This window comes from Lygodium microphyllum, chromosome 2, assembly GCF_053477565.2.
Source record: "Lygodium microphyllum isolate KBCC chromosome 2, Lygodium_microphyllum_v1.1.10, whole genome shotgun sequence".
Classification (NCBI taxonomy): domain Eukaryota; kingdom Viridiplantae; phylum Streptophyta; class Polypodiopsida; order Schizaeales; family Lygodiaceae; genus Lygodium; species Lygodium microphyllum.
In genome coordinates, this window is record NC_141136.1 from 143,596,008 (window position 1) to 143,668,096 (window position 72,089).

Consider the following 72,089-nt stretch of genomic DNA (forward strand, 5'->3'; position numbering starts at 1 on the left):
CATCGTGGAATGTCTAGTGGACTTTGGGGAGCCGAAAGAATTTGTGGCTGAAGGTAGTGACATGGAGATGATATTTAAAATAGATACGGCATCTATTCCCTCCTGGTATGCTGCAATAACACATTATTTATCAACAGGAGAGGCGGGATCCGAATTATCTAAGGCTGAGAAAAGGAAAATTAAGCAGCAAGCGTTAAAGTTTGCTTTGATCGCAGGTACATTATATCGGCAAGGGGTTGATGATATCTATCGCCGATGTGTGATGCCTGACGAGGTGCCATTCATTTTGGAGGAGTGCCATGATTCTGCTTGCGGTGGCCATTTTGCTGGACGGCTTACAGCACAAAAGGCTTTAAGAGCAGGTTATTGGTGGCCTGCCATCTTCCAGGATTCGTTTGCGTATGTTAAGCGATGCGATATTTGCCAACGACATGATAATCGAGAGAATAGGAAACGACCACTCACCCCTATTATGGCGATACTTCCATTTGAGAAGTGGGGAATAGACTTTGTGGGTCCTATTACTCCGTCATCGACTACGCAAAAACGGTACATCATTGTAGCAACTGACTACTTCACAAAGTGGTCAGAAGCACGTGCAACAAGGAAAGATGATGCTAAAGAAACTGCTAGTTTCCTTTTAGAGCAGATAATATGCCGGTTTGGTCCACCGAAAGAATTAGTGTCGGACCGCGGAACTCATTTCCTGAATAAGGTGATCAAAGGTTTGACAGAGTTGTGGAACATCAAGCATAACAAGACAACCCCATATAATCCGCAAGCCAATGGTCAGGTTGAAAGCACCAACAAGCAGCTTGTGGGCATCCTGTCCAAAATTGTTTCAGAAAAGAAACGGGATTGGGATAAAAAGTTATACGTGGCAGTGTGGGCCTATAATACGACTTTCAAACGAGCCACTGGCCATACCCCGTTCAAGTTAGTATATGGGGAGGAGTGTGTCTTGCCTTTAGAAATTGAGCTGCCGACTATTCGGTTTGCCATCAATCATTCTTTGAGCGATGAAGACGCTCTTTTTGAGCGCTTGACGACACTGGCACATTTAGATGAGCTTAAGCTGCAGAGCTTATTGCACCAAGAAGTGGCGAAGCGCCGAATGAAGCAGCTACACGACCTCAAAGCCAAGAAATACACCTTCAAGAAAGGACAGCTTGTTCTGTATTATGACGCACGACGTGAATTATTCCCAGGCAAGCTAGAACCCAAATGGGATGGGCCTTATAAGATCGTTAGGATAGGAAAGAATAAATCTACAGTGTTGTTAGTTGACCTTGAGGGGATAGAATTTAAAAATAAGGTTAATCTTAACAAGATTAAACCTTATTATTTCTGATTGCACTAATGCTATGACTGCCTTGCAGGTCTAGGCAAGATCGATCAAACATCTGCAAGGAAATCGTGATAGAGGTTGATGGGTCGTCTGATCCCTTATTTAGAACACCCATATTTGGAACAAAGATATCATCAGGGAAAGCTCATTTGGTGGAGCAAAGGATACAAGGTGATTGAGCAAGAAGGCGGGACATTCATTTGGGAAATCAAGGTCTTCTGCCATCACTGCCTACAACTTTTGACGAGCATCCCTGTTGAATTCAATGATGATGGAGGGATGGAGCCTACAGTCCACCCGTTGAAAATGCTGAATTTCGATTACCATAATTACGAGTAGAGTTCTGGATGGCGGGATATGTAAACCCTTTATGGACGTACACCTTGTACTTTGATGGGGCGTCCAGGGGTGCATGCAAAAAAGGAAGTGTAGGAGTTGTCATCCGAGACCCCCGACGACGCATTGTCATGAAGTTAGCTGCTTATCTCGGGGCGAATTTTACCAATAATATGGCAGAATACAAAGCCCTGATTATGGGTTTGAATATTGCAAAGAAGGGTGGTATCCGCCAGTTGTTGGTGAAAGGGGACTCTCAGTTGGTTTTAAATCAACTCAATGGGACGTACATGGTACGGAACCCCATCCTTTGTATGTACCATCATACTGCCATAGCCCTGCTAGACGAATTCGATAGAGTGTCTTTTCAGCTGATTCCACGGAATTGGAATCAGTTTGCCGATTCATTGGCTAATCTTGCGTATGAAGAGGACCTCTTCTTTAATTGTGGCCCTTGTCCCGATATATCTATTGATGGTGAGACAGGACCTGGTCGTTTGTGGGGTATGCTTTCTGAACATGCCCTCTTTGGCAGACGATGGTTGATTTGGGTGATGCAGAGGGTAAGCGAGACTCATCTACCTTTATTATCGGGGACCCATAGACTGATTCGACGCCATGTGATGCGAACACCTCTTGCGATATACGCAGGAGGGATAGGTCATAATTTAATGCACCTAGTTTAGGGCTACGAGCCTTTGTTTCCCTGGGAATGGTATGCTTTGATGTCTATCATGGTTGTTTCCAGGTGGATGTTCTGCATAATATTGGTTTATTTCATTAGGCCAAGAGGGCCGATTCAGTTTTGTAGCAAAGTCATGTCTGATTTCATTAGGCCAAGAGGGCCATTTTCCTGTCTAGTGCGGGTGCGTTTAATTGGGTTTTTGTTGAGTGTTGTGCTGGACAGGTTTCGTGGTTCGTGGAATTTGGTGGAGCCTGGAGGAGCCTTTGCTGCGATGGAAGCTTCTTGTGGCCACTCCAGGTGATATTTCTCCTTTACAAGTACCTTTCTTTCCTGTTATATGTGTATTTGTACTTGTTGAGGGGATACTTTTTGTTGGGGACCGGCGACCAAGGCATAAAGTCCCAAGTTTAGGCTAAGTATGTTTGAGGGAGGTTGGAGTAGTCATTACCTCCTGTAAAGACATTGTTAGACATTGAAAGACCTGTTTTAGAAGGAAGTCCTAGTGGCCCTGTCCTGCTAACCTGCTAGGCAGCCGTTCTAGGAGTTCTTGTTAGTAGTGAGGCAGTTAGAGAAGCCTGCTAGAAGATAATAATAATGATGGGCCTGTTAATCATCGTGCCCAAGGAAATGATTCCCAGCCAGAAAATGGGCCTAAACAAATACTTCAACGACCAAAGACGACGGTGGAAGAACTACCAAGTGGTAGTGGGGTTAGTTTGATTGAGGCTGTACGCGTTAATGATGCTGAAACCTCTAATCTACGAGCTGTCCTTACAAGAGGTAAAAAGGGTAGAGAAGCCGACATGGATAAGCCTGTCGACGGAAACCCTAAACAAGGCGACAAAGGAACGCAAGTTTTGGATCCTGCCCTAGAAGGGGGACCTTTGAAGCCCGTAGAGAGTAAAGCCGATAAGGAAGCACCAAAGAAGAAGGTGAAAGTTAGGAAAGAGGCAATGAAGCCAGTTCAGCGACCTAAAGAGCGGATGGTTTGGCGTGAAAAGCGAGCCCTATCGAACTATCATGAATTCGATTTGGCGGGCTCTCTTTGCGAAGTCAAGCCGGATGTGAACCTTTTGCAGCTTATTAAGCTTTCCCCAGGAGTACGTAAGGAATTTAGAAAGGTCCTACGTACCGGGTATATTGTAGAACCTTTGGGTATTGCGCGAGTTGGTGATGACTGGTTCGAGCATGCTGAGAAGCATTGCCCAAGGGTTGCAGCCTATGTCGATGGGATATTAGTAGATTATGCCATTGTCGACACGGGATCATCTGTTAACATTATGAGTTCTGAACTGATGGAAAGGTTGGGTCTTGCGATTCAGAAAGATACTTCCACAATTCTCAGAATGGCAGATGACAGTTTGAGACAGCCGGAAGGCTGCATTACTAAGGTCCATGTCACTGTTGCAAATGTAGAATGCCTGTTGGACTTTAGGGTGATTCGTTTTGCAGGGCGGCCAAGTTACCAAGTATTACTTGGACGACCTTGGATCTTGCAAGCGGATTGCCAAGTGGATATACCCGCCGGTCGATTGTTATTCGGCAGAGGTGCCCAGCGTGTGGTGGTTGATGCTTATCCTGAGTCCCCGCAGAGTGAGAGGGCTCCTCTATCTTCTACAGAATTGGAGACATTAGAAGATTCATCTGTTAGTGAGGCATCATCGAGTGATGAGTCCAAAGAGGGATCCACCACGGAGGACATCTATCAGATCACTTTGAACGAGCCGATAGAGGCCCAAGATCGTATAAGAGATGCAGATGTTATCGAGCTAGACCTTGGTACGCTTGATGATTCGCGGCCAATCAAATTAGGCTCTATGCTCAGCTCAGCAGAAAGGGAGGACTATGTGGCCTTGATCCAGGAATTCCGTGATATCTTTGCCTGGAGTTATGATGAGTTGAGAGGCATCCCTCCCAGTCTTGCTGTTCATACAATTCCGTTGAAAGAGGGTAGTCGTCCTGTACGGCAGAAAGTCAGGCGTATGCCTTTCGAATTAAGGGACGGGTTGTTTGAAGAGTTACAGAAGCTTCGAAAAGCGGGTTTGATTTTCCCTGTACAACACACGGAATGGTGTTCGCCAGTTGTGATTAGAAAGAAGAAGAATAATCAGATCCGTTTATGTGTAGACTTTAGGGAGCTGAATAAGCAGACAGTTAAGGACTACTACCCATTACCATTTATTGACCAGATTTTGGATCAATTAGCGGGTAGGGAGATATATTCGTTTATGGATTGCTTTGCAGGATACAACCAAATGGCAATTGCAGAAGAGGACAAGTTGAAAACAACTTTTATCACTGTATTTGGCACTTTTGCTTACCACGTGATGGCTTTTGGTTTATGCAATGCGCCTGGTTCGTGGCAACGAACAGCCGATAAGACATTCGGTGACATATCCCCTGAAGAGTTGAGGGTGTTTATTGATGACTTAGGGGCCGCCACCGTGAGAGAAAGGCAGTTGATCATTTTGAGAAAATGCTTTGAGCGCTGTAGACAATTTTGCATCGCCCTAAACCCACGGAAGTGTGCTTTTGGAGTACCTTATGGGCTATTGCTGGGCCATGTGGTCAGTTCGGTAGGAATTGCGACAGACCCCGAGAAGGTGAAAGTCATAGTTGCCATGGGTCCACCACGCACTCCGAAAGAAGTTCATAGCTTTCTGTCTTCGGTTGGTTACTACCGTAGATTCATTAACGCCTTAGCAGAAAGAACGTTGCCACTTACAAATTTATTGTCCTTTAGCTGTTCGTTTGTATGGGGTGACCCTTGTAAGGTAGCATTCGAGGATGTGAAACAAGAGCTAGCAAGAGCGCCCGTTTTAAAAGCACCTAAAAGAGGTGAGGCGTTTTATATATTCTCAGCAGCCACCATGTATAGTATCAGCTGCTGTTTAGCCCAAATTTGGGAAGAGAAGTGGTACCACCCGATTGCTTTTGCTAGTCGGAAGCTGGGGGTATCCGAAATCAATTACACCTACATGGAGAAGCTGTGTCTAGCGATGGTCTTTGGGACCAAGAAATTCAGGCATTACATTCTCTATGAGAAAGTCGTGCTTTATACGAAGGCGGAGGGACTTCGACTATTGATGAATAAGTTACAGCCGCCTGATCGTTTAGCGAAGTGGTTAATCACTTTGCAGGAATTTGATTATGAAATCAAGAGTAAGCCACCAAGGTTGCAAGGCATCGTGGAATGTCTAGTGGACTTTGGGGAGCCGAAAGAATTTGTGGCTGAAGGTAGTGACATGGAGATGATATTTAAAATAGATACGGCATCTATTCCCTCCTGGTATGCTGCAATAACACATTATTTATCAACAGGAGAGGCGGGATCCGAATTATCTAAGGCTGAGAAAAGGAAAATTAAGCAGCAAGCGTTAAAGTTTGCTTTGATCGCAGGTACATTATATCGGCAAGGGGTTGATGATATCTATCGCCGATGTGTGATGCCTGACGAGGTGCCATTCATTTTGGAGGAGTGCCATGATTCTGCTTGCGGTGGCCATTTTGCTGGACGGCTTACAGCACAAAAGGCTTTAAGAGCAGGTTATTGGTGGCCTGCCATCTTCCAGGATTCGTTTGCGTATGTTAAGCGATGCGATATTTGCCAACGACATGATAATCGAGAGAATAGGAAACGACCACTCACCCCTATTATGGCGATACTTCCATTTGAGAAGTGGGGAATAGACTTTGTGGGTCCTATTACTCCGTCATCGACTACGCAAAAACGGTACATCATTGTAGCAACTGACTACTTCACAAAGTGGTCAGAAGCACGTGCAACAAGGAAAGATGATGCTAAAGAAACTGCTAGTTTCCTTTTAGAGCAGATAATATGCCGGTTTGGTCCACCGAAAGAATTAGTGTCGGACCGCGGAACTCATTTCCTGAATAAGGTGATCAAAGGTTTGACAGAGTTGTGGAACATCAAGCATAACAAGACAACCCCATATAATCCGCAAGCCAATGGTCAGGTTGAAAGCACCAACAAGCAGCTTGTGGGCATCCTGTCCAAAATTGTTTCAGAAAAGAAACGGGATTGGGATAAAAAGTTATACGTGGCAGTGTGGGCCTATAATACGACTTTCAAACGAGCCACTGGCCATACCCCGTTCAAGTTAGTATATGGGGAGGAGTGTGTCTTGCCTTTAGAAATTGAGCTGCCGACTATTCGGTTTGCCATCAATCATTCTTTGAGCGATGAAGACGCTCTTTTTGAGCGCTTGACGACACTGGCACATTTAGATGAGCTTAAGCTGCAGAGCTTATTGCACCAAGAAGTGGCGAAGCGCCGAATGAAGCAGCTACACGACCTCAAAGCCAAGAAATACACCTTCAAGAAAGGACAGCTTGTTCTGTATTATGATGCACGACGTGAATTATTCCCAGGCAAGCTAGAACCCAAATGGGATGGGCCTTATAAGATCGTTAGGATAGGAAAGAATAAATCTACAGTGTTGTTAGTTGACCTTGAGGGGATAGAATTTAAAAATAAGGTTAATCTTAACAAGATTAAACCTTATTATTTCTGATTGCACTAATGCTATGACTGCCTTGCAGGTCTAGGCAAGATCGATCAAACATCTGCAAGGAAATCGTGATAGAGGTTGATGGGTCGTCTGATCCCTTATTTAGAACACCCATATTTGGAACAAAGATATCATCAGGGAAAGCTCATTTGGTGGAGCAAAGGATACAAGGTGATTGAGCAAGAAGGCGGGACATTCATTTGGGAAATCAAGGTCTTCTGCCATCACTGCCTACAACTTTTGACGAGCATCCCTGTTGAATTCAATGATGATGGAGGGATGGAGCCTACAGTCCACCCGTTGAAAATGCTGAATTTCGATTACCATAATTACGAGTAGAGTTCTGGATGGCGGGATATGTAAACCCTTTATGGACGTACACCTTGTACTTTGATGGGGCGTCCAGGGGTGCATGCAAAAAAGGAAGTGTAGGAGTTGTCATCCGAGACCCCCGACGACGCATTGTCATGAAGTTAGCTGCTTATCTCGGGGCGAATTTTACCAATAATATGGCAGAATACAAAGCCCTGATTATGGGTTTGAATATTGCAAAGAAGGGTGGTATCCGCCAGTTGTTGGTGAAAGGGGACTCTCAGTTGGTTTTAAATCAACTCAATGGGACGTACATGGTACGGAACCCCATCCTTTGTATGTACCATCATACTGCCATAGCCCTGCTAGACGAATTCGATAGAGTGTCTTTTCAGCTGATTCCACGGAATTGGAATCAGTTTGCCGATTCATTGGCTAATCTTGCGTATGAAGAGGACCTCTTCTTTAATTGTGGCCCTTGTCCCGATATATCTATTGATGGTGAGACAGGACCTGGTCGTTTGTGGGGTATGCTTTCTGAACATGCCCTCTTTGGCAGACGATGGTTGATTTGGGTGATGCAGAGGGTAAGCGAGACTCATCTACCTTTATTATCGGGGACCCATAGACTGATTCGACGCCATGTGATGCGAACACCTCTTGCGATATACGCAGGAGGGATAGGTCATAATTTAATGCACCTAGTTTAGGGCTACGAGCCTTTGTTTCCCTGGGAATGGTATGCTTTGATGTCTATCATGGTTGTTTCCAGGTGGATGTTCTGCATAATATTGGTTTATTTCATTAGGCCAAGAGGGCCGATTCAGTTTTGTAGCAAAGTCATGTCTGATTTCATTAGGCCAAGAGGGCCATTTTCCTGTCTAGTGCGGGTGCGTTTAATTGGGTTTTTGTTGAGTGTTGTGCTGGACAGGTTTCGTGGTTCGTGGAATTTGGTGGAGCCTGGAGGAGCCTTTGCTGCGATGGAAGCTTCTTGTGGCCACTCCAGGTGATATTTCTCCTTTACAAGTACCTTTCTTTCCTGTTATATGTGTATTTGTACTTGTTGAGGGGATACTTTTTGTTGGGGACCGGCGACCAAGGCATAAAGTCCCAAGTTTAGGCTAAGTATGTTTGAGGGAGGTTGGAGTAGTCATTACCTCCTGTAAAGACATTGTTAGACATTGAAAGACCTGTTTTAGAAGGAAGTCCTAGTGGCCCTGTCCTGCTAACCTGCTAGGCAGCCGTTCTAGGAGTTCTTGTTAGTAGTGAGGCAGTTAGAGAAGCCTGCTAGAAGATAATAATAATGATGCCAAGAAATCCTGAACATCCCAAAAGATGAATATCAATACGAAGGTGTGTAAAAAGGGGTTCTAACCCCTATCACAGAAAAGCAAAGAAATAAAAATATATAAGCAGTTGATCATCGCCTTGCGAAGGCCTGGTAGGTTCCTGGGGACGAGTCAGACCCGGGGCCGATACCTTGTCTTCCTAGGGGTGGCTTCTTGCTGGAAAAATAATATCAAAACAAGGAAGGTTGGAGCGAAAATAAAAGTGAGCGTTAGAAAAGGATTAAGTGTCGCCTTGCGAGGGCTTGGTAGGTTCTTGGGTGCCGAGACAGGTCCTGAGACCGATGCCCTGTTCTCCTTGGGTCACTACGCTCAGCTCCCTCCTTTTTACATGCCAAGTATGTTCATCCAATCAAAACCCTCAAAGAAGAGATATACTGAAAGAAAATATCCTTTGCTCAGGCTATAGGAGTCCTCGCCTTGTAGGAGCTCCTAGTTGCGTTGTCTTTAGTTGGTAAGTAGTTCAGACTACCATTTAGGGCAACCTCTTTGACAGTTCTTTTTAGTTTGGCTGTGTTGGAGCAGCTGGTTCGTGACTCACTTCGGATCTTCTATTAGATGATGCTAGGCCTACTCCTTGTGGATGTTATGCCTTGGTTCTGTCAGGGGTAGGGGGAGCATTGTGCTGAGTTTTATGGTGATAATTGTTTTGTATCAGTTTGATGCTTCTTTGGTTGTTTATGTGCAGATATGTTCGTGGGTTCGACGGACTGAGTCGTCCTATCCCGTGGTCGCCAATGAAGGATGGATTTTAGGCCCCGGAACATGCCTAAAAATAGGGGAAAAATATGGAAATGCGGGGGAAAATGCTCAACCACGAAGGCGGCAGCTCGACCTAGGACGATTTTAAGCATTAAGTGCTTGACGGGCGCCCGTGCGACACTCCGTGAATTTTCATAATTTTTCCGTGCGCCTGTGCCAGTCAGTGAAGCTGCAGGCCTGTCCGGGATGTTGAGACGAGCTCATAGGAATTTTCAGATCGAAGTTCCGAGTCCGGGTGCGGAAGATGGCCCGAAACCGGCCGGGGTGCCCAAGAGGGGGTCCAAAATGGAAATTTGAAAAGGTGTGAAGGAGGGGGGGTGACCTTTGGCACCCCCCCCTCAAAAAATCGTGGATATGGAGGGGGGGCGGCGGCTGAAAACAGCCGCCGAAAAAAACGCGACCCCCCCCCCCCACAATCGATTGCTGGCTCACAAAGAAGCCATGGTTATGGACCTCCAGGCCTGATGAAGATGATGTGCCGATCAATTCGCCGGTCTCCGCTCCCGCAATGGTGGACTGGTTGAAGAGAGAGAAAACCAGTCTTTCTCTCTCCTCTCTCTCTCTCCTCTTAGCCCCCGTTCGTGCTTGAAGGAATAGGATGAAGATGGACGGCCGGATGGATGCCGATTCTTGACGGGATGAAAGAGCAATGCAAAACCATTGTAGATTGCTGATTCCAAGCAGAATTCATGGCTGGAAATCAATCGTGGGACGTGCCAAATTTAATGAAAAAACCCGCAAGACACGGTAATAATTGTTTTTTCAAGGAAAATGGTCTTTTGATGCAAATTTGGTTGATAAAAATGTGTTCATATGGATTGAGTTTTGAGTATGTCGTGCTTTGAGTTGGTTTCTAGCTGTTCATCATTTAAAAATCAGGAAAACATGTGTGGGATAGCAGAAAATAGGGAACCGAGACACGAAAAACCATAAAAATGGGGAAAAACAAGGGTTTTGGGCATATAAATGGGGAAAACCGTCGATACACATCAACTAATCTTTCAATTTTGTTGCAAATGAACTAAGGGCCACAGCCCACAAACTGGTTTTCATTTTCAGCAATTTAAAAAATACAAGAAAATGAAGAAAATGGGGAAAAATGATAAAAACACCATGAAAAATAGGGGAAAAATACATTTGGGGCTACGAAAAATACAGAAAAATAGGATTTATGTTTGTTGATGTATAGCAAGGTTGGGGCATGAAGTTATGCTTCAGTTCAGCCTTGTTTATATGTTTTGGTGCGTGTTTCATTCCTTTCTCCACATAAAATGACAAGGAAACCCTAAAAAGAAATGAATATAATGATGCACTATCAGCGGGGGAGGGTAGAGTTGTGGAAAAAATGGTTAAATGCCGCTGAGCATGAGGAATAATTTGCTGATTTTATATGCATTGCATCTAGGACGGAATAATAATGATAAAAATTAAAACCTAGTAGCACGAAGATCACTTTGGTGCTAGGTGTTGCAGCGAAGCACAAAGCGGTTAGAAAGAAAAGCATGAAAGAGATGTTTTGCACTTGCACGCTGGTGGTTTTTAAAATGTTTGAGCACTAGGCATCCACCTCTTTGCATGATCATTTAGAGGAAATTAAAAGTATCAGAGTTAGCTCCTGGATATGCATAGCAATTGTTTTCAGTAGGCCTGTGACCCACCGTTGAGAGCGTGAGGTTCCTATGCTGTAGGATAGACGAGGGTTAAAGGGGAAGTCAAGTAAGGACAATGGTACATTCCTGGATACGTTTATTTGGTACCTTGAGTGACGGTTGTGCGAAATGTCTAAATGTTGAGCGGCGCATCGAGGGGCCAATCCCCAAGGTGTAGGAGAGTCGCAGAGGGTTGTCGGCATTCAGCCGTAGGAGGAACCCCATGTGTATGTGATTCGAGCCTTTTGGCTATGTGAAAGGGACTCCCTCTGAGGAGTAATATTGGGTTAGGATTAGTTGGACTACAACGTATTACAAACGCAATGTTTAGGAAGGCAGAGATTTTGATAGACGCTCCTGGCCGCGAGGCCGAGGGGTTGTCTTGCGCATAGTGACGAGGTCCGGCTAGTGCATGAGCCAGTGCCGGCCCGTTTTTAGGTCCATCAACTTATCAACAATAAGAAATGTTTTTAAGAATGAGATAGGACAATTATACAATAGATCACCAAAGAAACAATCAGATGTAGGGCTTGATAACCATTCTATTTCATGTACTTCATCTCTATTAGAGTGAAAAAGGTACCATAATCTTTGGTCTAATTAAATCAAACACAAAATCAATCATAATAAAGCACCCTTTTCAATGTTAACAATTTAAAGAAACAAAAGAAATAGGCCAAGCTAAAAATAGCTAGAGGAAAAAAATGAAAATATACATATAAAGTCCACCAACTCAACCAACCAACTACAACCAGGGATACTTTGGAATTGAAGAAACATAAAAACGAGACTTAATGGAGTAAAAAATTCATCCTCAAAAATAGTGGTGGAAAAAGAAAAGGTCAAAACATGATGTGCAAGCATTCAAAAGATAGCAATCAAATTCTAATGATGAACATAGAAGACAAAATGAACATAAAAAAGCAAAACATATATAAAAATTTTAAAAATTAAATTTCATACGATAAAAAATCACCCCTAAAAATTTATTAATTAAAATTCAAGCATTGGTAAAAAGGGCCAAGCATGAGTAAGTCCTGTTTAGACTTGTAGAATGGGTTTAGTGTTGAGATGTGAAGCTCAACATGAGTTAACACGTACCTAGATGATTGTTTTCGCATTCATATCGCTAATATGGTTGGAAACCATATTGTGGAGGTCTCTCTTATATGATCTCAAACTGACGACCCCTCTTCGCAAGCTTGAAGTGCTTGAGGGAGTGTTACAAGCATTTAATCTAGTTTTGTGTGGTTGGATTTGAAATTTGGCCTTCGTTTGGGAATTTGAGCTTGTTCGTATGCGAGTCTAGTAAGATTCATGCACTATGGAAGCCTTGTCATTTTGCAAATAGGTTGTAAGTAATGGGTGTGGCAGACAATCTTTGGATATTATTAGGCATTACAAGTGTCAATATGGGTGACAATTTACCTGAAGTAAGAAGTTATTGATAAGGGCAAATTTACGGGTTCTACTACACAATGTCTAAGGGATTGAATCAAATTGTCAGTGACAAACTTGACAAGTACAACATCCATCCTTGGAGGTTTAGATCGGAAAATTTCATTATCAATAAAGATTACTACAACTATATTGAAGGAGATAATGTTCAAGCTCCAAAATGATGAGAGGAAAATGCAACACTTGAGTAGGCCACAACATTTATGGAATGGAAGTAAGGTTCTCATAAAGTTATGTACTAACTTTCCATCAATTTTTTAGATAATATGGTTAGGCATATACATGATACAAATAGTCCTACAAAAGCATGGAATAACCTGATCAAACTCTTTGGTGCAGATACCAAAGCTAGAAAGTAAGAGCTGAAGTCTAGACACTATATGAGGGAATTCGGGAATTCTCATATAGTTTGGGAATTCCCAATATAGTTGATATTTGACCACATTATCCAATCATGTCTCCTTGATTGAAAGTGAAATCTACCCTAATTACTATATAGGTTGTCTTTCCAAGTCCCACTTTGAAGCATGGTTTAGGATTCAGCCACATGGCCAAATCTTTACCCCTTATTTGAAAGTGGGACTTGGGAGATTCCCAAATTATTCTCTAATATGGTGTATGATAGTTAATGTACAAAAAAAATATGTAAATTATAAAAGCATAATGTGAATATATCAAATCCTTGTGATTGTGACGTAAAATTAGGTACAAAATCCTTGTATATAATATGGAAAAATATATGAGGCCATCTCTCATGAGAGCTACTACCCTTGTAGCTCACAATCCCTTCCTTGCATTGGCCTCGATCAATTCCTTGACCACCACCCTATTTGTCTTTGCCCTTGAAGTAGTTAATCTCTTGCCCTGCTACTTCTCTTAAGCCACTTTCTACACATCACATGTGTAATTTTTCTCCTATATCTATAATTTTATTATACAACATGAAATTTAAAAACAATATAAACTTATCAACAATAAGAAATGTTTTTAAGAATGAGATAGGACAATTATACAATAGATCACCAAAGAAACAATCAGATGTAGGGCTTGATAACCATTCTATTTCATGTACTTCATCTCTATTAGAGTGAAAAAGGTACCATAATCTTTGGTCTAATTAAATCAAACACAAAATCAATCATAATAAAGCACCCTTTTCAATGTTAACAATTTAAAGAAACAAAAGAAATAGGCCAAGCTAAAAATAGCTAGAGGAAAAAAATGAAAATATACATATAAAGTCCACCAACTCAACCAACCAACTACAACCAGGGATACTTTGGAATTGAAGAAACATAAAAACGAGACTTAATGGAGTAAAAAATTCATCCTCAAAAATAGTGGTGGAAAAAGAAAAGGTCAAAACATGATGTGCAAGCATTCAAAAGATAGCAATCAAATTCTAATGATGAACATAGAAGACAAAATGAACATAAAAAAGCAAAACATATATAAAAATTTTAAAAATTAAATTTCATACGATAAAAAATCACCCCTAAAAATTTATTAATTAAAATTCAAGCATTGGTAAAAAGGGCCAAGCATGAGTAAGTCCTGTTTAGACTTGTAGAATGGGTTTAGTGTTGAGATGTGAAGCTCAACATGAGTTAACACGTACCTAGATGATTGTTTTCGCATTCATATCGCTAATATGGTTGGAAACCATATTGTGGAGTATACTAGTGGAGGTCTCTCTTATATGATCTCAAACTGACGACCCCTCTTCGCAAGCTTGAAGTGCTTGAGGGAGTGTTACAAGCATTTAATCTAGTTTTGTGTGGTTGGATTTGAAATTTGGCCTTCGTTTGGGAATTTGAGCTTGTTCGTATGCGAGTCTAGTAAGATTCATGCACTATGGAAGCCTTGTCATTTTGCAAATAGGTTGTAAGTAATGGGTGTGGCAGACAATCTTTGGATATTATTAGGCATTACAAGTGTCAATATGGGTGACAATTTACCTGAAGTAAGAAGTTATTGATAAGGGCAAATTTACGGGTTCTACTACACAATGTCTAAGGGATTGAATCAAATTGTCAGTGACAAACTTGACAAGTACAACATCCATCCTTGGAGGTTTAGATCGGAAAATTTCATTATCAATAAAGATTACTACAACTATATTGAAGGAGATAATGTTCAAGCTCCAAAATGATGAGAGGAAAATGCAACACTTGAGTAGGCCACAACATTTATGGAATGGAAGTAAGGTTCTCATAAAGTTATGTACTAACTTTCCATCAATTTTTTAGATAATATGGTTAGGCATATACATGATACAAATAGTCCTACAAAAGCATGGAATAACCTGATCAAACTCTTTGGTGCAGATACCAAAGCTAGAAAGTAAGAGCTGAAGTCTAGACACTATATGAGGGAATTCGGGAATTCTCATATAGTTTGGGAATTCCCAATATAGTTGATATTTGACCACATTATCCAATCATGTCTCCTTGATTGAAAGTGAAATCTACCCTAATTACTATATAGGTTGTCTTTCCAAGTCCCACTTTGAAGCATGGTTTAGGATTCAGCCACATGGCCAAATCTTTACCCCTTATTAGAAAGTGGGACTTGGGAGATTCCCAAATTATTCTCTAATATGGTGTATGATAGTTAATGTACAAAAAAAATATGTAAATTATAAAAGCATAATGTGAATATATCAAATCCTTGTGATTGTGACGTAAAATTAGGTACAAAATCCTTGTATATAATATGGAAAAATATATGAGGCCATCTCTCATGAGAGCTACTACCCTTGTAGCTCACAATCCCTTCCTTGCATTGGCCTCGATCAATTCCTTGACCACCACCCTATTTGTCTTTGCCCTTGAAGTAGTTAATCTCTTGCCCTGCTACTTCTCTTAAGCCACTTTCTACACATCACATGTGTAATTTTTCTCCTATATCTATAATTTTATTATACAACATGAAATTTAAAAACAATATAAACTTATCAACAATAAGAAATGTTTTTAAGAATGAGATAGGACAATTATACAATAGATCACCAAAGAAACAATCAGATGTAGGGCTTGATAACCATTCTATTTCATGTACTTCATCTCTATTAGAGTGAAAAAGGTACCATAATCTTTGGTCTAATTAAATCAAACACAAAATCAATCATAATAAAGCACCCTTTTCAATGTTAACAATTTAAAGAAACAAAAGAAATAGGCCAAGCTAAAAATAGCTAGAGGAAAAAAATGAAAATATACATATAAAGTCCACCAACTCAACCAACCAACTACAACCAGGGATACTTTGGAATTGAAGAAACATAAAAACGAGACTTAATGGAGTAAAAAATTCATCCTCAAAAATAGTGGTGGAAAAAGAAAAGGTCAAAACATGATGTGCAAGCATTCAAAAGATAGCAATCAAATTCTAATGATGAACATAGAAGACAAAATGAACATAAAAAAGCAAAACATATATAAAAATTTTAAAAATTAAATTTCATACGATAAAAAATCACCCCTAAAAATTTATTAATTAAAATTCAAGCATTGGTAAAAAGGGCCAAGCATGAGTAAGTCCTGTTTAGACTTGTAGAATGGGTTTAGTGTTGAGATGTGAAGCTCAACATGAGTTAACACGTACCTAGATGATTGTTTTCGCATTCATATCGCTAATATGGTTGGAAACCATATTGTGGAGTATACTAGTGGAGGTCTCTCTTATATGATCTCAAACTGACGACCCCTCTTCGCAAGCTTGAAGTGCTTGAGGGAGTGTTACAAGCATTTAATCTAGTTTTGTGTGGTTGGATTTGAAATTTGGCCTTCGTTTGGGAATTTGAGCTTGTTCGTATGCGAGTCTAGTAAGATTCATGCACTATGGAAGCCTTGTCATTTTGCAAATAGGTTGTAAGTAATGGGTGTGGCAGACAATCTTTGGATATTATTAGGCATTACAAGTGTCAATATGGGTGACAATTTACATGAAGTAAGAAGTTATTGATAAGGGCAAATTTACGGGTTCTACTACACAATGTCTAAGGGATTGAATCAAATTGTCAGTGACAAACTTGACAAGTACAACATCCATCCTTGGAGGTTTAGATCGGAAAATTTCATTATCAATAAAGATTACTACAACTATATTGAAGGAGATAATGTTCAAGCTCCAAAATGATGAGAGGAAAATGCAACACTTGAGTAGGCCACAACATTTATGGAATGGAAGTAAGGTTCTCATAAAGTTATGTACTAACTTTCCATCAATTTTTTAGATAATATGGTTAGGCATATACATGATACAAATAGTCCTACAAAAGCATGGAATAACCTGATCAAACTCTTTGGTGCAGATACCAAAGCTAGAAAGTAAGAGCTGAAGTCTAGACACTATATGAGGGAATTCGGGAATTCTCATATAGTTTGGGAATTCCCAATATAGTTGATATTTGACCACATTATCCAATCATGTCTCCTTGATTGAAAGTGAAATCTACCCTAATTACTATATAGGTTGTCTTTCCAAGTCCCACTTTGAAGCATGGTTTAGGATTCAGCCACATGGCCAAATCTTTACCCCTTATTTGAAAGTGGGACTTGGGAGATTCCCAAATTATTCTCTAATATGGTGTATGATAGTTAATGTACAAAAAAAATATGTAAATTATAAAAGCATAATGTGAATATATCAAATCCTTGTGATTGTGACGTAAAATTAGGTACAAAATCCTTGTATATAATATGGAAAAATATATGAGGCCATCTCTCATGAGAGCTACTACCCTTGTAGCTCACAATCCCTTCCTTGCATTGGCCTCGATCAATTCCTTGACCACCACCCTATTTGTCTTTGCCCTTGAAGTAGTTAATCTCTTGCCCTGCTACTTCTCTTAAGCCACTTTCTACACATCACATGTGTAATTTTTCTCCTATATCTATAATTTTATTATACAACATGAAATTTAAAAACAATATAAACTTATCAACAATAAGAAATGTTTTTAAGAATGAGATAGGACAATTATACAATAGATCACCAAAGAAACAATCAGATGTAGGGCTTGATAACCATTCTATTTCATGTACTTCATCTCTATTAGAGTGAAAAAGGTACCATAATCTTTGGTCTAATTAAATCAAACACAAAATCAATCATAATAAAGCACCCTTTTCAATGTTAACAATTTAAAGAAACAAAAGAAATAGGCCAAGCTAAAAATAGCTAGAGGAAAAAAATGAAAATATACATATAAAGTCCACCAACTCAACCAACCAACTACAACCAGGGATACTTTGGAATTGAAGAAACATAAAAACGAGACTTAATGGAGTAAAAAATTCATCCTCAAAAATAGTGGTGGAAAAAGAAAAGGTCAAAACATGATGTGCAAGCATTCAAAAGATAGCAATCAAATTCTAATGATGAACATAGAAGACAAAATGAACATAAAAAAGCAAAACATATATAAAAATTTTAAAAATTAAATTTCATACGATAAAAAATCACCCCTAAAAATTTATTAATTAAAATTCAAGCATTGGTAAAAAGGGCCAAGCATGAGTAAGTCCTGTTTAGACTTGTAGAATGGGTTTAGTGTTGAGATGTGAAGCTCAACATGAGTTAACACGTACCTAGATGATTGTTTTCGCATTCATATCGCTAATATGGTTGGAAACCATATTGTGGAGTATACTAGTGGAGGTCTCTCTTATATGATCTCAAACTGACGACCCCTCTTCGCAAGCTTGAAGTGCTTGAGGGAGTGTTACAAGCATTTAATCTAGTTTTGTGTGGTTGGATTTGAAATTTGGCCTTCGTTTGGGAATTTGAGCTTGTTCGTATGCGAGTCTAGTAAGATTCATGCACTATGGAAGCCTTGTCATTTTGCAAATAGGTTGTAAGTAATGGGTGTGGCAGACAATCTTTGGATATTATTAGGCATTACAAGTGTTTCTCAAGGTATGTTTATGTATTGAGTTCAATATGGGTGACAATTTACCTGAAGTAAGAAGTTATTGATAAGGGCAAATTTATGGGTTCTACTACACAATGTCTAAGGGATTGAATCAAATTGTCAGTGACAAACTTGACAAGTACAACATCCATCCTTGGAGGTTTAGATCGGAAAATTTCATTATCAATAAAGATTACTACAACTATATTGAAGGAGATAATGTTCAAGCTCCAAAATGATGAGAGGAAAATGCAACACTTCAGTAGGCCACAACATTTATGGAATGGAAGTAAGGTTTTCATAAAGTTATGTACTAACTTTCCATCAATTTTTTAGATAATATGGTTAGGCATATACATGATACAAATAGTCCTACAAAAGCATGGAATAACCTGATCAAACTCTTTGGTGCAGATACCAAAGCTAGAAAGTAAGAGCTGAAGTCTAGACACTATATGAGGGAATTCGGGAATTCTCATATAGTTTGGGAATTCCCAATATAGTTGATATTTGACCACATTATCCAATCATGTCTCCTTGATTGAAAGTGAAATCTACCCTAATTACTATATAGGTTGTCTTTCCAAGTCCCACTTTGAAGCATGGTTTAGGATTCAGCCACATGGCCAAATCTTTACCCCTTATTTGAAAGTGGGACTTGGGAGATTCCCAAATTATTCTCTAATATGGTGTATGATAGTTAATGTACAAATAAAATATGTAAATTATAAAAGCATAATGTGAATATATCAAATCCTTTTGATTGTGACTTAAAATTAGCTACAAAATCCTTGTATATAATATGGAAAAATATATGAGGCCATCTCTCATGAAAGCTACTACCCTTGTATCTCCTTGCATTGGCCTCGATCAATTCCTTGACCACCACCCTATTTGTCTTTGCCCTTGAAGTAGTTAATCTCTTGCCCTGCTACTTCTCTTAAGCCACTTTCTACACATCACATGTGTAATTTTTCTCCTATATCTATAATTTTATTATACAACATGAAATTTAAAAACAATATAAACTTATCAACAATAAGAACTTTTTTTAAGAATGAGATAGGACAATTATAAAATAGATCACCAAAGAAACAATCAGATGTAGGACTTGATAACCATTGTATTTCACGTACTTCATCTCTATTAGAGTGAGAAAAGTACCATAATCTTTGGTCTAATTAAATCAAACACAAAATCAATCATAATAAATCACCCTTTTCAATGTTAACAATTTAAAGAAACAAAAGAAATAGGCCAAGCTAAAAATAGGTAGAGGAAAAAAATGAAAATATACATATAAAGTCCACCAACTCAACCAACCAACTACAACCAGGGATACTTTGGAATTGAAGAAACATAAAAAAACGAGACTCAATGGAGTAAGAAATTCATCCTCAAAAATAGTGGTGGAAAAAGAAAAGGTCAAAACATGATGTGCAAGCATTCAAAAGATAGCAATCAAATTCTAATGATGAACGTAGAAGATAAAATGAACATAAAAAAGAAAAACATATATAAAAATTTTAAAAATTAAATTTCATACGATTAAGAATCACGCCTGAAAATTTATTAATTAAAATTCAAGCATTGGTAGAAAGGGCCAAGCATGAGAAAGTCCTGTTTAGACTTGTAGAATGGGTTCAGTGTTGAGATGTGAAGCTCAACATGAGTTAACACGTACCTAGATGATTGTTTTCGCATTCATATCGCTAATATGGTTGGAAACCCTATTGTGGAGTATACTAGTGGAGGTCTCTCTTATATGATCTCAAACTAAAGACCCCTCTTCGCAAGCTTGAAGTGCTTGAGGGAGTGTTACAAGCATTTAATCTAGTTTTGTGTGGTTGGATTTGCAATTTGGCCTTCGTTTGGGAATTTGAGCTTGTTCATATGCGAGTCTAGTAAGATTCATGCACTATGGAAGCCTTGTCATTTTGCAAATAGGTTGTAAGTATTGGGTGTGGTAGACAATATTTGGATATTGTTAGGCATTAGAAGTGTTTCTCAAGGTATGCTTATGTATTGAGTTCAATATGGGTGACAATTTACCTGAAGTAGGAAGTTATTGATAAGGGAAAATTTATGGGTTCTACTACACAATGTCTAAGGGATTGAATCAAATTGTCAGTGACAAACTTGACCAGTACAACATCCATCCTTGGAGGTTTAGATCCGAAAATTTCATTATCGATAAAGATTACTACAACTATATTGAAGGAGATAATGTTCAAGCTCCAAAATGATGAGAGGAAAATGCCACACTTGAGTAGGCCAAAGCATTTAAGGAATGGAACTAAGGTTCTCATAAAGTTATGTACTAACTTTCCATCAAATTTTTAGATAATATGGTTAGGCATATACATGATACAAATAGTCCTACAAAAGCATGGAATAACCTAATCAAACTTTTTGGAGCAGATTGTAAAGATTGTGGGAGAGAAGGAAGGAGTCTCGCTTGAAGCTTTCTTGCTTGCACAATGGGGGAAGACACACAAGGGTGGAGGCTGAAAACAGTTTTCCTCTTCTTAGTTGTGTAAGCCAAAAGAACTCAAGTACAAAGAAATAGAAGAACCCTAGATTTGGGTCTCAAAACCAAACTAAGGTGGCATACTAACTGAGCCACGAACTAGAGTAGATAAGGATAGCTATCATGTAGCTATTATTCAGGGGCGGTGTACCAACCGCATCTGCAACTGACAAGTCGGTGACATAAATACACAACGGTCACCCTGGCGTATCACGAGTGGAGCTCGATATCTCAACACTCCCCCTCGAGCTCAATCCCAATTCCTGCACACCAAGCAGGTCTCTGAACTTGCGCAGCTTCTCTGCGCCCAATGCCTTCGTGAATATGTCAGCTACCTGATCCTCTGTGCTGACATAAACTAGATCAATAAGACCTAGTAAAACCCTCTCTCGCACATAGTGATAATGCACCTCAATGTGCTTTGTTCTAGCATGATAGACTGGGTTATTTGCCAAGTGTATACTACTCATGTTGTCACAATAAATGACAACTGGCCCATCTGTAGACTGATGCATATCATAAAGTAGCTTATGCAACCAAGCTACCTCACATGCAGCCATTGTTGCACCCCTGTACTCAGCCTCTGTGCTCGACAAGGCAACTGTAGGCTGTTTCTTGCTGCTCCAAGTGACTGCAGCACTCCCAAAAGAGAACACATATCCACTGGTAGATCGTCTATCAGAAATACTACCAGCCCAATCAGCATCAGTGTATCCATGCAACTATATCTGAACCCCAGTCTCATAAAATAGTCCATACTGCAATGTGGACTTCACATACCTGAGTATGCGTCTAGCCGCATCCAAATGTGGTTTCCTTGGAGCCTGCATAAACTGACTTACCAATCCAACAGCATAGCTAAAATCTGGCCTGGTAATAGTCATATAAATCAAACTTCCTACTATGCGTCTGTACATAGTAGGGTCTTCTAGAAGCTCACCTGCATCTGTGCTCAGCTTCACATTTTGCTCCAAAGGAACTGAAATAGGCTTACAGCCTGTCATCCCATATTTGGACAGCATGTCCAATCCATACTGCCTCTGCAAGAGCTGTATCCCACTTGGTGATCTAATCACCTCAATGCCCAAGAAATAACGTAGCTCTCCCAAATCCTTCATCTCAAACTTCTGCTTCAATAGCATTTTCACATGAAGGATATCTTCATCACTGTCACCTGTCATAATCAAATCATCAACATAAATGACAAGCAGCATAATACCTTTCTCTGTTTTTCTCACATAAAGTGAGAAATCTGCCTTGGAAATCTGAAAGCCAATAGTGACAAGATACTATCCTATCTTGTCAGACCATGCTCTAGGTGCTTGCTTCAAGCCATACAAAGCTTTCTTCAACCTACAAACAAACTCAAGATGAACAGCATGCACATAACCTGGTGGCTGCTCCATATAGACCTCTTCTTGCAAATCACCATGCAAGAAGGCATTCTTTACATCCATCTGATGTAAAGACCATCCCTTTGATGCATCCATAGCAATGACTGCTCTTACGGTTGCCATTCTTGCAACCGGACTGAATGTTTCTTCATAGTCAATGCCATATGTTTGTGCATACCCCTTGACTACTAATCTTGCCTTGTATCTGTTCACAGAACCATCTGCATTGTGCTTCACCTTATAAACCCACTTACAGCCAATTGCATTTTTACCTTTAGGCAAAGGTACCAATTCCCATGTAGTATTTGCTTCCAAGGCATCCATTTCTTCATCCATGGCTTTCTCCCATTTTTCTTTTCCCATGGCTTGCTCAAAAGAAGTGGGTTCTGGTTCCTGTACCACTTTGACCATATATGCATAGTGAATGGCTGTAAATCCATCATATTTTAGCCTATCCACAGGATACCTAACTCTGGTAGACCTGCGCAAAGTGGGTTCACTCCCAGGTGCTCTCAAAACATCCCTAGTCTTCCTTACTCCAGGTGTAACAATAGAAGGAATACCCAACTCATCATCAATGCTCTGTTCTGAGCCACTGGATTCACCATCCACATAAGAGTGACCTGCATTCACATCAAACATGGGCTGATCAACCTTCTCTTTTCCTTTTCGTGATACCTGCATACCACTATCTGCATTGCTTTGAGAAGATTCTCCTGATCTCAATCTACCTGTCCATGGCGAAGAATGTGAACCACTGCTAGAGGATGCTCCAGGTCCACTAATATTTTGTGACTGCTGCTGTGAATTCTGTGCAGCATTACCATTTTGTGCATCTACATCATCAATCACATTTACTGGTTTATACCAGCTACTCATCTCATCAAAAACAACATCTCTGCTCACTGTAAACTTACGAGTAGAAGGGTTATAGCATCTATACCCTTTTTCTTGTAGAGAGTAACCAATAAAGATACACTTTTCAGCTTTTGGATCCAACATGGATCTCAACTCATCTGGCACATGTACATAGGCAATGCAACCAAAAATTTTCAAATGAGAAATATCTGGTTTCCTACCAGTATACCTCTCCTCTGGAGTCATTCCATGTATTGCTGCAGTGGGAGTCCTGTTCATTATGTAGACTACTGTAGCAACTCCTTCAGCCCAATAAAAATCTGGCAAGTCTTTTTCATTGAGCATGGCACGAGATACCTCTCCAATATGCCTGTTTTTCATTTCTGCAATTCCATTTTGTTGTGGGGTATAACTGCATGAATATTGCTACTTTATGCCATGCTCCTGCAAGAACTTTGCAAACTCATTTGAGAGGTACTCTCCCCCTCCATCTGACCTTAGGCATTTTATTTGCAGACCTATTTCTTTTTCAGCCATAGCTTTAAGGGTTTTGAAATGCCCAAAAACTTCACTTTTCTTTTTCATAAAATACACCCAAACTTTTTTGCTATAGTCATCAATAAAAGTGACAAAATAATGACAGCCTCCAAGAGATGCAGCTTTAGTAGTCCACACATCAGAGTGGATTAATTCCAATGGCTTCTCACTCTCTTGAACATGTCTAGGAAATGGTTTCCTTGCCTGTTTTCCAAACTGACAGGCTTCACATACCTTATGCATTTCTGCAACCTTGAATTTTGGCAATCCTTCAACAATATTTTGGGCTTGCATTGATTTAAGTTGCTGTACATTAACATGACCAATGTGTTTATGCCAGATATCAATATCTGCAACTACACCGGTCCCATGTGCAAACATTGCTGCACTCAATTCAGACATGTCTGCATCCAACGTAAACATTCTGCCCTTCTTCTTTCCTTCTGCTATCAAGCGACCTTTATTTTTCATATCCTCAACAAAGCATCCATGAGGATTAAATCTGACCTGCAAGCCCTGCTCAACCATTTGACCGACAAAAACCAGATTCTTGGTGATATTCGGGACATGAAATACATCGGACAAGTATTTCTTTTTCCCATCCTGCATAGACAAGGGAATTTTTCCAATCTGCACAATAGGATGTGCAATATCATCACCAGTCTCCACAAATCCTGGTTTTTCCATTTTCCTTGCATCCTCCATCCATTCTGCATGACCTGTCATGTGGTTTGATGCACGTGAGTCAACATACCATACATCATTGCTTTCTTCTGCACTTGTCACAGAATTGTTCATGTGCTGCACCATGAACAAATGCTCATTTCTGTCATCACCCTGTCTACTAGAAGATACATAATTCCCTTGTTGCAGTTTTCCATTCATGATGTCATTCTGCTTTTTATAGCAGTCTTTAGCCATATGACCCATTTTACCACAGTAGTAGCATTCAACATTACTGTTTGCATTTTGACCTCTTTGCCATCCACCACGACCTCTTTGGCTCCCCCTGCCTCTAGAGTTACCACGTCCTCCTCCATAGGACTGGTTTTCTTGAGTTTGCTGCATATTCTGATTTCTACCATGGCCTCCAAATCGGCCTCCTCTACCTCTGCCTCTACCTCTTCCAGCATTTGAGTAGAAGACAGCTTCTTTTGAAGTTCCTCCTAAAGAAGATGCACCACCATTTCTCTGCTCCTCAGAAATTAGAAGAGCAATCAACTCCTCAAAATCAGGAAATCTTTCACGAACTGAAATGGATGTCCGAAACTGTGCATAATCCTTTCCTAGACCATTCAAGGTCACAGAAACTAAATCATCATCTTCCACTGGTGACCCAATGGAAGCAAGTGCATCTGCAATCTTCTTCACCTTCATGTGGTAGTCGTTGATGCTCATATTTTCTCTTTGCACATTGTGCAACTCTTGCTTGAGCTGCATTTTCCTAGCTTGCGTATTTGTGCTATACATTTTTGACAAAGTATCCCATGCCTCCTTTGGCGTACTTGCATCCTGAATATGCACAATCATAGAGTCTGAAATGCTGATAGACAGCCAATACATAACTTTCCTGGCTCTCTCATGCCATGCTTTAAATGCCTGCATTTGCTGTTGATTAGGAACATCAGGAAGAATTGGTTCTTCTTCATTTCCTGCAACAAATTCCCAATATCCTTTTCCCATAAGGAAATTCGTCATTCTAAACTTCCATGCTTGGAAGTTGTTCTTGTCAAGCTTTTCAGTGACAATCTGTGAAAGAGAATCAGATGCCATTACAGAAGACTGCAAAAAATTCTGTCACTGCAAAAACCACAGCTTCACCCTCACAAGGGAAAATCTGCAAAACTGGCGAAAGTGGTATTTGACCACACAGTCACTTCCTAGTGACGATTTTGCATCAACAGGCAACAGGGATGATTCTGTAACTCCCAATGTCTCTGCGCACAAGCATACAATGCAATTTTTACAATAACTATTCACCGACCTGTAGAACAGTGGCTGCACAGCATAAAACTGGGCCTTTTCCTGAGTGCGTGCAGAAAACTTCCACCTCCAAAACAGGCCCCGAAATGGCCTCAAATAAAAAAAACAAGGTCGCCAAGGGCTAAAGCCCACTCGCGCAGCATATACTGCCCTCTTGCTTCACCGCGAAGGGCATCTCAACCTGAGACAATGCACTCCTACACTTTCGGCTATGCTACCTGCAGAGATCTGCTCCCAAAACAGAAAATGAAAGCAACACTGCTCCTCTTACCAGAACACCGCGAGCTTGGCTTGCTTTCTTGAGCTCCTTACCACGAACAAGGCTCTGATACCATGTCAAGATTGTGGGAGAGAAGGAAGGAGTCTCGCTTGAAGCTTTCTTGCTTGCACAATGGGGGAAGACACACAAGGGTGGAGGCTGAAAACAGTTTTCCTCTTCTTAGTTGTGTAAGCCAAAAGAACTCAAGTACAAAGAAATAGAAGAACCCTAGATATGGGTCTCAAAACCAAACTAAGGTGGCATATTAACTGAGCCACGAACTAGAGTAGATAATGATAGCTATCATGTAGCTATTATTCAGGGGCGGTGTACCAACCGCATCTGCAACTGACAAGTCGGTGACATAAATACACAACGGTCACCCTGGCGTATCACGAGTGGAGCTCGACATCTCAACACAGATAACAAAGCTACAAAGTAAGAGCTAAAGTCTAAACACTATATTAGGGAATTTGGGAATTCTCATATAGTTTGGGAATTCCCAATATAGTTGATATTTGACCACATTATCCAATCATGTCTCCTTGATTGAAAGTGAAATCTACCCTAATTACTATATAGGTTGTCTTTCCAAGTCCCACTTTGAAGCATGGTTTAGGATTCAGTCACATGGCCAAATCTTTACCCCTTATTTGAAAGTGGGACTTGGGGGATTCCCAAATTATTCTCTAATATGGTGTATGATAGTTAATGTACAAATAAAATATGTAAATTATAAAAGCATAATTTGAATATATCAAATCCTTGTGATTGTGACTTAAAATTAGGTACAAAATCCTTGTATATAATATGGAAAAATATATGAGGCCATCTCTCATGAGAGCTACTACCCTTGTAGCTCACAATCCCCTCCTTGCATTGGCCTCGATCAATTCCTTGACCACCACCCTATTTGTCTTTGCCCTTGAAGTAGTTAATCTCTTGCCCTACTACTTCTCTTAAGCCACTTTCTACACATCACATGTGTAATGTTTCTCCTATATCTATAATTTTATTATACAACATGAAATTTAAAAACAATATAAACTTATCAACAATAATTTTTTTTTAAAGAATGAGATAGGACAATTATAAAATAGATCACCAAAGAAACAATCAGATGTAGGGCTTGATAACCATTGTATTTCACGTACTTCATCTCTATTAGTGTGAAAAAAGTACCATAATCTTTGGTCTAATTAAATCAAACACAAAATCAATCATAATAAAGCACCCTTTTCAATGTTAACAATTTAAAGAAACAAAAGAAATAGGCCAAGCTAAAAATAGGTAGAGGAAAAAAATGAAAATATACATATAAAGTCCACCAACTCAACCAACCAACTACAACCAGGGATACTTTGGAAGTGAAGAAACATAAAAAACGAGACTCAATGGAGTAAAAAATTCATCCTCAAAAATAGTGGTGGGAAAAGAAAAGGTCAAAACATGATGTGCAAGCATTCAAAAGATAGCAATCAAATTCTAATGATGAACATAGAAGACAAAATGAACATAAAAAAGCAAAACATATATAAAATTTTTAAAAATTAAATTTCATACGATTAAAAATCACGCCTGAAAATTTATTAATTAGAATTCAAGCATTGGTAGAAAGGGCCAAGCATAAGGAAGTCCTGTTTAGACTTGTAGAATGGGTTCAGTGTTGAGATGTGAAGCTCAACATGAGTTAACACATACCTAGATGATTGTTTTCGCATTCATATCGCTAATATGTTTGGAAACCCTATTGTGGAGTATACTGGTGGAGGTCCCTCTTATATGATCTCAAACTGACGACCCCTCTTCGCAAGCTTGAAGTGCTTGAGGGAGTGTTACAAGCATTTAATCTAGTTTTGTGTGGTTGGATTTGCAATTTGGCCTTCGTTTGGGAATTTGAGCTTGTTTGTATGCGAGTCTAGTAAGATTCATGTACTATGGAAGCCTCGTCATTTTGCAAATAGGTTGTAAGTATTGGGTGTGGCAGACAATATTTGGATATTGTTAGGCATTACAAGTGTTTCTCAAGGTATGCTTATGTATTGAGTTCAATATGGGTGACAATTTACCTGAAGTAGGAAGTTATTGATAAGGGCAAATTTATTCTTTACCCCTTATTTGAAAGTGGGACTTGGGAGATTCCCAAATTATTCTCTAATATGGTGTATGATAGTTAATGTACAAATAAAATATGTAAATTATAAAAGCATAATGTGAATATATCAAATCCTTGTGATTGTGACTTAAAATTAGGTACGAAATCCTTGTATATAATATGGAAAAATATATGAGGCCATCTCTCATGAGAGCTACTACCCTTGTAGCTCACAATCCCCTCCTTGCATTGGCCTCGATCAATTCCTTGACCACCACCCTATTTGTCTTTGCCCTTGAAGTAGTTAATCTCTTGCCCTACTACTTCTCTTAAGCCACTTTCTACACATCACATGTGTAATGTTTCTCCTATATCTATAATTTTATTATACAACATGAAATTTAAAAACAATATAAACTTATCAACAATAATTTTTTTTTAAAGAATGAGATAGGACAATTATAAAATAGATCACTAAAGAAACAATCAGATGTAGGGCTTGATAACCATTGTATTTCACGTACTTCATCTCTAGTAGAGTGAAAAAAGTACCATAATCTTTGGTCTAATTAAATCAAACACAAAATCAATCATAATAAAGCACCCTTTTCAATGTTAACAATTTAAAGAAACAAAAGAAATAGGCCAAGCTAAAAATAGGTAGAGGAAAAAAATGAAAATATACATATAAAGTCCACCAACTCAACCAACCAACTACAACCAGGGATACTTTGGAATTGAAGAAACATAAAAAACGAGACTCAATGGAGTAAAAAATTCATCCTCAAAAATAGTGGTGGAAAAAGAAAAGGTCAAAACATGATGTGCAAGCATTCAAAAGATAGCAATCAAATTCTAATGATGAACGTAGAAGACAAAATGAACATAAAAAAGCAAAACATATATAAAAATTTTAAAAATTAAATTTCATACGATTAAAAATCACGCCTGAAAATTTATTAATTAGAATTCAAGCATTGGTAGAAAGGGCCAAGCATGAGTAAGTCCTGTTCAGACTTGTAGAATGGGTTCAGTGTTGAGATGTGAAGCTCAACATGAGTTAGCACGTACCTAGATGATTGTTTTCGCATTCATATCGCTAATATGGTTGGAAACCCTATTGTGGAGTATATTGGTGGAGGTCTCTCTTATATGATCTCAAACTGACGACCCCTCTTCGCAAGCTTGAAGTGCTTGAGGGAGTGCTACAAGCATTTAATCTAGTTTTGTGTGGTTGGATTTGCAATTTGGCCTTCGTTTGGGAATTTGAGCTTGTTCGTATGCGAGTCTAGTAAGATTCATGTCCTATGGAAGCCTCGTCATTTTGCAAATAGGTTGTAAGTATTGGGTGTGGCAGACAATATTTGGATATTGTTAGGCGTTACAAGTGTTTCCCAAGGTATGCTTATGTATTGAGTTCAATATGGGTGACAATTTACCTGAAGTAGGAAGTTATTGATAAGGGCAAATTTATGGGTTCTACTACACAATGTCTAAGGGATTGAATCAAATTGTTAGTGACAAACTTGACAAGTACAACATCTATCCTTGGAGGTTTAGATCGGAAAATCTCATTATCAATAAAGATTACTACAACTATATTGAAGGAGATAATGTTCAAGCTCCAAAATGATGAGAGGAAAATGCCACACTTGAGTAGGCCAAAGCATTTAAGGAATGGAACTAAGGTTCTCATAAAGTTATGTACTAACTTTCCATCAAATTTTTAGATAATATGGTTAGGCATATACATGATGCAAATAGTCCTATAAAAGCATGGAATAACCTGATCAAACTCTTTGGTGCAGATACCAAAGCTAGAAAGTAAGAGCTGAAGTCTAAACACTATATTAGGGAATTTGGGAATTCTCATATAGTTTGGGAATGCCCAATATAGTTAATATTTGACCACATTATCCAATCATGTCTCCTTAATTGAAAGTGAAATCTACCCTAATTACTATATAGGTTGTCTTTCCAAGTCCCACTTTGAAGCATGGTTTAGGATTCAGCCACATGGCCAAATCTTTACCCCTTATTTGAAAGTGGGACTTGGGAGATTCCCAAATTATTCTCTAATATGGTGTTTCTAGGTTAAATGATGTCAACATGGAAATTTGTCTATTAATGAGTATGCACTGAAGATTAAGGGCATTGTTGAATCTCTTGATCTATTAAAGTGTAGGTTGATGATGATGATGATGATGATATAGTGGTTGCATGTTTGGATAGCTTAGGTGAGGATAGAAGCATTTTCAAACTTCCATCAATACTATAGATAATACTCTTGATTTTGTAGACCTGATATCAATGTTGATATAAGAAGATAAAAATTTATGTCTTGCTACATCTTCGTCACAAAGTAAGAATAAATCAAAATAGGTGCTCTAACAAAAGTAGAGCTAGAGTTCATGATGGTAGAGGCTGCATAGTAGCTATTATAGAAAAAATCAAGGGAAATCTCATAATTCATATGACCAAACACATACAAGTGGTAGAGGCCACTATCGAGGCAGGGCAAGCCATGGAGAACATGGTATAGTAAATGTGATCTATGATAATAGAGAATGCTATAATTGTGGTTAGAAATATCATATTTCATTTGATTTTCCAAAAAAGAGATGAGGTGGAAATAACATAAATTGGAGAAGATAGCATAACAAGTATGTAGCTACTAGTAATCACATTGACAATGAGAAGTTTTTTGCTATGCAACATGTCATGATGAATACAATAAATACAAATGCATTAGCAATTATGGTTGATGATATAGGGTATGCAGACCTGGGTGCCCCTAACCACATGACATCTCATGAAGAATGCTTTAGAGAAATGAAAAATCCTACAATTCCAAGTTTTGTTGAAATAGGTGACAATACAATGCATCCTATTGCTCATGTTGGAAGTATCCCATTGTCTATGTAGGATGGAAAAGCTAAGTGTTTGGTTGATCATGTGTTGCATGCACCTAACATCACAAAGAACTTGGTTTCCATTAGGAAAATGGTTGAGTAGCGATTGCAAGTAAAGTCCAATTAGATTGACTGCTTTATAGAAGATTTCAAAAGTGGATATAAATTGGTTGCAAAGGGCAAGTACGTGGGAATGAGAGATTGTCACCGTAGTGAGTTGCAACTTTTTCTAAAACAATAGAAGTCCATCCAAAGCCCCGATTGTTGGTGCATTTGGCTCAACATTTTGGTTCTATTGCCATGACGTAGGGTGGTGCAACCAGTGAGGTTCTCACTCTCCTATCGTGTGGCTAAATAGGAGGCTTGTGCATGGGCATGGATGGGATTGATGGGGTACCAATCCTCCACGTTTGTGGCTAGCATTCCAAAACCCATGTGGCTAGGTTAGGACAATGGAATTGGAAGGGACTGGTTTGTTGGATTGAAATTGAAGAAATAGGATTGTTAGAATAGAAATAAAACACAAAACACAAACTCAAAAACACAAAAAAAAGAAGACAAAAACTCAAACTCAAAATTCAAAAATCAAAACTTAAAACTCTTCTTATTGGACATCTTTTGTGGCAATGTTGAGTGATAAAGGTTTGTTTTTCTTGCTTTTTTCATTGATTGCATGTTCATGGTTGCATTCTAACCAAATATATTCTTGCCATTGTCCTCACCTTGTGAAGTTCTTTGCTTGTTGAGGTTGAGGAGGAAGGAAGCAAAGAAGGTCAGGAAGAAGAAGAGAGAAAATGGTAGGGAGTGAAGAGGTACGGGAAAAAGAGGTGTAAGTAGAAGGTGAAGGGGATATGGAGCCCCAAGAGGGACACCAAGGAAAAAGGGTTTCTATTGCAAGAAATTCTATCTTGTAACATTAACAAGCTTTTGTTTCATTCTTTAGTGAACCATATGAAGGAAAAGAGCAAACCTTCACGCAGCAACATAGTAGATATCTCCCATAACAAAGAGAATAAAAAAGAAACACCACTTTTAAATCGAAATAGTCACATAGTATTCACATTCATTGTCTTCATAGTTCTCTCTCTCAATCTCTCATAGAAAGATACATTCTTTTGATAGAATTGGCTATCTCTAACTCTCTCTTTCTCTCTCAATCAATAGCACATCATCTCCTCACTACAATACTCAATAATCACTCATAATAATCCTTCTTAAGTTGTGGATGCCCCTTGCAATAGGTGTGTCTGATATGAAAGGTCACCAGAGCCACTACAGTGACTCTTCACAACTCACTACTATCACTTCACTCCAGCCTTCTCTTGAGTCTTCAGCAGCTACTTCTTCCACTTCCGTGAGCTCTTTTGAACTTACATTCACCTCTTTCCAAGGCTAGAAAACTTTTCCAAAGTTACACATACATTCCACAGAACAACAATAGAAGTATATAGAATAGAACAGAACAAAAACAGAGTAGGAATAGAGGCTCTACAGAAGCTCAAATAGAGGGGTACGGAAGGTCAATAGAAAACATCAAAACCTCGTTATTCATACTAAAACCATCCCAAACTATCAAAACCTATTCAATAAGATTTCAAAAGACCTCAACCTTTATCAACCATCAATCTATGCTTCATACAAAAGAAGATCAAAACAAAACAGAAGCTAAACAAAAGGTATTAGAACCAATCAAAACCTATTAGAACATCACAAAGCCTCATATTTCTATTGAGAATAATCATGAGCTTCCAAAAAATAATCAATATCATTAAAAAACTCTCAAAAACTTCCAAAAAAACCAAACATCACTCAAAATCCATCAAAATTCAACCATTTAGGCCTCAAAAACAACGAAAATCAACCAAAAATACTAGTCATTTCAGCATTTAACAAGATAGAAAAAGAGAAGTGTTCCAAGAGTAGGAGGAAGTAGGAAAATAAGAGGTGAGAAGAAAAAAATCTTAAAAGGAAGAAGAGTAGGAAGAAGGGATGTCACTCACTTGCATTCACACACATCTATTTATGTGCTCCCCACACCCGACATCTACCCACATACTCATTACACACACCCATTCCCTCACCATACTCACAAACATACCTTCTTTTCATACACATACTCACACTAGCGGGCCCCATTCACTCACTCAAGATATACTCACACCTAAATGCACATTCTCTCTCTCTAACACATCCAAGTCTCCACATCTAACCCATACATTAAACCTACTCCTACCCATCTAAACTCACTCCCATACTAAAGCACTCTTGGACCTTAGCATTCACACACTACAACCGCACTCACTCGCAACACCTTGATGCTAGATCTTTCACTCACACCATCTCACTCACTCAAACCACTTCCCTCCTTTGCACCACTGCTCACTTGCACTATCGTTCACTTGCACCACTCATTGACACACTCACTCAAACCACCTTGACCCTAGATCACTCACTTGCACCACCTCCTCCGAACCACTCACTCAAATCTCATTCGCACCACCTCACTCATTAAAACCACTCACTCGCACCACCCCAATCCTAATCCCTCACCCTCAAACCTATAAACCCTAACTATCACTCAAACCACTCACCCCTCACTTGAACCACCACACCTCACTCACACATAAGGAATATTTAAACACATTACTATACAAGCCCACTCACACCTCATTTATCCTTCACTAGCACTCACATCTCACTTATCCTTCACTCATACTCATACCTCACTTATCCCTCACTCATACTCACTCATACTAACCTATCACTCCTGCACTCACTCACACTCCCACCTACACACACACTACATCTCAAGGATCACTCATAAATTTTTTAACTCACATTCTAAATCTGAACCTCTTGCTTTACATATTTGCATCAAAGTGTCATCCTTACTTGCCATAGTGTTCGCATGACATGGTTGTGATACTTTAAGGAATTTCTTGCACCCATGCACATTACATTGGAAAGGAAGAAATCCTATTTTTTCACACCTCACTCTTGCGAGTTTTTGAATCAAAGTGTTTCAAAGTGCCTTGATAACTTGTGGGTTTTTAATTCAAGCCTTTGGAGTAAATATCTTAATGACTTAAGAACTCAACAAGTAGCTTATTAAACTAAGGTACCACCTCATCATACTGCAAGGTTTTTGCCCACACACTACACTTAGCACGTAGGCAAACTTGGCAACACAGGATGGGCTAACATTACCTTAGGTAATTTAGGATCATAGTACACAACCACAACAATCACTTTCACATCTACATATAGGACACACTGCAAGTCATTAGGGGGAAAATCATCCAGCCAAGCCACCATCATCCTATGATCCATTCCAATCATTACAAGGGCTTCATGAGTAAAATATTGTTAACAAAGCCGCCATAAGTCCTAAGCCCCCTTTGAATCATTTTGAGCCACATTCAAAGAAAGTGCCAAGTCTGTAGCAATTGATAGGAGAAGCCAACCACTGAGCCCATACTTTCACCACTTGCACTTAGTGCAAGATCACAAGACCAATTGATCAATAAGAGAAAAAATTGAAGGATATGAACTCAAAGAAACGAAGTTGTGAAATCCAAGAGGAATTGACAAGCTTAGAGAGTTGAACGAGAACACCCATGCCAAGAACCACACAAGACCATTGAAAGAAGAGTTGAAGAATTTGTATTATGGCTATTAAGAGCCTTACACTCTATTCTTGATGTGCCTCATGGTGGACTTGACCTTAGGTCTCAAAGTCCTAAAACCCAATGAGTCAACACAAATGAGTAAATATTCCAATCCATCTCTCCATTCATATGTTATCAGAGCTAGCAACACAAGAGCCTAAGCCAAAGCTAGCAGAATGGATGGTGATAAATAAATTTTCAAGGGCTGACCTTGGATGCATTGAGTGCAGCATCACTCATATGTATCATGACTATCCAACATGTAGGGTTTCATGTAGTATCCTAACTAGGTCTACCATGCCTAATATACAAAAGGTGCAAGCCACAAACAATGATCCAGAAGATGAAGAGCTAATCCCTCCTACATATCTTAGGGTCAAACTATTTGTTGAGCGAGAGCTCATCATTGACGCTCTCATAAGACAAAGGTTCGGATTACAACATCTTGACCTATGAGGTATGAACTGAGACAACCTAAACTCATCCCAACCCATGAGGTGCTTTTGGGACAACCTGAGATATAGACTGAGACAACCTGAACTCATCCCAACCAATGAGGTATGGACTGAGGACAACTTGAACTCGTCCCAACCAATGTAGCTATCAAGCCATATGGAGGACCAACCTATTCACTCTTAAGACGATGCAAAATTCTCTTCACTATTGAGATTGAAAGCATGCCCACAGTGTTTTATATGTGCTTTCAAATCAAGAAGATATGGGAAAGGAAGTCTTTCTTGGAATACCTTTCAATCTTTCAACCACATGCGTTGTGGACTATGAAGCACATCATATACACCTAAGCTTAGGAGACATGGAGCTAGTCACTACTTTCAACAAAGGGAACCTTGTCTCTTCTCTAGAATAGGGCAAGAAGCTTGTCCTAGAGTCATATTAAATTCCTAGAGAGGACAGCCAAAGAGCTCTTAATGAACCATCCACGACACACGAGAACAAGGGTATATTGCTCAGTACGAACCCTCTTGGAACCAAAGGAAAGATCACCGATACTAGAAACACCACCAGAACTTCTCAAGCTTTTGGGAACAGAAATGCATCTAGAAGGGGAAGAGATTTAGGGCAAGTAATCGGAAGTGTCAATGGAGAGCTAGCACAAAGCCGCGATGGGTACCCAAAGCATTGCACTTTGCTCAAGGGTTTTATGAGTGAAATTTTCAAAACTGCCCACAAAGCCACCTCTAATGAGCACAACCCAAGTTCCGTCCAAATCCAAGAGAAAGAAAAAGAGACAGCACTAAATAAGTTAGTGACTAACAAGCTAGCTCCTATGATACTTGAACCCACAATTCCATAAGAGCACCACTTGAAGTTGCTGCTACTCCACAAGAGAAATTGGTAGTGTCTACAAAGTCATCGAGCAAGGAGGAAAAGCTAGAGCCAAAGTAGCCACTTCCATGTTAGGCTACTCAAACTGAAATAGAAAGTCCAAGGATAGATGAGATAAAGCCCTCAAGTGTTGATAAGAAACAAACCCAGGCTATTGCTAGTTCTTCAAAACAACCAAAGTCTCCTCAAAACCAAGAGTCTTTGTCACCCAAACCAAAATAGAAAATCTGGCAGCAGCAGCCTAGTGTAGTTGCTCAATCTAAGGAAATGGATCCAAAAGGGATAGCTCCCAAAACATTAAAAGAGTGACGACCTCCATCTATGAGTGTTGTCACAAACAAATCTAGAACTACCAAGCCCATGAATACTTCCACTCAATCCAAGGATCCAAGTGCGTAGTCATCTTTGACTATCACAATTGGCCACTCCACTGAATCGAAAGTTACTACTTCCAATTCTGAGATGGAACCCATATAATCATAGCCCTTCGCTCTGACCAAGACTGTCATTTTAGCTCTGAAGAACAAGTCTCTAGTACCTTAGTCTCATACAAGGATATAGAATCTACACTACAAGATATAGGCCTCATACCGACGTTCAAAGTGACAAAAATGTTCACCAAAAAAATTTCCCCCATCGTCGCTAAACACGTAGGTATTAGTGATGCCATAGAATCGTTGATATCTACGTCACTATATATGCAATGCTAATAGCGATGTTTTGCAATGTAGATTGCGCCACTAATAGCGATGCGTATAGTAAAATTGTGATGCTAATAGCAACGGTTTTACAGAGAAAAAAAACATTGTGGTAGGGCAAGCTGCCCTTCCACATGTAGCACCATTTGTTGTATTTGGGGTATACAAAAGGGTTATAGTAAGGTGTACAATGATCGTTAAAATGAAGGCAAAGTGTACTTGAATCCACAATTAGACTGATACAAAAAATAAATACAAGATCACTTAATGAAAGTGCTCATGGAATCATGGCAAGATACAAAGGATGATAACAACATGGTGCACAGAAAATGCCTATATAAATCACAAGACAAAAAAAAAAGAGGATGTGCGCTCCATGGATCCAAGCATGAGCTATAGATCCTCACCAATTGAAAGATCATCTCACCACAAAGGAGCATGGAATGGACTCTGCAAAAAAAGAAACAACTACACATCGTTCCACCATACAATAATTCATTTTAATTAAAATTAGTAACTATGGACAAGAAAGATGAGTGAGTTACTAGGCCGTCACGTGCATACAATCTATTGATCAATGCAGTAAAACTGTGTCTCTTTGCATATCGAGTCTCTAGGCCAATGGGATTGTAGTTTGTAATGGAGTGTTGTAAAGAAAAAAAAATACAACTGTTAGAAACATGATTGTAAGTACAAGCGATATTGTACAAAAATTAGTGAGAAGAAGAAAAGAAAAACTTACAAAGTCCTCGAGATAAGTCATGTGACCACCACTCCCAAGATGATGAACCACTTCTCTCTCTAGTCATGCCCTCATTGCCTTGCACTGCTCTCTCCAATGTCCTAGAGAATCTATAGCCTCCTCCTTGAGTTAGTGCCAATCCGCTCTATCTAGCCACTCGGGCTTTGAGGCCCCACTTCTAAGTGCCTTGTGTACGTCCGATTGTCTGTATGACATGTACGCATGCATGTAGTCCATCATCCAACCTGTGGAGAACCTATCTGCTACGGTAGGTACTAGAAACTCCTCATGCACAGATGCTACTATATATTCCTTGCTCCCCTCTGGTATGTTCTTCTTATGATCCAAGACATTGTGCCAAAAAACGTTTTGGCACAACTCTCTCATACGAGCAATCACCCTCCTCCCCTCATCATTCATGATGACCACTCCAGTCCTATCATCTACAAGGTATCCATACCCCTCTGGTTATGTCTAAGATGTGTCCTCTCCCACCTGTGACCGCACTCTTGGGTATATCCAGGACACCCCTATACATCTCGTGTGCCCATGGAGGTGGTATCTCTCGAAGTAGCACCCATAGGGATGCCAACTAACTACTGACAGCTAAGCAAAAGATAGAGTGACTAGAGTAGACATCACCACAAGTGTGACCAATCCCGCAGGTGATGCAAATCCAACAGAACGATGAGTTGACACTACGTCCGTACTTCCACAACAGCCACTTGAGTCACTTTCTCTCGAACCTTCACAAGAGCAAGAAGTAGCACATGTATCTCCACCCACTGGACTGTGGGCTCACTGCATCCACATCTCCGCAGAATCCCCCAGAAAAACTCCCTCCATTTGGCTCAAGTCTAGAGTGTTCACCTCATCTGTGGAAGCTTTCGCTCAACCGCCAAGACCCATGAACCGCTTATTGTTCAAGCGTTCCAAGCCGAGCACTAATGGCTACCTCTCACATAGCCGATGCGCTGTCCATATCTACGTGTGTAGTGAGCTTACCTCCATGCCGATTGAGTTACCTTCTCTCTCACGCACTCCGCTAGCTCCACGATCCAAGTGCAAGCTTCAAGCAAGCTCCATTCCCAAGCTCCACACTCCAAGCTCCATTGCTGCGAGCAAGAGAAGAGAAGAGAAGAAGAGAGGAGAAGATGGAGAGCTTCTCCTCCTCGGTCCCTCACCCTCACACACTTACTCCCTCACACTCTCACACATACTCTCTCAAGCACAAGATCAAGCAATCAAGAACAAGAAGAAGAAGAAGAAGAGGAGAGCTACTTTTGGCCACACAGAAGAGTGAGCTTCTCATTCACTTTTCAACTTTATATTCAAAACCCTAAATCCCTTTTGGGAGGTCATCCCCTTTTCCCTTTTTTACATGGTCGGCCGTAGCCTAGGCCATTTTTCCCATTGTCCTTCTATCTTCCTAGCTTCCTTTCCACCGCCCGTCTACATTTACAAATTGCACAGGTGAGAGCCCGACGCTCATTGAATTAAACCATGATGCACTTGCGCTCTTTTACAATAGTTTGACTTGCGCTTTTCCTTGTGCGCCTTTGTCTTCCGTTTCTCTTTTCCTTGGCCTTTGTCTTTGTCTTCTGTTTTAGCTTTTCGGATTTTCCACCGCCTGGCACTCTTTTACAAGATTTCAGGGTGCACCTTTGTATTTTAAAATGCACCTTTCCTCTTTTGCATTTGCCTTGGACTTTTAAGGTTGCCCTTGCACCTTTGGCCTTTCCTCTTCTTTCTTCAGTCGAGCTACCTTTTTTCTACATTTTCCCTGCATCTTTTTTATTTTCTTTTGCTTTCTTCATGTTCAGGTTATTATTACCCCCTGCTAGACAAGTGCCACTCCCATGGCACTCACCATCGTAGGTGGCAGGCGGAGCTTGCACCAAAGACGTGGGTGGAAGGGACTATTGTAGCTTGCCTTGGAGGAGTTCTGATGTTGGTGCGGATGAAGGTCATTGGTGGCACTTTGCTGTTCTTATTGGCTGGTGATATAATTGTTATAGGTAGCGATAGGACTACTCTTTGTTGGGAATGGTCACTCATAGCTGGCACATGTGTTGGTGTTCTTGGGATACTCATGGTGGATTCTGCTTGTGATGATTCTCTGGTGGTCTTGCGTGATGAAGTAAAGGACAAGAGTTCAGAGTTGAGTGTTGATCTAGAGGTGACGACGCTTTTGTTGGAGTCTTTAATACCTGCAATTGGAAAACCTCTCATGTGGTTTCTCTCGAAGGGGTAGTGCTAGTCTTCTTTATCGTGCATAAGAAATATTTTGATTAGTTTGGGAGATAGGTCAAACTCTAAGAAAGCCTGGAGTATTGTCCTGCACTTGAGGACCCAAACTGTGTATATATTTCGATGGAGATATTATGTGAGTGCTCATGCATACTTAGATATTACGTAGTTAGAAGACTGTGGGCTAGTTTCTCGTAACATTGTGTGGATAAAGCAAAGGTGTCCATGTTGAGAAGAAGTACACATGAAGGTGTATGAGACATCCTTTGCATTGTGACTGCTCGACATAGCATATTTGAACACAAGGACACCGCACTTTTGGTAGCTGAAAGCTATTGGACTTGCTTGATGAGGACAGTGTACTTTTCATGGCCAATCGTGTGGTGCTTACCACAATTGATTGCAATGGTAGTAAGGTAGAGTGCAAGAGGGAATTGTGCAAGTGGGCCAAGGTGAAAGGTCTAACCATAGGCGAGACAAGCTCCCTAGGTATGTCGGCCTGCCGTTGATGTGTGCTGAACAATTGTGGGTGAAGCTAAAGGACGAGGGGACTAGGGACGGAGCCAGTCGACCAAGGTCACTGGAGGTACCTAGTTTGAGAACCCCTAGGTGATGTGCTGTGATTGTGTGTGCATCTTATCCTTTCATTCATTGCTAGAGTTGAGATATTGCAAACCTCTTTGTTAGAGAAGTAGTTGTTGAGATGGGGAGATACACTTGAGATATTCCAAACCTCAACAACTACTTCTCAACAACTACTTCTCTAACAAAGAGGTTTGCAATATCTCAAGTTAGAGAAGTAGATGTTGAGATGGGGAGATACACTTGAGATATTGTAAACCTCTTTGCGAGATGCGATGTTGGTACAATTAAGGTAACAACTGTCGTGAGCCAACTATAGAGTTTGACCTAGAAAGAGAGCGTGGCCCATGAATGTGCTTTGGGCCATGCGATGTGGGTGGTCAGCAAGGGTGATTTTTTCTTTCAGCAGCGTGGTTTGTCGCGGCTCTTTGTGGGGTCAATGGTCTTGCAGTGATTGGGCATTTAACACTTTCACACAAGAACCTGTACCATCCTACATCCACTTGTCACTTGATGAGAGTACATGCATGGTATATGCCGCAACTATAATAAACCAGTGCATGCAAGGAGGCATTACTTATCGGAATTCCATGGTGTTGACTTAGATACTTATCACCTGTGCTTGATTTGCTTTTCCTTTTTCTAAAGACGTGAAATATATTAAACGTAGATATGAAAAGTTCGTACAATTCGGGAACATGTCGACATTGAACCATTTAAAGGAAAAAAGTCCTAGCCAGGTAGCATTTGATAAGCCTTATACAACATGGGGCTACTCTATTGGTACAAGGCGGGGCGAGTCTGGGTGGTCGGGCGACTGGGGCTCTGCTGGTGCGGGGCTCCCATGGGTTTGGGCAGGAAACATGTCGGCTGAGACATGAATGGTATAGTCTCGGCCCCCCACCGTTTCCAAAATACCTTTGAACAGTTCATTAAATTCTTACTTGTCCCACTCTGCCTTTCCTGCCTTTGAGCACCTGGTTCCCTAGCATATGTTGGGGGTTTGTGCCCCTGGTATTGCCACATTTTGTGTGCCTCCTTGAGCATTCGCTCCCCTGGCCTACGGATTCTTCGACCTTCGTTTGGTGTGGTGGTGCTTGGGGCCATGTTTCTTGGCGTACCTTTTAAGAGTGGGCACATAGCGCACCGACGGAGAGGCATGTGCCGCATGTTCCCGTCGGCTACGAAGAGCGTCCTTGCAAGCTAGCTGCCCTTGGTTCTCCATGCTTTCCTTGCAAGGGGACCTGTAAGATGTGAATCAAGGATTAGGATTTGTTACATGATAAGACCATTCATATGTAAGGGATTATAGTGCGGGTTATCAAGTGCATAGGATGAGAAGGGGAGGGGTAGGGCATGCAGTGCTTGTTGTAGAGGGATAGCCCCCGTGATGTATACTTAGCCTCCTGCCATTAGTAGATCTTGGCTCATGCTGAGTTACGTCTATTGGCGGTCATGAATTTAGGCAGGGCTCAGTCTTGGAAGTATAGACTGTGAAGGGAAGAAGGTGTATAGAAAAGGGCCTGTACCCTGTCTACACCATCAGGGTTGTTGGTCAAGGATTCCTATGGAGTTCATATGGATTGCATGCCCTTCACTTGGAGGTGGGGATGGTCACACGGTTTTTAAATGTGTGATGAGAGGAGGACTTGAGGAGCTTAGCCTATCAGACGCAACTCTTCTCCCTGCACTTAACTATCATTGCTTGTGTGTGTTGCTATTGTCTATATACGGTGACACAAAAATCAGTGTTTGTTTATATACATATTTATGAATCCATGTCACTTCATGAGGATAAAAACCAATTGTAGAACTTGGGATTGTACTGGAGCGTGGCACATGCATCCAGCACTCGTGGCAGCTTACTCAATACTGATAGATATTTTGCCACATCGAGTAGCATGGAACCTTGTCCGAGTCTATTGGTGACATGTAACTCCTCCTCAGTGAGAACCTTATCAAGCAGAGGGTTTTCTTGGCTTGGTTCAGCCAAGTCCTTACGCCAAATGGTAGTCAGCACTCGGAAGGAAGTTGGTGCCACATAGGTTGGGTCTCTTTGGGATCGTCATTCGACAAATCGCTCCTCAGAGACTGTCATTATCTGAGTCCCTAGTTTGGCCATTGCAACGCGGCTTTCACACCAACGTTGCTCAAATCAACTTTGGTCTGCTAACAGTCGCTTTAGTTTCTCTATGTCTAGAAATTCGATTGGCAGAGCACTTCATTGAACGTGACGGTTAAGCGCAGTTCGTTAGCTTCCTCGCCCAAGATGAGTCGCAAGCGTTCGTATAGGAGCCTGCTATAGTGCTCATCAAGGTGTTCTTGCTCTTCCCAAAATAAAGGGAAGGGCAAGTAATCTCCAAGCTGCTCCTTGGGGATTGTGCCCATGTCCGCAAGGATGTAAATGCGTGCGAACACCTTGAGCTTAGCATCCAACTCAGTTAAGAATTCTGTGACACTTCTATGTTCAACGAGGGCTTGCTCGGTTGCTATCTCATGCAAAGCGGCTTTAGCATAGCTGGGGGCTCAAGCCTAGATGAGCAAGATTGGTCAATGCTAGGATTGCTCATGCTCTAGGGGATTGTGCATTTTTCCTGAAGGGTTTTGCTGCTATTTTGTCATGGTTCTCCTCGAATGTGACTGGTATAGATCTATCACCCTATTGTGACAACGTTGTATCCACTCTTGATTGGTCGATGCGAGTTCTATTTTATGTGGATTGGTTATTGAAAGTATCCATTGATGGTAACGACTGATTTGATTTGTTAGATCGCACAAATGTGTCTAAGGTTTCACCATTATTAGGAGAGGCATCAATGGGTTCATTGGTGTATGGACTTGATGCTTTATTCATTAGCTCTCTAGCGCTCTTCGTCTCAATGTTCTTGGGGTCCACAACCACCTGCAACTGTTGTTGTTTTCACTGTTTCCTCCTCTTTTTCTTGGTTAGTGAAGGTGCATCTCTCAACGACTCAGGACCCTAGACTCGATCAACCGTTGATGTGCTTGGTTGGGCCTCAGCATTCTCTTTCTCTAGTGTGTCCTTATGGGACATAGCCGTGTCAAGATTGTGGGAGAGAAGGAAGGAGTCTCGCTTGAAGCTTTCTTGCTTGCACAATGGGGGAAGACACACAAGGATGGAGGCTGAAAACAGTTTTCCTCTTCTTAGTTGTGTAAGCCAAAAGAACTCAAGTACAAAGAAATAAAAGAACCCTATATATGGGTCTCAAACCAAACTCAACTAACTAAGGTGGCATACTAACTGAGCCACGAACTAGAGTAGATAAGGATATCTATCATGTAGCTATTATTCATGGGCGGTGTACCAACCGCGTCTGCAACTCACAAGTCGGTGACATAAATACACAACGGTCACCCTGGCGTATCACGAGTGGAGCTCGATATCTCAACACTCCCCCTCGAGCTCAATCCCAATTCCTGCACACCAAGCAGGTCTCTGAACTTGCGCAGCTTCTCTGCGCCCAATGCCTTTGTGAATATGTCAGCTACCTGATCCTCTGTGCTGACATAAACTAGATCAATAAGACCTAGTAAAACCCTCTCTCGCACATAGTGATAATGCACCTCAATGTGCTTTGTTCTAGCATGATAGACTGGGTTATTTGCCAAGTGTATACTACTCATGTTGTCACAATAAATGACAACTGGTCCATCTGTAGACTGATGCATATCATAAAGTAGCTTATGCAACCAAGCTACCTCACATGCAGCCATTGCTGCACCCCTGTACTCATCCTCTGTGCTTGACAAGGCAACTGTAGGCTGTTTCTTGCTGCTCCAAGTGACTGCAGCACTCCCAAAAGAGAACACATATCCACTGGTAGATCGTCTATCAGAAATACTACCAGCCCAATCAGCATCAGTGTATCCATGCAAGTGTATCTGAACCCCAGTCTCATAAAATAGTCCATACTGCAATGTGGACTTCACATACCTGAGTATCCGTCTAGCCGCATCCAAATGTGGTTTCCTTGGAGCCTGCATAAACTGACTTACCAATCCAACAGCATAGCTCAAATCTGGCCTGGTAATAGTCATATAAATCAAACTTCCTACTATGCATCTGTACATAGTAGGGTCTTCTAGAAGCTCACCTGCATCTGTGCTCAGCTTCACATTTTGCTCCAAAGGAACTGAAATAGGCTTACAGCCTGTCATCCCATATTTGGACAGCATGTCCAATCCATACTGCCTCTGCAAGAGCTGTATCCCACTTGGTGATCTAATCACCTCAATGCCCAAGAAATAACGTAGCTCTCCCAAATCCTTCATCTCAAACTTCTGCTTCAATAGCATTTTCACATGAAGGATATCTTCATCACTGTCACCTGTCATAATCAAATCATCAACATAAATGACAAGCAGCATAATACCTTTCTCTGTTTTTCTCACATAAAGTGAGAAATCTGCCTTGGAAATCTGAAAGCCAATAGTGACAAGATACTATCCTATCTTGTCAGACCATGCTCTAGGTGCTTGCTTCAAGCCATACAAAGCTTTCTTCAACCTACAAACAAACTCAAGATGAACAGCATGCACATAACCTGGTGGCTGCTCCATATAGACCTCTTCTTGCAAATCACCATGCAAGAAGGCATTCTTTACATCCATCTGATGTAAAGACCATCCCTTTGATGCAGCCATAGCAATGACTGCTCTTAGAGTTGCCATCCTTGCAACTGGACTGAATGTTTCTTCATAGTCAATGCCATATGTTTGTGCATACCCCTTGACTACTAATCTTTCCTTGTATCTGTTCATAGAACCATCTGCATTGTGCTTCACCTTATAAACCCACTTACAGTCAATTGCATTCTTACCTTTAGGCAAAGGTACTAACTCCCATATAGCATTTGCTTCCAAGGCATCCATTTCTTCATCCATGGCTTTCTCCCATTTTTCTTTTCCCATGGCTTGCTCAAAAGATGTGGGTTCTGGTTCCTGTATCACTTTGACCATATATGCATAGTGAATGGCTGTAAATCCATCATATTTCAGCCTATCCACAGGATACCTAGCTCTCGTAGACCTGCGCAAAGTAGGTTCACTCCCAGGTGCTCTCAAAACATCCCTGGTCTTCCTTACTCCAGGTGTAACAATAGAAGGAATACCCAACTCATCATCAATGCTCTGTTCTGAGCCACTGGATTCACCATCCACATAAGAGTGACCTGCATTCACATCAACCATGGACTGATCAACCTTCTCTTTTCCTTTTCGTGATACCTGCATACCACTATCTGCATTACTTTGAGAAGATTCTCCTGATCTCAATCTGCCTGTCCATGGTGAAGAATGTGAACCACTACTAGAGGGCGCTCCAGGTCCACTAATATTTTGTGACTGCTGCTGTGAATTTTGTGCAGCATTACCATTTTGTGCATCTACATCATCAATCACATTTACTGGTTTATACCAGCTACTCATCTCATCAAAAACAACATCTCTGCTCACTGTAAACTTACGAGTATAAGGGTTATAGCATCTATACCCTTTTTGCTGCAGAGAGTAACCAATAAAGATGCACTTCTCAGCTTTTGGATCCAACTTGGATCTCAACTCATCTGGCACATGTACATAGGCAATGCAACCAAAAATTTTCAAATGAGAAATATCTGGTTTCCTACCAGTATACCTCTCCTCTGGAGTCATTCCATGTATTGCTGCAGTGGGAGTCCTGTTCATTATGTAGACTGCTGTAGCAACTGCTTCAGCCCAATAAAAATATGGCAAGTCTTTTTCATTGAGCATGGCACGAGATACCTCTCCAATATGCCTGTTTTTCCTCTCTGCAATTCCATTTTGTTGTGGGGTATAACTGCATGAATATTGCTGCTTTATGCCATGCTCCTGCAAGAACTTTGCAAACTCATTTGAGAGGTACTCTCCCCCTCCATCTGACCTTAGGCATTTTATTTGCAGACCTGTTTCTTTTTCAACCATAGCTTTAAGGGTTTTGAAATGCCCAAAAACTTCACTTTTCTTTTTCATAAAATACACCCAAACTTTTCTGCTATAGTCATCAATAAAAGTGACAAAATAATGACAGCCTCCAAGAGATGCAGCTTTAGTAGTAGTCCACACATCAGAGTGGATTAATTCCAATGGCTTCTCACTCTCTTGAACATGTCTAGGAAATGGTTTCCTTGCCTGTTTTCCAAACTGACAGGCTTCACATACCTTATGCATTTCTGCAACCTTGAATTTTGGCAATCCTGCAACAATATTTTGGGTCTGCATTGATTTAAGTCGCTGTACATTAACATGACCAATGCGTTTATGCCATATATCAATATCTGCAACTACACCGGTCCCATGTGCAAACATTGATGCACTCAATTTAGACATGTCTGCATCCAACGTAAACATTCTGCCCTTCTTCTTTCCTTTTGCTATCAAGCGACCTTTATTTTTCATATCCTCAACAAAGCATCCATGAGGATTAAATCTGACCTGCAAGCCCTGCTCAACCATTTGACCGACAGAAACCAGATTCTTGGTGATATTTGGGACATGAAATACATCAGACAGGTATTTCTTTTTCCCATCCTGCATAGACAAGGGAATTTTTCCAATCTGCACAATAGGATGTGCAGTATCATCACCAGTCTCCACAAATCCTGGTTTTTCCATTTTCCTTGCATCCTCCATCCATTCTGCATGACCTGTCATGTGGTTTGATGCACCTGAGTCAACATACCATACATCGTTGCTTTCTTCTACACTTGTCACAGAATTGTTCATGTGCTGCACCATGAACAAATGCTCATTTTTGTCATCACCCTGTCTGCTAGAAGATGCATAATTCCCTTGTTGCAGTTTTCCATTCATGATGTCATTCTGCTTTTTATAGCAGTCTTTAGCCATATGACCCATTTTACCACAATAGTAGCATTCAACATTACTGTTTGCATTTTGACCTCTTTGCCATCCACCACGACCTCTTTGGCTCCCCCTGCCTCTAGAGTTACCACGTCCTCCTCCATAGGACTGGTTTTCTTGAGTTTGCTGCATATTCTGATTTCTGCCACGGCCTCCAAATCGGCCTCCTCTACCTCTGCCTCTACCTCTTCCAGCATTTGAGTAGAAGACAGCTTCTTTTGAAGTTCCTCCTGAAGAAGATGCACCACCATTTCTTTGCTCCTCAGAAATTAGAAGAGCAATCAGCTCCTCAAAATCAGGAAATCTTTCACGAACTGAAATGGATGTCCGAAACTGTGCATAATCCTTTCCTAGACCATTCAAGGTCACAAAAACTAAATCATCATCTTCCACTGGCGACCCGATGGAAGCAAGTGCATCTGCAATCTTCTTCACTTTCATGTGGTAGTCATTGATGCTCATATTTTCTCTTTGCACATTATGCAACTCTTGCTTGAGCTACATTTTTCTGGCTTGCGTATTTGTGCTATACATTTTTGACAAAGTATCCCATGCCTCCTTTGGCGTACTTGCATCCTGAATATGCACAATCATAGAGTCTGAAATGCTGATAGACAGCCAGTACATAACTTTCCTGGCTCTCTCATGCCATGTTTTAAATGCCTGCATTTGCTGTTGATTGGGAACATCAGGAAGAACTGGTTCTTCATTTCCTGCAACAAATTCCCAATATCCTTTTCCCATAAGGAAATTCGTCATTCTAAACTTCCATGCTTGGAAGTTGTTCTTGTTAAGCTTTTCAGTGACAATCTGTGAAAGAGAATCAGATGCCATTACAGAACACTGCAAAAAATTTTGTCACTGCAAAAAACACAGCTTCACCCTCACAAGGGAAAATCTGCAAAATTGGCGAAAGTGGTATTTGACCACACAATCACTTGCTAGTGACGATTTTGCATCAACAGGCAACAGGGATGATTCTGTAACTCCCAATGTCTCTGCGCACAAGCATACGATGCAATTTCTACAGTAACTTTTCACCGACCTGTAGAACAGTGGCTGCACAACATAAAATTGGGCATTTTTCTGAGTGCGTGCAGAGAACTTCCGCCTCCAAAACAGGCCCTGAAATGGCCTCAAATAAAAAAAACAAGGTCACCCGCAGCATATACTGCCCTCTTGCTTCACCGCGAAGGGCGTCTCAATCTGAGACAATACACTCCTGCACTTTCCGGCTGTGCTACCTACAGAGATGATCTGCTCCCAAAACAGAAAATGAAAGCAACACTGCTCCTCTTACCAGAACACCGCGAGCTTGGCTTGCTTTCTTGAGCTCCTTACCACGAACAAGGCTCTGATACCATGTCAAGATTGTGGGAGAGAAGGAAGGAGTCTCGCTTGAAGCTTTCTTGCTTGCACAATGGGGGAAGACACAAGGGTGGAGGCTGAAAACAGTTTTCCTCTTCTTAGTTGTGTAAGCCAAAAGAACTCAAGTACAAAGAAATAGAAGAACCCTATATATGGGTCTCAAACCAAACTCAACTAACTAAGGTGGCATACTAACTGAGCCACGAACTAGATTAGATAAGGATAGCTATCATGTAGCTATTATTCATGGGCGGTGTACCAACCGCGTCTGCAACTCACAAGTCGGTGACATAAATACACAACGGTCACCCTGGCGTATCACGAGTGGAGCTCGATATCTCAACAAGCCGTGGCTTGCTGAATAGCCTCGCTATGTTGTGAGGATACAACTACCTCCCTTTTTGGAGAGTCTAGCTCTTCCCTTCTATTTAACTCCTCTAGCCTAGGCTTTAGGCACTTTGGAAGTGTTGGAGTTGTCAATGAAGTTAGTTGCGACACCTCCTCCACAGGAAAACTACTAAGGACATGTTTCACAAGGGGCATTGTCACGGCCAAGGGCTGTGAGTGCTGTGATCCCTGATTGGAAGTAGTAGCAGCAAGTTTAGTGGGCTGGCTACCCTTGGTGGATTTTGGTGTCAAGTCCCTGGGGTGATTGGAATTGGTCGTGTCTTTTGTTGCCCTTGGAGCACTCATCTGTGTAGATCGAGCATGAGTTGATCTAGTCACATTAGGTTGCTCATCTATGTAGACGATTGTGCCATTTGCTTTGTTGAGTGAGCAGCCTTGCCATGAGCAATGTTATGCCTATGATGCTTGTTCTCCCCTTGGAAAATCAAAGGCTCTTTGGGCACTAATGATTTTTGTGCATGCTTAATGGCTACATATGACATCTGCTTATTAAGCATGCTAGGCTAAGGCTCTTTCTTTCGAACACTCATGACTGGTTTCTTGCCTCGTGGAGGGGAGATTCAAGCTCTACCTCGAGACCTACGGACCACTTATTGCTCAAGTGTTTCGAACCAAGCGGCCATGGCTACCTCTTACATAGCCGATGCGCAATGCCTACCTTACGAGTGTAGTGAGCTTACCTTGATGCTCAACCGAGTACCCTCCTCTTTCTTGCACACCGGTAGCTCCACGATCCTTGAGGCAAGCTCAAGCAACCTCAATTCCTCTCCCATGAGCTTCATCCTCCATAGCCACGCATGAGACAAGAGAAGAGAAGAGAGGAGGAGAAGATGAAGAGAGAAGATGGAGAGCTTCTTCTCCAAGATCCCTCACTCTCACACAATCATTCCCTCACTCCCTCACACTCTCTCAATCCCTCTCTCAAGCACAAGCAAGAAGTCAAGAAACAAGAGAAGAAGAAGAAGAAGCTTTGGCCACCCACAAGAATGAGCTTCCCATTCACTTTTCAACTTTATATACATGCCCTATTTTTCATGGGCGGTCATCCCCCTTTTTTACATGGCCGGCCATTAGCCTAGGCCCATTTCTCATTTCCCACCATTCTAGTCTATCCTATCCCCAACTAATGCATACAATTTGCACAGTAGTGAGAGGGGCACTCTCTTACAAGGTTTTGGAAGTGTTTTTGCACTTATTGGTGCGCTTTTCATTCTTTTACTCTCCTTGGGCGACTCTAAGACTTCTCGAGGGTCGTGCCCATACATTTAATTTTTTCCAGGGTCCATTTTCCGGTTAAGGTGCATTTTCCTTCTTTTCCTTTTTCCATTTCCTGCTCCTCTGTGCTGCGGTAAACATTACCCCCCTCCTAGCCAAGTGCCAGTCCCATGGCACATTGGTGGGAGGTAGTGGGATAGATGATGCTGTCACGAGGTGGACCAGGTGAGTAGATGACACTGATGCTTGTGAATGAGAAGTAATGGGGTTTGATGACGATAACCAGGAGATATTTCAGCGTGCTTTAGGCTCCATGAAGATCCAAGGCATGCTTCACACTGTTGTGGTGCCTTGTTAGGTAGCCGGTTGTCATTTGAGTATCTGAAACGCTTGAAGCAATCAACAATCCCTTAGGAGGATGGTATTGGAGGGATTTATTTTGGAAAAACCCCCCAACTGCTCTTTGCCTTGAAAACCCGTGGTTGTGGTTGGAGATCCTTGTCTTTGAGTAGAAGGTTTTCAATTTTGAGTTGAAGGTCTTCAGGCCTGTGGAATCAATAAGGGATCCGTAGATCTTGAGGCGTTGGGCAAGGATCGTTGGACGATGAAGTTCCAAGATCTATGCCAATGGCAGATCCATCCGGGGTTTTCTTCTGCTTTATCTGGTTCAATCATGGTAGCCATCAGGAGATGGATGTTTGGCAACATAAAGTGTGTGGAGCCCTTTAGACCTTTGTGGTGAAGCTTCAAAGTTGTGGGAATGGAGTTATGTCCGACTGATGGAAAAATTCCTTGCCATTGGAGGATGTAGTGAAAGATCTTCTTCAGCCAAACAGCCAGTTCTGGAGACACGAACATAACCTGCAAAAAATTTGTGCACTTCCTAGGGGGTTTTGTTTGTCTCACTGTGTAGTACATGGTGCCTGTGCCTGTGGAACTAGGAAATGGGTCTAACCTTGGGCAAGCCCTTGGTAATGTCCCACTCTTGAGGACCCAATTCATGCATCGTTGGAGGTGTGGTGCAAAACTTAGGGTGACAAGTCTGAAAGTCCTGCCCTTGATGTGCCCTAAGTGTGAAGTGGGGGAGAGGCTAGAGAGGACTCTAGATGCAGTGAGTGTGATGCACAATAATAGTGAAGAAGAACTACAAGCACATGTAAAGTGTCCTCCCTGTCAACAATGTTTAGTAGTAAATTCATCTTTCATCTTTGTTGTTTTTGCTCTTGTCTGGCCTTTTTTCTTTTTTTTTCTTTTTTAAAAAAAGAATAGGAGAGAGTACATTTGGCAAGGTATATGGCACCTATTTAGTCGCACGGGGCGGTCGCAAGCATTGTGATAAAAATGTGCAACTTTGTAGGTATTCTTTAAGACCGGCTTTAGCTCTCAGAGGAGTGGTGGAAAAGAAGGGGTGATTACACCTTGCAAAGTGGGTGTCACTCATATTTTCTAAGAGCTCTAGGCAGAAGGCAGGGAGGAGAGCAGCCCGCATCATCAACCTAGTCATGGCTCTACTATCTATTCCTAGGTTAATATCAAAGAAGAGTGGGGGGAGATGGGCTTCCTCTGCTGCGGATTTTTGGAGTAGCAAGAATTTGATAAGCTGGAGGTAATTACAAGTGGTCAAAAATCCCGGATCGAGGCAGGAAGAAAAGTTTACAAGAAAACGATTTATGGAGGGAAATATATCTTCTACCCTAAACACTAAGTACTCCTCAGGGCTCCTAGCATTTACATTATATATTTTTGGGAAGTCATAATCCCCATGTAAATCTCTATCATAGTCCACTCCATGTCTATGGGGGTAGGGCATGTATATGGGATCGTTACGCTCTTCGGGGAGTGAACTAGAAAATGCGGTCCAGGCATCAAAATTGGTGTCCCAAATCCTTCTTCGCCATTTCGGCTGTGCCTCGTAGCCTTGGACGGTTTTGGGAACCAGATTGACATTGTCTTCCTAGTACTCTTGTGGCTCTTGTCGCCACCTAGTCATTATCATGCTTCTTTCTTCCATCCATCTATTTTCAATTTTGTTAGCTAGATCTTTGATCTTGGCTACGACTCCTAGAGGCAAGGCCCGGTCCAGAGAGCATGGGAAAGCAAATGAAAGCTCGAACGGCCTCTTATGTAGCTCTTGCTGACGCTAGATGACCAACTCTTGGGGCCAGTCTACAGGATGTGTATCATTCCTCAGTGGCACGGGCTCCTCAGGGAGTTGTCGTGGAAGTGTGCGTGCTCGGCATTGGGCCTCCTCAGCTAACTCTTGTCTCCTTTTCCTTTCTGCAACTATGTATTCAGGTAGATCGGCATCTGCAGGTTCCTCTTGTGGGATCTCGGGTTGAGGTGGACTCGGCATCCTTTGCGGCCCTTCATCATCATCTTGCTCAAAATCCAGACCCTCTTCGACATTTCACTCAACCACGGGGGAAATGACTGGTGGTGGTGGTGGTGGCTGCTCCTGCTCCTGAAAACCTAACTCCTTGAGCTCAGTAGTGGAAAGGCCCGTACGACGTAGGTAGTAGAATTGTTGCTCTTTGTGATTCTTGTACTTGTTGGAAGCTCTCGCTCTTGAAGTCCGTATCTTAGAGCTCGGATGGTGAGCTCCAACTTTATTTTCACCTTTTCCACTGGATCATCGCCCTCAGCTTGCGTCACGTGGAGCGTCGTGTTAAGGAAGGCCTGCCACTGGGTCTTAATGGTTATTTCTGCAGCCTCAACCCTAGCTTCGGCAAGCATTCTTTCACATTCTGCCAGCCAGGCATTCGCTTAAGTCCCTTACCCTGTCAAAGTTTTTCCTTTCCCACTCCATGGCTCTCTCCTCCATCCTTTTCCTTTGTTCCTCACATTGGCTTGCTAGGGTGGTTACTACCTATTGCTGCTCATTTGATAGAAACCATAACTGGTTTCTTTCTCTTAATTTTTGAGCTAGCTGTTCTTCAGCAATCCCTCTGGCTTGATCGACAATGCTGAGCTTTTGGTGCACCTCGGCCAGGATTTTTGATTTTTCTTGCACCAACTGCTCTTGGCTTTGGATTTCAACGAAGAATAGCCTTTTTTTATTGAAAGCCATGGCCATGAGGGCTTCTACATCTTCCTAGGAGGTCTCGAATGCATCTTGCAATCTTTGCATTTCATCATGTAGCCGTTTTGCTTCAGCTGCTAAGACTCCTGGCCCTTCACTCTTCAGGAATTCGATTTTTCTTATAAACATGTTATGTTCTTCTAGCTCCCGCCACGACTAGGGCTCTGTGGCATGTTCTTGTGGAACAGTGGCTTCGCCTTCCTGAACCCCCTGGTAGATCATTTCCACTTGGGCGAACCTTTGCTGTAGATCACTGTATTGCTGCATCAGTAGCTTTAGGTTCCTTTGTTCCACCACCAGGCTCTACTCCTCGTCCTCCAGCCTTTGTCTAAGATGGCTTTCATTTTTTTGAGCTTCCTTCGTTTTTTGTACTATAGCTGGTCCTACAGGGCCTTTATTTCTCTCCGTCTGTCGCCTTCCTGCCTTGAGACTTCTAGCCTAAGGGCCGCTGGCGTCTTCTTTTCTTTCTCTAGCTCTAGCAAGGCCACTTTCTTATCTTCTTTTTCCTTGTCTAGTTGTGTCAGTAGCTCGGCCACATATGCGTCATAGTCAGTGTCGGTAGGCATGGGAGTATGGGGCGTAGTGGTCGATGCCTCCAGCCTTTGTCGTTTAGGGTCTTTCCGTGTCTCTGGATCTGCGGTGGTGGGCCTTTTCAATCTGGTTGCAGGCATGATTTCGGCCACCTTGCTCACTAGCATCTGCACCATGGTCATGAGCTGTGCCGTGTTGAGGGGAGGTGTGGGTTGTGCGGTAGTTGCAGTCGTAGTTTCAGCCGTTGTTGGCACAAAGGAGGAAGGAAGTGGATGTAGGAGGGACTTGCCCTTGCCTACGACAACTGGGGCTACTTCCACACTTGCACTGGCTTCGGCTCTATGGCGGGGGACTTACGGGTGTTAACCCCAACACGAAGAAAGCAAAAAGAAATGGAAAAGACACAGGGCAAAGGCGGAAAAAAGATAGCCCGACTGAAGAAAGAAAAGGAGAAAAGGCCAAAAGCACAAGGGCAACCTTAAAAGTCCAAGGCAAAGGCAAAAGGAAAAAGGCGCATTTTAAAATAAAAAGGCGCACCCTGAAATCTTGTAAAAGAGCGCCGGGCTCTCACCCGTGCAATTTGTAAATGTAGACGGGCGGTGGAAAGGAAGCTAGGAAGAGAGAAGGACAATGGGAAAAAGGGCCTAGTAAAAAAGGGAAAAAGGGGATAACCGCCCAAAAGGGATTTAGGGTTTTGTATATAAAGTTGAAAAGTGAATGAGAAGCTCATTCTTGTGTGTGGCCAAAGGTAGCTCTCCTCTTCTTCTTCTTCTTCTTGTTCTTGCTTGCTTGAGCTTTTGCTTGAGAGAGGGAGTGTGAGAGTGTGTGAGGGAGTGAGTGTGTGAGGGTGAGGGACCGAGGAGGAGAAGCTCTCCATCGTCTCCTCTCTTCTTCTCTTCTCTTCTCTTCTCTTGTCTTGCTCGCAGCAATGGAGCTTGGAGCGTGGAGCTTGAGGATGGAGCTTGCTTGAAGCTTGCACTTGGATCGTGGAGCTACCGGAGTGCGCAGGAGAGGAGGTAACTCCAATGGCATCAAGGTAGGCTCACTACACCCGTAGATATGGATGGCGTGTCGGCTATGTGAGAGGTAGCCATTAGTGCTTGGCTTGGAATGCTTGAAACAATAAGCGGTCCGTGCGTCTTGGCGGTTGAGCGAAAGCTCCCATATTCTGGTTCCGTTGCCGGGACCAACGGATTCAAGCCTTGAGCACTTGCGCGCTTCAAATCGAGCATCAAAGTAAGGGGTTTCCCCCGAACCGGTGCTTGAGATAGGTAGGAAGTGAGGGGGTTGAAGATGGTATTCGATCTCCTTGGCAAGTATGTTTTTTGATCTTTTGAGATTTATGTTGTGGAATGGAGTAGTATAGGTATTTATTTTGTGATTTGGATGCAATTAGGGTATGAAAAAACAAAGAAAAAGAAGAAAAAATAGGCAAACAATAGGGTTTTCTATTGCTGTGTAACAGGCTAAAATAGGGAAACTCGGGACGAGATTCAAGTTTCTGGGTAGGATAGGGACAGGAAACTAGCTGTAAGGTTCTGCAATGCTGGGAAAGGACCTTAAGAGGCCTTGGAGGCCAGGACAAACCTCATTTCCTTGGTTTGCCTTGTGTGAGAGAGAGAGAGAGAGAACTTCTGGTTCACAGGACGAGGAAGCGCTGCCCCGATTTCTAGACGTCGGTGATTTGTGCTGCTCCAGGTGAGTCAGGTGTCTTCGAACAAGTGCCCTAATGAGATCTGGAAAGTCTGTGGTGATTGTGTGCACCAGACAGTGAAGAGGGATCAAACGCGGGGGAATCGCGCCCGCCGCCGACGCACTCGGACCAACTCGCTGTGGTTCGACTCCCAGAATCGGACCACCCAAGTTTGGGAGTCAGACCGTCTGATTCCCAGAATCGGACCAGCCTGATCGGACGTGCCACGTGGCACTTGGACCAACCTGTGCGATTTTGAGAAATCGGATGCTCGGACCAATCCCTCTGACTTGGACACTCGGACGAGTCCATAATCAGACCACTCACAATCGGACCAGGCTGTTCGAGTCCCAGAATCGAACCAGCTGAGAATCGGACCAGCCAGAATCGGACCACCCTGTCCTATCCGATTCATAGAATCGGACCACTTTGAAAATCGGAACACTTTTTGATCCGATTCCCAGAATCGAACGTGACCAAAATCGGACCACTGGGCCGATCGGACCAACCCAAAATCGGACGTCCGATTTTGATAATCCGACTCCTAAAAATCGGACATCTGAGAATCGAACAACAAACAGTCAAAATCGGACACATGTCTAGAACACAAATTCTGATACATCTAAACCCCGAGATTAACCCCTAAGGCTACGTAGAGCTGAAGACACATCACAGATCCATAATTGGGCTAAAGTTTAAGCACGTAGTTCAAAATTTGGCTATAAACAGTCCTCCAAATTGCATATGGCATTTACCGTAACGGCCCTGCGGGCCGGGGGGACTGCCCCCCCCGGACCCCCACAGAGGGGGCTCTGCCCCCTCCGCACCTCCCTCGAGTAGGTTGGAGAGAAATCGTGCGCCGTGACAGGCCTCCCAAATTGGACCCTAATGAAGTAATGACTCTACACAAGCATGGATTCTCACGTGCAAAAGAGTAGCCAAAAGCCCATACCCGAACAGAGACAAACAGAGACCCTAGAACCTCAACGGGCCAATCTAGCTATCAAGGGCAAAAAGGCCACATCACTAGAACACAAAGACATTGTGTTCATACCATGTCTAGTCAGAGTGAAATGCAACATCAGCAAGCTACAAATGCCAAGATGACTAGACATGACACTCTTGACGAGAGATATACCTTGAGCAACACTGCACAGACAACCCAAGACATCAGTGGGGAATCCACATCTGGTCGTGCAGTTGAGAACTCAAGGACATCTGTCAGAAGGCTTAAATTTACAAGCCAAGACTCGAAAGATGAAGACATAGTACCACCTGCCTATCTTAGGGTCAAACTCACCACAAAAAGAGAGCATACTATTGATGCTCTAATTGATGAAGGAGCAGATTTTAATATCTTGACCTATGAATCATGGACCCTACTAGGCCAATCAGAGCTGACACCGACTAGTGCAACTCTTAGCCCTTATGGGGGACACCCACGAGCACTCATAGGGAAGTGCAAAATCCTTGTGACAATTGAAACAGAAAGCTTGCCTATCCTATTTCATGTTCCTCCAAATAGTGCCAGCTGCGGGAAAGAAACCCTCCTAGAAAGACCCTTCAAAAGGGCAACCAAGTGTGAGGCTGACTATGTAGCACAGAGGATACACCTGACACTACCGGGTGTGAGGATAGTCACAACCTTTAGCAAGGGTGACCTCATCAAACCGCGAGGGAAAGGCAAGGAAGGTGTTGACGTAACAGTCAAGCCTACTAACGAGGGCAAGGACTTGTTGGAAGAGTTGATACAAGCATAGGTCGAACAACGAGGACCAGCGAATGAGGCCATGCTTGAAACAAAAAGGTCAAGAGACAATGCCAAGGACGGGCTTTGGACTTAAAAATATCGTAGAAAACCCCAAAAGAAGCCCAAGCCTTATAGACAAAGGTGTCGCTGGAGGGCCAGCACAACGCCACGATGGATATCCAAGGCGTTACTTCGGTCTCAAGGGTATTATGCAGGCAACCGATGGATTTGGGTGCCAAAACCCCTTGCTAAACCTCCCTGGTCGACTGAAGGCCAGAGTGCATCCAAAGTAACGAAGCACAGGAGGAAATCTAAGAGAAACTCTAGGTCTCGAGGCAAGAAACCAAACATGAGTGTTCAAAAGGAAGAGCCTTAACCTAGCATGCTTAATAAGCAGATGTCATATGTAACCATTGAGCATGCACCAAAGCCATTAGTGCCCAATGAGCCTTTGATTTCCCAAGGGGAGAACAAACATCATAGGCACAACATTGCTCATGGCAAGGCTACTCGCTCAACAAAGCAAATGACACAATCATCTAATAGCCTTGAGAAAATCAATCAGCTAGTGCCACATCCACCTAGGAGTCCTAGATCTCCTATGCCCTCTTCTCCCAAACAGACACAGGAAGCACTACAGCAATTGTCAAGGGCGACTGTTCAATTCCAATCTCCATCTCCATCTAAGCTTCCAACCATCAAAGAGGTGGGACATGATGCCATCTGTAGCTCTCAATCTAAGGATATGCTTGAGCCACCTAATGCGACTAGATCAGCTCATGTTCGATCTACACAGATGAGTGCTCAAAGGCCAACAAAAGACACAACCACTTCTGATCGCCCTAGGGACTTGACATTGCAATCCACCAAGGGTAGCCAGCCCACTAAACTAGCTGCTACTACTTCCAATCAGGGACCACAACAGTCATAGCCCTTGGCTGTGACAATGCCCCATGTGGAACGTGTCCTTAGTTGTTTACCTATGGAGGAGGTGTCGCAACCAAATCCCTTGGCAACCCTAGCACTTTCAAAGAGCCTAAAGCCTAGGCTAGAGGAGTTGAACAGAAGGGAAGATCTAGACTCCCTGAAAAGGGAGGCAGTTGTGCCCTCACAGCTTGGTAAAGCAATTGAGCAGGCCACAACTGTGTCCCATGAGGACACACTAGAGAAGGGAAATGCCGAGGCCCAACCAAGCACATCAGCGGCGGTCGACCTAGCCCAAGGTCCTGAGCCATTCGATGCACCTACACTAACCAAGAAAAAGAGGAGAAAGCAGAGAAAACAACAACAATTGCAGGTGGTTGTGGACCCAAAGAACATTGAGACGAAGGGTGCTGGAGAGCGGATGAATAAAGCATCGAGTCCATCCACCAATGAGCCCACTAATGCCTCTCCTAATAGCGGTGAAACCCCAGACACATCCGTGTGTTCTGAGAAACCAAAGCAACCGTTGCCATCAATAGTTGCTTGCAACACTCTATCCACTGACAATAGAACTCACATTGATCAATCAAGAGTAGATGCAACGCTGTCATAAGAGGGTGACAAATCTATACTAGTCACATCCGAGAAGAACCATGACAAAATAACAGCAAAACCTCAGGAGAAATGTGAGAACCCCAAGAGCATAAGAAAACCTAGCGTGGACCAATCTTGCTCATCTAGGCCTGAGCCCCCAGCCAAGCTAAAGCCTAAGGAAACTCTTAGAACTTTTCATGAGATAGCAACCGAGCAAGCCCTCGTTGAACATAGAAGTGTCGCAGAATGCTTAACTGAGTTGGAGGCTAAGCTCAAAGTGGTCGCGCATGTCTATGTCCTTGTGGACGTGGGCACGATCCCCAAGGAGCAGCTTGGAGACTACTTGACATTTCCTCTATCATGGGAAGAATAAGAACATCTTAATGGGCACTACGATAGGCTCCTGCATGAACAGATGCGACTCATCCCTGACGAGGAGGCTGACGAACTACGCTTAACCGTCACATTCAATGAAGTGCTCTGCTAACCGAATCTCGTAGACATAGAGCTACTAAAGCGGCTGTCAGCAGGCCAGAGTCAATTTGAGCAGCGTTGGTGCGAAAGCCGCGTTCTAATGGCCGAACTAGGGGCTCAGATCATGACGGTCTCAGAAGAGCCATTGGCCAAATGGCGGTCTCAAAGAGACCCAACCTACGTGGCACCAACTTCCCTTCGGGTGCTCACTGACATTCGGGGTACGGACTTAGCTGGGACTAGGCTACAGTGCCCTTTGATTGATAAGGTTCTCACTGAGGAGGAGTTACATATTGACAATAGACTCGGTCAAGGTTCCATGCTACTCAATGTGGCAAAATATCTATCAGTATTAAGTCACCTAGCACGAATACTTGATGCATGTGCCACTCTCCGATACAACACAGAGTTCTACACTTGGTTCTTATCCTCGTGAAGTGACATGGACTCATAAATATGTATATAAATAAGCACTGATTCTTGTGTCACCTTGTATAAACAATATCAAGACACACAAGCAATGATAGTCAAGCACAGGCAGAAGAGTTGGGTCTGACAGGCTAAGCTCCTCAAGTCCTCTTCTCATCACACATTTAAAAATCTGTGTGACCATTCTCACCTCCAAGTGAAGGGCATGCAACCCACATTTCCGCCATAGGAGGCCTTGACCAACAACACTGATGTTGTAGACACAGTGCATTCCCTTTCTATACACCTTCTTCCCGTTTTGGTCTACCCTTTCGAGGATGTGCCCTACCCCACTCCATGACAACCAGTCCACACAACGTAGCAATAGCCAATATCGGCTAATGGATGGAGGCAAACCGAACATCATCACGGGGGCCATCCCTTTACGATGAAACACTGCATGCCTCACCCCACCCCTTCTCCTCATATGCGCTTCATAAACCACACTAAAATCCCTTCCATGCAAATAGTTGTATCCTGCATCAAGGTCTAAACCCTTGGATTGCATCTTTGAGGTTTCCTTTTGCGGCGGACATATGGAGAATCATGGAGATCTAGCATGCAAAGACGCTCTTCGCAGAAGGCGGGAGCATGTGGCATGCGCCCCTCCACTAGAGCGCTATGTGCCCACCATCAAGAGGTATGCCAAGAAGCGAGGCCCGAAGAGACACTGCCCAGGGCGAAGGCCGAAGAATCCTCCAGTCAAGAAAGTCGAGATTCGAAACACACAACAGATGGCAGCACTAGTGGTACACGCTCCTAGCTCCTGCTCGGGCCCCAGACGCTCAAAGGCAGAAAGAGCAGCTCGAGAAAGAGAAGAATTTAATGAATTATTTAAAGATATTCTGGAGACTGGTAGCGGTCTGGGATTACACCATTCATGTCCCGGTCGACATGTTCCCTGCTCACCCCCACGGGAGCCCCACACCAGCAAAGCCCCAATCACCCGGCCATCCAAACTCGCCCCGCCTCGTACAAATCGAGTAGCCCATAATGCATAAAGGGCTTATCAAATGCTAACTAGCCAGGACTTTTGGTTTTTAATGGTTAAGTGTTCCCGACTTGTTAAGTGTTCACATGTTCCTGACTTGGATGAACTTATTATATCTGCGTTTAATATATGCTACGTCTTTAGCAAAAGAAAAAGCTAATCAAGTGTAGGTGATAAATGTCTAGTCAATACCATAGAATTCAAATAAGTGATGTCTCCTTGTATTGCACTGGTTTATTATAGTTGCTGCATACACAATGCATATGCTCTCATGAAGCGACAAGTGGATGCAGGATAATACAGGTCCTTCTGCGAAAATGTTCAATGCCCAAATCAACCGCAACACCCACAACCCCACAACGAGCCGCGGCAAAGCCACGCTGCCAAAAGCACCCTTTACAACCGCCCACATTGCATGGCCCACAAAACATTCCTGGGCCACGCCCCCTTTCTGGGTCAAGCTCTATAGTTGGCTCATGGCAGCCGTTACCTCAATTGTACCCACATCGCATGTGCCACAAAAAGGGTTGCAATATCTCAAGTGTATCTCCCCCTTTCGCCAACTGCTTCTCTAACAACGAGGCTAGGGCACCATCATCATTGTACTATTCATTTTCTAAGTCTTCGAAGCTTGACATTTTCCAACCCATTGGAAGGCTGATAGCCTCAACATATTGTAATGGTTGTACTCAGGCAAAAAAAAAAAAGAGAGAAAAAAAGAAAAAAAAAAGAAAAGAAAAAAAAAGGAAAAGCATGGAAAAATAAGAAGCACCCACGATCACAGCACAACACCTAGGGGTCCTCAAATTGGGTACATCTGGTGACCTTGGTCGACTGGCTTCGTCCCTAGTCCCCTAGCCACTTACACTCACCCACAATTGTTCAGAGCACATCAAGGAAAGGACATACTTGGGGAGCTTGTCTCGCCTAGGGTTAGACCTGTCACCTTGACCCTCTTGCACAATTTTCTTTTGCACTTTGCCTTCGTATCATTGCAATCAGTGGTAAGATAAGCACCGCACGATTGGCCATGAAAAGTACACCGTACTCATCCAGCAAGTCCAATAGTTTCCAGCTACTGAAAGTGCAGTGTCCTTGTATTCCATTATGCTACATCGTGCAGTCACAATGCAAAGGATGTCTCATATGCCTTTACATGTACTCCTTCTCCACATGGACAACTTTGCTTCATCCACGAATTGTTATGAGAAACTAGCCCACGGTCTTCTAACTATGTAATATCTAAGTATGCACGAGCACTCACATAATAATTGCACCAAAGTATATCCACAGTTTGGGTCCTCAAGTACAGGACAATACTCTAGGCTTGCTTAGAGTTCGACCTGTCTCCCAAACTAATCAAAATATGTCTTGTGCACGATGAGAAGCCTAGCACTACCCCTTAAGGAGAGATCACATGTGAGGTTTTCCAATTGCAGGTATAAGGTGTTGTTCGCTCTTCATCAACACTCAACACTGAATGCTTATCCCTTACTATCCAACAAGCCCGCAAAAGATCATCATGTGCCGAATCCCCAACAAACCAACCCTTGTACTGGCCATCAATGCAATTCCCAACACAAAATTTCCCTAACGCCAACTCAAACAACCTTCCACCAGCCACCTTGGCCACCAACAGGTCCCCAAAACCTTCTACCACACCACCACCAGCACTCCTCCACGGAAACCACCACTGGCGTCCTTGTCACCCACGTCTTTGGTGCATGCTACAGCCTGCTACCTACGACGATGAGTGCCATGGGACTGGCACTCGTCTAGGAGGGGGTAATGTTAACCCCAACACGAAGAAAGCAAAAAGAAGTGGAAAAGACGCAGGGCAAAGGCGGAAAAAAGGTAGCCCGACTGAAGAAAGAAAAGGAGAAAATGCCAAAAGCGCAAGGGCAACCTTAAAAGTCCAAGGCAAAGGCAAAAGGGAAAAGGCGTATTTTAAAATAAAAAGGCGCACCCTGAAATCTTGTAAAAGAGCGTCGGGCTCTCACCCATGCAATTTGTAAATGTAGACGAGCGGTGGAAAGGAAGCTAGGAAGAGAGAATGACAAAGGGAGAAAGGGCCTAGGCTATGGCCGGCCATGTAAAAAAGGGAAAAAGGGGATGATCGCCCAAAAGGGATTTAGGGTTTTGTATATAAAGTTGAAAAGTGAATGAGAAGCTCATTCTTGTGTGTGGCCAAAGGTAGCTCTCTTCTTCTTCTTCTTCTTCTTCTTTTTGTTCTTGCTTGCTTGAGCTTGTGCTTGAGAGAGGGAGTGTGAGAGTGTGTGAGGGAGTGAGTGTGTGAGGGTGAGGGACCGAGGAGGAGAAGCTCTCCATCATCTTCTCTCTTCTTCTCTTGTCTTCTCTTCTCTTGTCTTGCTCGCGGCAATGGAGCTTGGAGCGTGGAGCTTGAGGATGGAGCTTGCTTGAAGCTTGCACTTGGATCGTGGAGCTACCAGAGTGCGCGGGAGAGGAGGTAACTCAAATGGCATCAAGGTAAGCTCACTACACCTGTAGATATGGATGGCGCGTCCGCTATGTGAGAGGTAGCCATTAGTGCTCGGCTTGGAATGCTTGAAACAATAAGCGGTCCGAGGGTCTTGGTGGTTGAGCGAAAGCTCCCGCAACGGGTTTGAGTTTTCCGCCCCCATGGGTCTCTTCCGCCTCCATGGGTCTTTTCCGCCCCCATGGGTCTCTTCCACCCCCATGAGTTTTCCGCCAATTCAGTCAGTTCCTTTAGTCACTGCTCTTTTGTCTTCTTCTCCCGCCCTTCTTTTCTTGTCCTCTTCTGCCTTCTTTGACTCCTCTCTTATCCTTGCAAGCTCCTCCTCCTTTCTTCCTTAGCTCTTCGAGACTCTCTTTGAGCCCTTTTGATGTCAGCCCGTTCTTCCTTACTTAATTTCTCTTTCTTCTCCTTCTGTCTCCTGTCACTCTTGTTTTGTTCTTCAGGTTTGCTCTCTCATGTAGGCGCCACCTCCTGCTCTCCCTTGTCACTTATTGTTCTTTCGCTTGATTCCCCTCCTTCGTGGTGAGGTGGGCTTTGATGCATAGCTTTCTCATCCATGACGCCCTCATCCTTTATTGCTTCGTCTATGATGGCTGTCAGGATACCCCTGTATCTGATTTTAGCTGCCTTTGACGCAGGTTTCTTCCTTGCGAAGCGCGCGGTTGAGGTAGGGGATTCTCCTCCTGTTGGTGCTTCCGTAGGAGTGAGGAGGGCAGTTGAAATTTGAATGGTTTTCTGTACGAACCCATTCCAATCTATCTCTTCAGGGACTCTTGCTGCGATGCTTTCCAACAGCGGGACCCTAATCCTGTTCATCAATGCATTGTACCGTTGGCCTGAGAAGAGGGTATGGATCATCTTCGCTTGTACTTTCACTGCTGGGTTTGGGATGTCAACCAAGCTGATTCCATCCACGGTGTGCACCGCTTCTTTCTTTACCCCCAGCATGGCGTAAACATCCCGTCTCAGCTGTCTCTTTTTCTTGGGCATGAGCCCCAGGGCCTTTTCTATGATTGTTGCATTGAGGGGCACTTCGATTCTTCTTTCTTGCTCCCCTCTCCTTACTATGTCACTGCCACAGTTCTTTCTCTTATTGAAGTTCCTCAGGAAATCTGCACACATGCTGTAATCCACGGCCTGCCCCACCTTTTCCACATACTTGTGGAGGTGGCATCTGTCCACCAAGTCTTTGATCGTAGGTTCCTCTAGGATGGCCTCGTCCAGATTCAGTGTGTGCTTGAAAGTGAACTGACTGAATCCTCGTGTCTCGATGCTGATGCTGAATTTGGTCATCTCTTCTTCAGAGAATGGGAGTTTTCCCCCTTTGTCTTGTCCTGCCATGGTGGTGACCTGTCAACACACCATGCCAACATTAATGCCTAACAATCGGCTTATTTCTAATCAAAAATTAGTTTGAGAGAAAAATGTATGTGCCCAAAAATGGGTATACTTGCTTAGAGGATTGACCATTGCTATTGTTTTCCTTTGCAATATTCTTCCATAGAAACTTACTTAATTATAACAATCTGCTAGCTAGATAGCATACTTTTCATTTTTGCTCTGCTCTTGCTCACATTGCTTCCCCTTCCGTCGGGGATCTTTCAAGGAATCCTTCCTAGGATTAGCACTGGAAGGACGAGGTAAACGCTGTTTTGCGTGGGTTGACTTACTTGGCCAATAACCAATCATAGAAGCTTGGATTGTATTCGAGTTGGGCGTGACAATCAAGAGTAGATGGTTGGATGGAGACTTGGGAGATGTAGGTCAAGACATCCTGGAAGAGATCTCTAGTATTGAGGCGACTGGCAACATGCAATTCCTTTGTGGTGAGGAATTGGATATAGGGGTGGGCGAGCACATGGTTGTCCAAATGTTGATTACGGGTGATGGCCAAGACCCTAAACGAGATAGGTGCCACATAAGTGGGGTCATATTTGATGGTTTTAACTTCCCTGCGTTGCTCAGCATTGGTCATTATTCGACAACCTTTTTTCTCCCATTGGATCCTTAGCATAAACCATTGCTGCAAGAACGTGGAAGGCAAGCTTCCCATCTATGTGAGTCTTGCAACTCCTGTTCAGGAGCAGAACGAGGAGGCTTATGATACGAAGTGATAAGTCTTCTAAGGGAAACTTCCTGTGAGATTTTGTCATTTGCTATCAGTTCGGCAGCAATTTTGGGGAGTTTAGTGGTCATAAGTTTGTATTCCTCCCAAGTGCATGGTAATGCATGAACATCTGAAGCAAGCATTTTGTCAAGAAGACCTAGGTCTAGCCTCTCATAACTTCTAGCAAATGTAGTGAAAGTTTCATCCAACATTTTAATGCAGGTTGTTAAGTCATCCCCAGAAGTTGCGGCAAGGTCCTTAGCCAAGGAGAGGAAAGGTCGTATCACGTATGAAGGTTTAAGACCTGCTGGTGGGGGTGGTGCAATAGGATTGGATTGTGGTGACTCCCTCATTGGTATCACGGGTTGGGCCTTGCACTCTGAAACACTTTGAGGTGCTGTAGGAAGCTCCTGGAGCATGGGGGATGTGCTAGGTTCTGAGTGAGTAGTCATAGTGGTTTTTAAGTTCTCTGGATTAGGTAGGTTTAAGGCCTGTGGCATTGCTTTGGTTGATAGATGAGCGGAGACTTGCTAGCCACAGCTGGCCATGGCTTGCTGACTATATTCTGGGTGCCACTTGTGCAAGCCTCCCTCATTAGGGTGAGATTGCTTGTAGATGAGCTTCTTAGCTGGCCATTTTTAGGCACCCAAATCCAGGGATTGCCCTCGTAGTATCCTTGTGCCCGCAAGAGATCTTTGGGAATCTAGCACGGCGTGGTTGTGTGTCTATGACGATAGCTCCTAGTCTGCCTCTTAGGTCGGGACGGTTGATAATTTTGACGTTTAGGATCATACTTGGGTGGTCTACGTGGATGTGGTTTTTGCCGTTTTGGCACCCATAGAAACTTGGACTCTTTGGCCTTGTGAGTGCTCCTAGTGGGTTTGGGCCTGGGGTTGAGAGCCTGGCACGAGGCCTAGTTTCCTTCTGTTCAGACTCGGGCTGAAGCGTGGTCGTAGGGGTTTCTACCGGTGGCTTCGTAAAGGTGGGGGAATTAAGACAGCCCTTGCTGAAGGTCGTCACTATAGGCACATTGCCGATAGCAAGATGTATGCGGTTTAGGTTGTAATCCACATTACAATTTGTTTGCTTCTTGAAAGTGCGACCCAATAGTGACACATTACCGGCTCCTTTAGTGTCAGGTAACACATGGAAGAAGGCTGGTAAAATTTGAGGCTCGATGGAAATGACCACCTTGCACTTCCCTAGAAGTGAATAAGTGGTACCCCCAAATGGGGTGAGTTTAGCGTTAGTGGGCTGTATTTTCAGTTGACCAATGCGTATCCAATGGCTATGCGTCAAGATGTTGTAGTCGGCACCTTCATCGATCAAGGCTTTGAAAGAATACACCACTCCTGTTGCGACTATGATTCATAGGTACGCCGGTGCCACTGCTTCTTCATCCTAATTTGTAAGGTCAGTTACAATAGCCATGCGAACGTTCAGTGGGGGTTCTAGCATGGGTGACTCATGTAATGGATGGGAAGGAGGATAGTACTTCTTAATGCAGCTGTCGTTAAAAAAGCCTATTCCTTCACCGTCAAGTGTCTCCAACTCGACATTCCCGGTCCTACCAATCATGCATACTCTGAAAGGCCCTAGCCCCCGAAACTTCATCTTTTGTTTATGTCCTTTTACCGAGTATAGCATAACAAGGTCCCCTTGTTCGAAGTCTCGCTGCTTGACATGCTTGTCAAACCACATCTTTCGTCGAGCCTTTTCACAAATCAGAGAGTGAGTGGCGAGGAGTCGGGTCTCCGTTAAGTGCTCTAGCTCCACTAAGTGGTTGGTCCAAGCCTCTCTTCCCTCCCAATGCTCATGGACTGCTAGCCTCAAGCTAGGGATGAAGAATTCTAAGGGTAAAATGGCTTCAGTTCCGTACGTCAGCCTAAAGGGCGTCTGTCCTATAGCCATTTTATAAGCTGTGTGATAGGCCCACAAGGCCGCCATTAGCTTGTTGTCCCAATCACTTCTTGAAGTAGACACGACTTTTGTAAGCACGTTGACTAAGATTTTATTTGTGGATTCGGCTTGGCCATTAGCCTGAGGGTAATAGGGAGAGGACTTCCGATGAATTATTAGGAAGGTAGAGAGCAAATGGGCAATCACTTCATTAATGAAGTGTGTGCCTTGGTCACTTACAAGTTTGATTGGACAGCCAAACCGTGAAATGACCTACTCCCACAAGAACTTAGCGGTGGTCCTAGCATCATTCTTCCTCGTGGCTCGTGCCTCTACCCATTTCGTTAGATAGTCGGTCGCCACTATGATGTATCGAGCTTGGGAATATTGTGTTGCAGGACTGATAGGCTCAATAAAATCGATGCTCCATTTTTCAAAGGGTTGTCGGGTTATGATAGGGGTCAACTCCATCTTGTCCTTTCGCACAGGTACTTTGGTTCTTTGGCACTCATTGCAGTGCTTTACAAAATTAGCTACATCACGGAAGAGGGTGGGCCACCATAGCTGGGATTGTAGCACCTTTTGGGCTGTTGTGTCCCCGCTAAAGTGTCCTCGAGCGATTCTGCCATGTGCTTCGTTCAATGCATTGTGCATCTCATGCTCACATATGCATCTGCGCAATAAACCATCTTGTCCCGACCTGTAGAGTTGGCCAGCTATCAGTTGGTATGGCTGAATTTTCAAGATAAGTCTTTTTAGCCTGGCCTTCTCAATGGGTCGGTCTGGTAGTCCATTTTCTAGTACTTTCACTATGTCATCGGCCCAACACGACGTCAGATCAGCTTTAAATAATTCTCTCTCACTAGACAGGTTAAAGAGACGGGGCATCCGGCAAATCTTCAGGCACGCCTTGTCCAGCGGCTTCTCCTATGGGTATACGAGACATGTGGTTAGCCATGTAATGCTACTTTCCTTTGCACAACGCTCATGGATTGCTAGCCTCAAGCTAGGGATGAAGAATTCTAAAGGTAAAATGGCTTCAGTTCCATACGTCAGCCTAAAGGGCGTCTGTCCTATAGCCGTTTTATAAGCTGTGTGATAGGCCCACAAGGCCGCCATTAGCTTGTTGTCCTAGTCACTTCTTGAAGTCTACACGACTTTTGTAAGCACGTTGACTAAGATTTTATTTGTGGATTCGGCTTGGCCATTAGCCTGAGGGTAATAGGGAGAGGACTTCCGATGAATTATTAGGAAGGTAAAGAGCAAATGGGCAATCACTTCATTAATGAAGTGTGTGCCTTGGTCGCTTACAAGTTTGATTGGACAGCCAAACCGTGAAATGACATGCTCCCACAAGAACTTAGCGGTGGTCCTAGCATCATTCTTCCTCGTGGCTTGTGCCTCTACCCATTTTGTTAGATAGTCGGTCACCACTATGATGTATCGAGCTTGGAAATATTATGTTGCAGGACTGATAGGTCCAATAAAATCGATGCCCCATTTTTGAAAGGGTTGTCAGGCTATGACAGGGGTCAACTCCATCTTGTCCTTTCACACAAGTACTTTGGTCCTTTGGCACTCATTGTAGTGCTTTACAAATTTAGCTACATCACGGAAGAGGGTGGGCCACCATAGCTGGGATTGTAGCACCTTTTGGGCTGTTGTGTCCCCGCTAAAGTGTCCTCCAGCGATTCCGCCATGTGCTTCGTTCAATGCGTTGTGCATCTCATGCTCACATATGCATCTGCGCAATAAACCGTCTTGTCCCAACCTGTAGAGTTGGCCAGCTATCAGTTGGTATGGCTGAATTTTCAAGATAAGTCTTTTCAGCCTGGCCTTCTCAATGGGTCGCTCTGGTAGTCCATTTTCTAGTACTTCCACTATGTCATTGACCCAACACGGCATCAGATCAGCTTTAAATAATTCTCTCTCACTAGACAGGTTAAAGAGATGGGCATCCGGCAAATTGTCAGGCACGCTTTGTCCAGCGGCTTCTCCTATGGGTATGCGCGACATGTGGTCAACCATGTAATGCTACTTTCCTTTGCATACAACCACAGAGAAGTCAAACTCCAGTAAGAGGAGTAACCATCTAGCTATGCGCCCCGTAGCGAAAGGCTTGTTCACAAGATACAGCAAGGCTTGATGGTCAACAAAGAAGACAAAGGGAGTGGCCAACAAGTAATGCCTAAATTTCTTTACCGCAAATACCATGGCCAACCCCTCCCTTTCTGTCGTGGAATAGTTCATCTCGGTCTCTGTGAGATGCCTGCTAGCAAAACTCATAAGTTAATCCAAGTTGTGTTCACCAGGCTAGCATAGCACGTCTCCAATAGCGAACTTAGAGGCGTCTATGTGTACATGAAACGTTATGTTCCAATCTGGGGCTCGTAAGATTGGTGCAGCCGTAAGAGCATTTTTCAACTCCTCATATGCGCACTGGCATTCCTCCGTCCACTCAAACACTATCAATAGCTTGTACAATGCTCTAGCTATTAGTGCATAATTTAGCACAAATTGCCGATAATATCCAGTGTGTCCCAAGAAGCACTGAACTCCCTTGTAGTTATCGGGTGGTGGTAAGTCAACAATGACTCTGACTTTGGAAAAGTCAGTAGCAATGCTGTTCTTTGACACTACGTGCCCTAAGATGCATCCGTGTTTTACCTAGAACTAGCACTTTAAGGGGTTCAACGAGAGGTGGTATAGCCTACACCTTTCAAAGACAGCTCTCAATTTCTCCAAGTGTTCTGCCCAACTAGAGTGTAAACATAGGTCATCTACGAACACTTCTAGTTTACGCCTAAGCATGTCATTAAAGATAGTGCACATTTCATTAGCCCAAAAGGTATGACAATGTAGGCAAACACGCCCCATTCCGTGGTAAAGGCAATCTTGTGCCTGTCATCGGGGTGCACTTGCACTTGATTGTAGCCCGAGAAACCATCCAGAAAACTGTAGGCTTCCTTTCCTGCTACCCTCTCAAGCATGTGCTCGGTGTACGGTAAAGGATAGTTATCCCTTTTCGTAGCGGCATTCACTTTTTTGTAGTTCACGCACACTCGAATTTTTCCATTTTTTTTCATGACACTCACGATAGGTGATACCCAGTCTGTGTGCTCGATCTCATATATGAAACTTGCCCTCATGAGTTTATCAATCTCCTCTTTCATTGCATGGGCGTGCTTGGGATTCATGGGGTAAGGTTGTTGTTTCATTGGCACTGAATCTGGGACCATTGGGATGTTATGAGTCATGACCCTAGTGTCGACTCCCTTAAGTTCGTCCAATGTCCATCGTCCAATGTCCAAGCAAATACGTCAATGTACTCTTGCAGGAGCGCAACGAGCTTGGTCTCTTCATCCTCCACCAAGTCATTTGCAACGAACATCGGTCTTGGTTTTTCACCTTTCCCAGCCAAGTTAACCTCTTTGACTTTGGCGGGTCCCTCAATAGGTTCACTATTTTGACCTTGTCTTTTTGCACCTAGCGGAATCACCACTCTGTCACCCTTTTTAAATTTTGTAAACCGTTTGGGCAGATCCTGCAGTTTCCTCTGCCTTTCCCTTCTGAGTCCCTTGCTTTCTTCCTGGCCTCCTCTTTTAGCCTCCTGCGCCTCAGGTGGACTGGCAAGTCTCCCTTGGTGCATTTGATCTTAGAGGGTTGCGGTATCTCGAGATCAGTTTTAGTGCTAACTTCCGAGTCTAAGTTAAACTCGCATTCCTCACTTGAGGAAGGTGTTTTCCTAGGGGGTCGTAGTTCCGTAGGTGCATCTGTCTTGAGCATTGGGATTACCCATGGTTGTGCTACTTCGGCTTGCTCGTAATCCACGGCTCCTATGCGTTCTAACCAGGATCTGTCACACTCCATTAGCATGAATCCTTTTTCATTCTGACTGATCCCTTCTTTCCTAGGCCTCAAGTCTGCCCTGATTTGTTCTATCGCTTTTCCCTCCGTGTCGTACTCTATTGTGTCTATCTCTTCTTCACTCTCTTCTCCCGTAGAGTGGCAGTCCTCATACTCCTCATCATCTGGGTCCTGTCCTTTTGACTGCTTGTCATCCCCTAAGCTTCCCTCTTCAATCTCCTTGTCGTCAGTAACTAAAGCCCAGTTATATAGCAAGTTCAGGTCATGGACCTTGGTCCATTTCCATTTTGGTTTAGCTAAAAGTTCACGTAGAGGTTTTAAGTTAGCAGCCAAATTGCAGTCCAATTTATTGGTCAGATACTCTATGATTTCCTGAAGCTCTAATTTGTTGTTTGGGGATGCGGGATGAGGCCAGTCTGCCTAGGTTGAGTGAGCTTCTTTCCATCATGCAAAGCGGCAAATTTGGCTCCTCAGTTGGCATGGTTGTGGCTTTAGCAGCCTGCAGATGTGGTCCTTCCTCATCCGAGAATGGTAGGTCAATGGTTGCCAAAATGTGTATCTAATCCCTCTCGTCCTCAGGGAAAGGAATATATCTAGCGAGCGATCCATAGGGCTTGGTCGTTTGAGTATCGCCTTTTAGCATAGCCAAGATGGCAGCTAGGTCAACAGGTGTCGTCGTCCAAGTGTCCATCTCTACCCTCACTGCACTAGTTCTGTTCCCTAGGAAAATCAATCCATTGCCCCAGTCCTCTATGACTCGTGCATTCCTCATCCAAGTTGGGCCTAATAGTATGATATAATCCACTCCCTTCATGACAATGAAGTTTACCAAAAATTGCACACCGAAAATATTTACCTGGCCAATTCTTTAAGACCTCAAATGGTCTTACCCTCATTTTGTTTGTTAATGTGACATTGAACCTAGCAGTCTCTACAGGAGGGTTTCCCCATGCCTCTAGGATTGCATGGTTTAGCACATGAACACCGGCGCCTGTGTCTACAATTCCTTTTCGAGTCATGTCTCCTAAGGCTAGGATGGGCAAAATTGCATGCATTTCAGTGCCTTCCCAAAAAGCATTGATGTGCAAAGACTTAGGATTTGAGTGTAGAGTTAGACATGG